Source organism: Chlorocebus sabaeus, chromosome 27 (assembly GCF_047675955.1).
Source record: "Chlorocebus sabaeus isolate Y175 chromosome 27, mChlSab1.0.hap1, whole genome shotgun sequence".
Classification (NCBI taxonomy): Eukaryota; Metazoa; Chordata; class Mammalia; order Primates; family Cercopithecidae; genus Chlorocebus; species Chlorocebus sabaeus.
In genome coordinates this window covers 15560592-15632680 of record NC_132930.1, presented here as the reverse complement: position 1 = coordinate 15632680, position 72089 = coordinate 15560592, and the positions used below count along the sequence as shown (strand labels likewise).

Below are 72089 nucleotides of genomic sequence, written 5' to 3'. Positions count from 1 at the left end.
TATAATCCTTTGGGTATATACCCAGTAATAGAATGGCTGGGTCATACGTTACTTCTAGTTCTAGATCCTTGAGGAATCGCCATACCGTTTTCTATAATGGTTGAACTAGTTTACAGTCCCACCAACAGTGTAAAAGTGTTCCTATTTCTCCACATCCTCTCCAGCACCTGTTGTTTCCTGACTTTTGAATGATTGCCATTCTAACTGGTGTGAGATGGTATCTCATTGTGGTTTTGATTTGCATTTCTCTGATGGCCAGTGATGATGAGCATTTTTCCATGTGTCTGTTGGCTGTATGCATGTCTTCTTTTGGGAAATGTCTGTTCATATCCTTTGCTCACTTTTTGATGGGGTTGTTTGTTTTTTTCTTGTAAATTTGAGTTCTTTGTAGGTTCTGGATATTAGCCCTTGGTCAGATTAGTAGATTGCAAAAATTTTCTCCCATTCTGTAGGTTGCCTGTTCACTCTGATGGTAGTTTCTTTTGCTGTGCAGAAGCTCTTTACTTTAATTAGATCCCATTTGTCAATTTTGGCTTTTGTTGCCGTTGCTTTTGGTATTTTAGACATGAAGTCCTTGCCCATGCCTATATCCTGAATGGTATTACCTAGGTTTTCTTCTAGGGTTTTTATAGTATTAGGTCTAATATTTAAGTCTCTAATCCATCTTGAGTTAATTTTTGTAGCAATGGTTCTATGTGTTTAGCCCCATGAAGACAAGTGTGTGTGTGTGTGTGTGTGTGAGAGAGAGAGAGAGAAAGAGAGAGAGAGAGAGAGAGATTTCTGTTTTAGTCCATTCTCATGCTGATAATAAAAAGACATACTTGATACTGGGTAATTTATGAAGAAAAGAGGTTTAATGGACTCACAGTTCTACATGGCTGGAGAGGCCTCACAATCATGGCAGAAGATGAAGGAAGAGCAAAGGCACTTCTACATGGTGGCGGGCAAGACAGCATGTGCAGGAGAACTCCCATTTATTCAACCATCAGATCTCCTGAGACTTATTCACTGTAAGGAGAACAGTACAGGAAAAATCCACTCCCATTATTCAGTTATCTCCCACAGGGTCCCTCTCTGGACACTTCGGGGCTATTACAATTCAAGATGAAATTTGGGTGGGGACACAGCCAAACCATTTGAATTTCATTATTTAAAATGAATGGACAACTACTGGCATTTACCTAAATGACATATCTCTTTAATCTCACAAAAATTACCAGGAAAAATTCTGGGTACTTCCTATTATAGAATTTGGAGTTTAAGCAAGAGAGATGACAGGCTATGAGAGCTTGGAATTATCAGTGAGTCTCAACACATAAGTATCTCTGTATCATAAAAATATTTTCACTTATTTTCTTATAAATGATGTTTCTCTAAAACCTATTTTATTTCTGAAGTGTTTCAGACTTTCAATTTTAAAAATAAACACCTGCAATATATAGTAAATGTTTTTATATAAAGGTAATAATGTTTCAACATATGCAATGGAAATACAACTAGTCAAATTTTGTAGTAATAAAGTGAATTACTCCATCTTTGTCTTCTCAGCTGTTAAATGACCTTGAGAATATTTTGAAATTAATGTATGAGAAAATATTCTTTGTCACATCTCCTTTGTGAGACTTAGGCAAGCTCCAATAAATGTCAACCATCAATTTGGCATGTAGGTAAGTGAATGCTAGATGATTTAAGTGATCTGTTCAATTGTTCTTCATTCTTCTAATATTAATTCACTGCCTACTAATGTCGAGGTTTTTTGCTGGATTAAGCGGATACAATGATAGGTGGAAGGGAGAAAGGAAAGCTCAAGAAATTTTAAAAGGGCAATAGTTTCCTCTGTTTTTCCCCATACATTTATTGAATTATTCATATCCATTTGGACACATGGATATTTATTTATACTTTGGGAAATAATACAAAACCTCTTTATTTACTTTGTTTTTAAAAATTGTTCTAGTTTTAGCCATTGGGATCTTTTCCACTTTCCTTCTGTATTCTTTTGGGATACCTTATCATTGTGGAAGATTTTGTGTGTATGTTTGACTTCTCTTACTTTCTGTAACTACAAGATACTCCAGGCTTATCTTATATATTTTTTTGCCCCAGTCCTAAAATCAGCCATTTATCCAAGAAGCCATTATTCCTCTTACTGGAGAATGACATTAGAAACCACCATCAGGCACCAAGAGTGCTCATTCGCTCATTGTTACTGGGTATTGTGTCTTATAGGCCCTCTAGTCTAATCAAGCCGGGTGATATATGTATGTAAGCTAACCTGTATCATATACTCATATACTCATATCTATAAATATTCCTGTATGTAATTGTATGTGTCTGTCTTAAGTGAAACTTATATTCATATTGATGTTACCAACTCTCTGACATGAATCATCCTAGCCACCTTCCATGACTTATCTGTAACCTCTTACTTTAAAAGTAAAATCCCTGGTTTCTACCATCTGCCCTCTATTTGCATATTTTTTCATTTACAGAATACTAGTACCTTCAAAATTGTCAACCTGCACCCCCATTGGGAACTAATATATCAACTAGAGTACAGTGCTTAAGTGCAGTTCTTTTTCCTTTAGTTGTAGGGATATGATTCATGTCTAAAATTACTTAGATCAGTACCCTTTTCTCCCACCTGCTTCAGAGAGGTTGTTTCATACATTTACAATACATGTAACTTCTTTCCTCACATCTTGCATTAATGATCTTGGAGTTAACTGACATCGTGATTTACATTTTTTAAAAGCTTTCATACATTAACATTAATTCTGTTTTAAATTTCTGTGGGTTTTGATAAATGCTAAACGTCATGTATTCACCAATTCAGTATCATAGAAAATAGTTTTGTAACCCTCAGTTCTTTACTGTGAGACCCTAGTGGTATTCTTTGGATGTCAAGCTCAAGGATTGAAGCCCAGAGTTTCTTACCATCAGGTAGACCACACTTAGTCTCAAGCAATTTGTCAAAATTAACATTTAACTGTTCCTATAAATCTATGACTCCAGTGGCTTCTGATCCATGTAAGCAGACCTGGACTGTATCTCTCTGGATTTGCTTGTCACTGCAGATTTCAGGATGGCAGTTTTCCATTTGCTCTGCAAACTCAGTTCTCAGAGCCAAGAGAAATTGTTGATTGTCAGTTTGTCCAGCTTTTTTCTCCCAAGAATTAGAATGATGACTTCCGAGCTTTTTAAATATTGAAGTTAACACAAAACTTCTATCATAATGTATTTTAATCACCAACTTCCTGGATTAAAAATAAAATATCCCATGGATTTAATCTAAAAATGTACATATTTAAAATTTAAAAATTATAAATTTATGATTAGATTTTTAAACAAGTTCTGACAAAGATTATTCTTATATATACCTGAAACATACACCTGATGTATGTGTATAAATATATATATAACATATTTTTGAAAGATATCCAAAACAGGTGATGAAAATGTCTACTTAGAGTTGAGAGATTTCAGCATTATTATTATGTTTATCTTTCTTTAGGGGAAAAGAAAAAGTGATTAAGAAAGTTGAGAAACTTACATTGACTATATTTAGGCCCATGGTTAGATATGTTTTTATTTAAATATATATTAATTTAGAAATTCACCTAATAATATTTGAAAAATATGTTCCAGATTCCTTTCTTAGGTTCTGAGGATGCAAGATAAATTTTTCTTATGTACTTATAGCTTATAATGAATCAATAAAAACTTTGTACCGTTGAAAACTGCTTGAGATAGTTTTGATTTCCATAATATTACAAATTGCATTCCTATAATTAAAATGAAACATTGAGTCAACAGAATTTTAACTATCAATGTGCTTTGCTATCAGATATTAAGGGTAACTAAGCTCCTGCTTCTGATGTAAGATTTTGGAGAAAAATGACTCCTGAGAAGCTGGCTTGCCCTATTGATAATATGTAGTAGTGAAAAGAAGGTACTATAAAGATCTATAAAGATCTCAGCTGTGAAATGTTACTAAACTGTTCGAGTTGTTGGCATAAAGTAGGTTCAGCACTCCATGGCCAGGCTTTGCATAGGTTGAAAGACAATTACACTGCAGTTTTAAAGGGAGATTTATGTAACATGTCCTGCCAGCGTATTTAGTCCATGTGAAAGAATGTCAGGATCCTGAAAGTATTCTGCCGGAAGAGCAGGTATTAGAAAATTGGAGTTAATGGTGCTAGTTGTAAACAATTGCCAATTCTTTCTTCATTCACTGTAAGTATCTAGTGTATTTTAGAGTATGATATGAGAAATCTTCATTAATTTGAAACATACTTTTAAGGCTAATGAAAATTTTAATAAGCTAGTCCAAAGTTATTTGGACATTTATATCAAGGGACAGGAAGGCAAAATGACATTGAACAAAAGAAATTCTGCTTCGTGACTGATATTTAGAGAATTAAGTAAGAAGCGACCTGGATAATAAGTGAAGGAAAGCAGATTTTCTCTCCAGGACCTGTTAGTAGAAGTAGAAATTCAGTTGTATGATTGAAAATCAGGCAGTACCCCCCTAACTTATGGAACACCCAATGTGAAAGAGGAAAGGACAAATAGTAGGAGGCAGGGTGTTTTTAGCTTCTCAATGAGAACATTCACATTAAATGAGATGCTCTTTGTAAGACTTAAAAACAGGCTTTTTTTTTTTTTTTCATTTTTCATTTCTCAAAATTAGCAGTTGGTTCACATATTCAATTTAAGAAATTACAATATTGGTGATGAAATTACTCCAAATGTAACAGTCTTAAATGAAGAAACTAATCACTGAACATATTGTGTTATAAAACTCATGGTCAGAAAGTGACATTGCAATTTTCTTATTAAAGAAGAAATTAACTTAAAATTGACAAAATGACTTTTAGAGATTTTAATATATGCTAGATAGTTAAGTTACAAAACTTCAGCTTCAACTCATTATGAATTTATTTCTTGATCAAATATATGGTTTGTTCAAATATAGCTACTGCCAAAATGAATTGTTTTTAACTTATGAAATGTTTGAAGTAATTGAAAGTTGAAAAGTTTAAGGCTAACACTAAAAACAAAACTAACAGCTATTTTCTTAGTTTAGAACTTTATGAAAGCATATATATGAAAATGGCATTGTTATATACTGAAACTTTAAAATTAATTTTATCTGTAATGTTAAGAAGGAAAAAAGGCACAGATTAAGGACTCACTTTGCAATAATCTTTTGTCTTCTTAAATAAGTTCAAATATACAAATTTTATAATTCTAATTCAGTAATTCATTTTTAGATATGAATTTATTGACCACTTTAAAAAAATAGTTTCTTCAGCAGCAGGTTATTTGGAAAATAAAAATACCTACTTGGTTTTATTTTAATAGGTATTATTTTAAAAGTAGTGACAATTTGAATAAGTGATTATATTGAATCTCTCAAACGATATCTTTTTAAAAAATATCCTGCTCTTCTTTGCTGATTTTTCCTACACATAGAAAAATTTCTCATTAAGAATGTGAAATTATGTGATAAGCACTTTATTTATTTGTATTTGATAATCGTGATTTGGGGTTTTATTGCATCTTAAATAAATGAACAGGCATATAATTCCTGATTCTAAACAATAAATCCATCTTTAAGGAAAGGTATCATAGTTTTGTTGAGTTACAATGAATTTCTCGCATTGATTTGTTCTGATACACTGAGGAAGTTATTCATTTGTTTGTTGTTGTTTTCTCAAATATCTCAAATGGCCTCAGTTTTCTTTTGGAAGGAAACTATGTCACCCACCAGCTGCCATTGACGGAATTGCCTAACAGTGTTTTGTTTTGTTTTGTTTTTTTCTTTTAAATGGATAAATGATATGTTACCTGACATGTAAATCATCTCTCTAGACACAGCTGAGTGGAATACAGAATAAATATCAACCGATAAGGGATTAGGAGGAAAGAAATATCTCCCCAAATAACAGCAGTAATGATTTGGGCCAATCATACTTTTATTGTTCATAAATAAGTCGAAACTAAAATATAAACATACAGAAAAGCAATTCACAAACATCATCGGCAATGCATGCCACATATCATCAAAAGCCATGAGTAATCAGCAAACATGAGAAAGTGAAATATAAAGAATGAGACTATGTGTAGCCAGGATTAGAGGAACAAAGATGGAGAGAACTGAAGGTATCAAGATGGAAATCTCAGAGCTCCAGCTGCTCAGGTATCAGGAAGACAAACTGCTTGTATATAGCATGTTGGAAATATATAAATGTTAGGAGGGAAGCTTTTATCAGAAACTAAGAGTTGTTTTATAAATATGCCTTAAAGATTCAAATCTTATGTATTATGTCAGTGATTCTCCATGGAGCCTGTAGGAACATGATTAGATTAGGAAGCTAGGCAAAGTTTCTAATTAACTAAACACCAATTAAATTAAATAATTACTAAGTATCTTCTGTAGGCTTGACATTTTACATTTAGGTGAATTTTTCTGAATAGCCATATTGAAAATTAAAGAAGAAAATGTTTTTACATTATTGCTATTTATTTGGATTAAATTAACAGAAACAAATCTCAAAGTTTGGTGTATATCAGAAGACCCAAGGAATTTGTATTTAAAGATGACTAGGTTCTACTCTAGAATCCACTGAACAAAAGTCTAAAGATTTAGACAGTGATAACTGAAACTAAAAGTCATTTCATTAATCTTTCTTTATGATTTAATCAAACTGCTAAAATATATTTGCTGATATTCATGGAAATAAAAAAATAGTTTTTAAATGTGACACAATGTATATTTTATAGAATGTATTTTCTTAATATTAGTATGGCACTTTGAGATATTAATTCCTCTGAAGCAGTATTTAAAATCAGAATTCTTACAACTCTTGTATTAATAAGTTATTCAATACCAAATTAGTAGTTTGTATGTTATAAATTTGTTGGCAAATAATTATGTATGCTTACTTTGTACATAAAAGGAAAAACATATTATGGCTTCTTTTAGAGACTTCTTCATTAGAAATAAAATAAAATAAACTATTAGCAGTTTGATTTCATGTTCTGCCTGTAGGTCATGGAATCCTGTCCTTACAATATTTATTGATTGTGAAAAGATCAGCAAATAAGCAATTAAAAATATTTACTGTTTCTTCTAGCCACTATTTTCTTGGAGTTATCCGAATCTTCCATGTTTCTAATTACAGTATATGCTTCTCTTTTGCCAGTTAAGTTTTCAACAGCATTTAATACAGGTTATCACACTCTTATTTTACAAAGACTTTTTCTTTTCTTAATACTTTGTTGATTTTCCTCTTATATAACTGAACATTTGCATTCAAAATTTTGTTTTGTTTGTACTTCTCCTGCTAACACGTTAGAGTCTTACCTCTTCTCTATCAATTCCCTCTTCCAGGATGATTTCAATCTGTTTGCTTTAAATGTTGTATATTATATAAAACATAACGTGTGTATACATATACGGATGTGTATACACATACATATGTGTTGTGTGTGTGTATATATATATACATGTGTGTGTATGTGTGTGTGTGTGTGTGTATATATATATATCCTGTTACTGTCTCAAACCAAAACCATAGGAATCACATCCCTAATTCTTGTTCATCTTTCACATTCAGTCTATTTTCAAACTGCTACATATAACTCCAGGATGTGGCTTAAATTTGCCTATTATTTATTGTTACTCCCATGATTTTTGTCAGAATTTCTCAAACCATGTAAAATGGAATACTCAGTATCCTGTGCTCTGTAGGAAAAAAAAAAAAAATGTTGTGATAAATAATTTTGAGAAAGGCTTTTCTCACTTGGAGTTACACCAAACTTTTAGTAATTTAATGACCAAACCTTTTTTTACTAAATGTATCTTTATACATTTATTTATTCCTATGATTTTATCACTGTTTTTGACCATGGAACCATTTCATTCTACAGAATAATAGTAATACATTTTAAAATGTTGTCTTTGAAACATTATTTGGGCAACACTAGTTTACCAAAATCTAAAAGTATTCTTGTAAATTACATGTGGCTGTAGTCATTATAGACACCAGAATAGAACTGAAGGTTTCTGCCTATATTTCAATCATAAAAGGCATCAATATCAGAAAACTATCAAGTAGATCTATATATCATTCATAAATAAATATATACTTAAATTTTATATTTGCTGACCTCTCGGGATTGTACATATCAAATGAGTTATGTCTTGTCTCTGAAGTTTATTAAACACACAGACACATCAGTTCTGGAGAATTTAGTCATTGACCTCTTGCAAATGAAAAAACTGCTAAAAATAGCTTACTGAGACTTTAAGGAAGTGTCGGGACCCTTTGGTCACAAATAGGGGGCTTATGGAACATAGTAGTTAATGGCAAGGATTCGGGAGGTTAGAAAGTTTGCTCTTATTTTCTAGGAATTCAGGTGTCTTAGTCTAATCAGGCTGTTATAAAAATACCATAAACAAAGGGACTTAGAAACAACAGAAATTTACTTCTCACAGTTTTGGAGACTGGGATGTTCAAGATCAAAGTGTCAGCTGATTGGGTGTCCAGTGAGGGTTCATTTCCTTCTTGATAGATGATGCTGTCTCTCTGTCCTCACATTGTGGAAGGGAGAGTTCTCTGGGTTCTCTTTAATAGGGACACTAATCGCACTTATGAGGGTTCTGCCCTCAGGATATAATCAATTCCCAACGGCTCTATCTACCACCATCACATTGGTAATTAGGCTTTCAACATACAAAGTTTGGGAGAACACATTTAGACCATACCATTCAACTTCTGGTCTCTTCGGAATTCATGTCCTTCTCACATGCAAAACACATTCATTTCATCCCAATAGCTCCCCAGATCTTAACTCATATCCAGAATTCTCTCAAAAGTCTAAGTCACAATCTCATCTAATATCATTTAAAGCATTTAAATCATATATGAATGCGACTCAATTCATTCTGAGGCAAAATTCCCTTTATCTGTGAAACTATGAAATCAACCATGTTATGTGCTTCCAAAATATAATAGAGAGACAAGAATAGGATAGACATTCCCATCCCAAAAGCAAGAAGAAGGATAGAAAAGAAGGATGACAGATCCTGGGCATGTCCAAAACGTTAACGCTTGACTTGATACTTTGCCTTCTGGACATCCTGGGGCAGCTGTTGGCACCCCAAGACTCCGAAAAGCCTTACATCCATAGCTTCACTGAGCACAGTTCACACCAAAGATTTCACAGGCTGTAATCAGGTGCCTGTCGTTCCCCCAAGCTCGAGTTGCACATCTGTGTCTCCACCAGTCTGGGGTTTCTGGAGTGGCCTGCCTTCTTGGCTTCACTAGACATTTCCCTACTGGAGACCTATTATCTTTCTAATTGGAGATCCTCTGCAGCAGCACCACCCTACTGCAGTCCTCTACCGGGGTCTTCTGCCTGTGTCCCTTCATGGTTTTATACTTCAAAATGCAGGTGGAGGTAGCAGAACCCCCATGAGTCTTAATGCTTTGTGAGCCAACAGAGATGGTATTGTTTGAACACTGCCAAGGTTTACCACTTGTACCCTTCACAAGGGTGGCCACTATGCCCCTATGTCACATCTGGGCCTGCTGGAACTGAACCTGAGGCAGCTGGAGAATGCTGCTCTGTAAGTCTTGGAGCAGAGCCATAAGGTGATTCCAGGCAGTGAATGCCAAGGTCTTGTGGGTGTCCTCTCTGGCCCCTCCTTTGAAATTGTTCAGCCCCCAGTGTCCTTGCTTTCTGGGTGTGATGCTTAATACTGAGTGTCAACTTGATTGGATTGATAAATACAAAGTACTGATACAGGATGTATCTGTGAGTGTGTTTCCAAAGGATATTAACATTTGAGTCCCTGGGCTAGGGAAGGCAGACCCACCCTTAAGCTGGGTGAGCACAATCTAATTGGCTGCCGCTGAGACTACAATATAAGCAGGCAGAAAAATGTGAAAAGAGAAGCTGGCCTAGCCTCTTAGAGTACATCTTTCTCTTGTGCTGGATGCTCCTTGCCCTCTAATATTGGATTCCAAGTTCTTCAGTTTTGGAGCTCAGATTTGTTCTCCTTGTTCCTCAGACAGCAGACAGCCTACGGGGGGACCTTGTGATCATGTAAATTAATACTTAATAAACTCCCCTTTATATATATATATAAATATATATATGTATATATATAAATAATACATATATATGTATAATATATATAAATATATATTATATAGATTAAATATATATAAATAATAACATATGTGTGTGTGTGTGGTGTGTGTGTGTGTATGTATAAAGGGGAGTTTAAGTATTGACTCGTATGTATACAAACCATTAGTTCTTTCATTCTAGAGAATCTTGAGTAATACAGATTTTGAACAAAGGAGTGGTTCTAGAGGAAAAAATATTAAAGTTGGAGTTATTTTGTTGGTATTGGGGTTTCTGGGGTTGGCTGCATAATATAATTAGACACCAAATTGCTAAGGACTCTACTTCTAATAGTATGGCAAACACTGATAGTCCTTGGTGAAAGAAAATGATGAACTGAAGGATTCTATCTCCCAGTTTCAGAAGCAGATATTGAGCCTGAAATCTGCTAAGATTGCCCTGAGTGACAGTCTTATCTCCTGTAGGGAAAGAGCTGAAATTGTGGAAAAACAGACACAAGCTCTTATCATGCGAGTGGCTGATCAGCAATGAAAGATGCATGTACAGCCTCACCAGGTGTCTCCTGTTAAAGTGAGGACATTGATTGGAAAAGAATGGGACCCTGCAGATTGGAATGGGGATGTGTAGGAAGACCCTAGTGAAGCTGGGGAAACTGAGTTTGTAAACCCTGATGAACATTTTGTTGCCAGAAGAAACAACCTCCCCATCCCCAGTAGTGGCAACATCTGCTTCCCAACCCATGCTGCCATCAACCTTTCCACATTTGTCTGAGGAGATAAACCCTGCACTGCCTGAAGCAACAGTGATGGCCTCTCCTAAAGTAGTTGTCAGGCAAGGCAATGTCGATTCGACTCAGGAGCCATCCTCAACACCCTTGTTTGCTTCAAGATCTATAACTAGACTAAAGTCCTGGCAGGCCCCTAGAGGTAAGGTTGAGAGTGTGACCCTTGAGAATGTGTGCTACACCTGAAAAGGACTGCTTGAGTTTTCCAATTTATATTGGAGAACAGGGATAGGAATGCATGTTAAGGGTGTGGGATAATGTTGGAAGGAACATAGAGTTGGATCAGGCTGAATTTGTTGATTTGAGCCCACTAAGTAGTGACTCTGCATTTAATGTTGGAGCTCAGGGAATTTAAAAAGGTTCTAATAGTTTATTTGCCTGGTTTGCTGAAATATGGATTAAAAGATGGTGAGTGAGCTGGAAACGCCTGATCTCCCTTGGTTTAATGTAGAGGAAGGGACCCAAAGGCTTAGGGAGATTTGGATGGTGGAGTGGATTAGTGACTTTAGACCTACTCATCCCAGTTGGGAGGGTTCAGAAGATATACCCTTGACCAATGCTTTGAGAAATAGATTTGTTAGGGCAGCACCTGCATCTTTGAAGTGGCCTGTAATTGTTCTTCTCTGTATGTCAGATCTAACAGTGGGAACTGCAGTCACTCAACTACAAAATTTAAATACAACGGGAATAATTGGATCCCGTGGTGGTGGGGGCCAAGTGGTGGCACTCAACTATCAAAGGCAAGGTGGGTGTAGCTACTATAATGGACAGCAGAGGCAAAGTGGGAATCAGAATAGTTTGACTCATATAGAGCTCTTGCACTGGCTAATTAATCATGGTTTCCTAGAAGTGAAATTGATAGGAAGCCTACTGCATTTCTACTTAATTTATATAAGATAAGCAGAAGATTTCTAGATCGAATGGACTAAAAGCCAATAATAAAATCTGAGTATTATAAACAAATTATATATAACTATATATAAAACTAATTATATATTATATATTATATTTATAAATGAATTATATGTAACTAAAGACTGAGTTTTTCTAATTATAAAAACTGAGAATCATGGCCCCTCAATAAATTTCCAGACTTGAGCAAGTTTACAGACCCAGAACCCCTTTTATGACTCCATTACATTACTGACAATTTATGCAATGAGGGTTTCTCCCATCTTTCCCCAAGGGGACGTCTGGCTTTTTACCAGGATAACTGTGCATTGGGGAAAGAGAAATTATCAGACATTTCATGGACTACTGGACACTGGCTCTGAGCTGACATTGATTCCAGGGAACCCAAAACATCATTCTGGTTGATGTTTCTGGAAGACGTGGTCTTCCAGTTGAAGTAGGGGCTTATGGGGGCCAGTTAATTAATGGAATTTTAGCTCCGTTGACTTACAATGGGTACCTGGACTCATCCTGTGGTCATTTCCCCAGTGCTAGAATGCATTAGTGTCATAGACATACTTAGCAGCTGGCAGATCCCCCACATTGGCTCCTGACTGGTAGGATGAGGGTTGTTATGGTGGGAAAGGCCAAATGGAAGCCATTAGAGCTGCCTCTACCTAAAAGACTAGTAAATCAAAAACAGTATTACATCCCTGGAGAGACTGCAAAGATTAGTGCAACCATCAAGGACTTGAAAGACGCAGAGGTGGTGATTCGTATCACATCTCTGTTTAACTCTCCCATTTGGCCTGTGCAGAAGAAAGAGGGGATTTTGGAGAATGATAGTGGACTGTTGTAAGCTTAACCAAGTGGTGACTCCAACTGCACCTGCTATACCAGATGTGGTTTAATTGCTTGAGAAAATTAACACATTTCCTGGTGCCTAGTATGCAGCCATTGACTTGGCAAATGCCTGTTTCTCCATTCCTGTCCATAAGACCCACCAGAAGCAATATGCCTTCTGCTGGCAATGCCAATAGTATACCTTTACTGTCCTATCTCAGGGGTATATCAACTCTCCAGCTTTGTGTCATAATCTTATTCAGAGAGACCTTGATTGCTTTTCGTTTCTGTAAGAATATCACACTGTTCTGTTATATTGATGACATTATGCTGATTGGATCCAGTGAGCAAGAAGTAGCAAACACACTGGGCTTATTGATGAGACATTTGTGTGCCAGAGAATGGAAAATAAATCTGACTAAAATTCAAGTAACTTTGACCTCAGTAAAATTTCTAAGGGTTCAGTGGTGTGGGTCCTGTCAAGATAATCCTTCCAAGATGAAGGATAAGTTGCTGCACTTGGCCCATCCTACAACCGAGAAAGAGGCACAACACCAAGGGGGGCTATTTGGATTTTGGAGGCAACACATTCCTCACTTGGGTGTGTTACTCCAGCCCATTTATTGAGTGACCTGAAAGGCTTCCAGTTGTGAGGGATCCAGAACAGGAGAAGACTCTGCAAAAGGTCCAGGTTTCCGTGCAAGCTGCTCTGCCACTTGGGCCATATAACCTAGAAGATCCAATGGTGCTTGAGATGTCAGTCACAGATAGAGATACTGTTTGGAGTCTTTGTCAGGCCCCCATAGGTGAATCACAGTGGAAGGCTCTAAAATTTTGGAGCAAGTCCCTGACATCTTGTGCAGATAACTACACTCCTTTGAAAGACAGCTCTTGGGCATTGGTAGAAACTGAACATTTGACTATGGGTCATTAAGTCACCATGCAACCCGAAATGCCTATCATGAACAGGGTGCTTTCTGACACATCAAGTCATAAGGTGGGTAGTGCACAGCAGCATTCCATTGTCAAATGTAAGTGATATATACGTGACCGGGCTCAAGCAGGTCCAGAAGGCACAAGTAAATTGCATGACAAAATGGTTCAAATGCCCATGGTCTCCGCTCCTATCACCCTGCCTTCTCTCCCCCAGCCTGGATGGATGGTATCATGGGGAGTTCCGTCAGTTGACAGAGGAAGAGAAGGCTAGGGCCTGGTTTACAGAGGCTTCTGCAGAATATACAGGCACTACCTGAAAATGGACAGCTGCAGCACTACAGCCCTTTTCTAGGGCTGAAGTACAGCCATGAAGGGAAATCTTCCCAGTTGGCAGACCTTCAAGGAGTGCACCTGGTGTGCACTTTGGATGGAGGGAGGAACGGCCAGATGTACGATTATATACTGATTCATGGGCTATTGCCAATGGTTCATCTGGATGGTCTGGGACTTGGAAGAAGCATGATTGGAAAATTGGTGACAAAGACATTTAGGGAAGAAGTATGTGGATGGACCTTTCTGAGTAGTACAAAACTGTGAATATATTTGTATCCCATGTGAGTGCTCACCAATGGGTGATGTCAGCAGAGGAGGATTTTAATAATCAAGTGGGTATGAAGATCCATCTATGGACACCACTCAGTCACTTTCTGCAGCCACCCCAAGGGACCCATAAACAAAGTTGCCATGGTGGCAGGGATGGAGGTTACACATGGGCTCAGCAGCATGAACTTTCACTCACCAAAGCTGACCTGGCTGTATCCATTGCTGAGTGTCCAATTTGCCAGCAGCAGAGACCAACACTGAGCCTTTAATATGGCACCATTCCTCAGGGTGTTCAGTCAGCTACCTGTTGGCAGGTTAATTATATTGGACCTCTTCCATCATGGAAAGGGCAGAAGTTTGTCCTCACTGGAGGAGACACTCCTGATATGGTTTTGCCTATCCTGCTCACAGTGCTTCTGTCAAGACTCCATCCATGGAGTCACGGAATGCGTTATCCACTGTCATAGTATTTCACACAGCATCGCCTCTGACCAAGACACTCACTTTACTGCTAAAGAAGTGCGACAGTAGGTTCATGCTTATGAAATTCACTGGTCTTACCATGTTCCCTATTATATGGAAGCAGCTGGATTGATAGAATGGTGGAATGGCCTTTTGAAGTCACAATTACAATGCTAACTGGTGACAATTCTTTGCAGGGCTGGGGCAAAGTTATCCAGAAAGCTGTGTATGCTATAAATCAGCATCCAGTATAAGGTACTGTTTCTCCCATAGACAGGATTCACAGGTCTAGGAATCAAAAGGTGGAAGTGGAAGTGGCACCACTCACTACACTTCTAGTGATTCAAAAGTTTTGCTTCTTGTTCCTGAAACATTAAGTTCTGCTGTCCTAGAGATCTTAGTTCCAGAGGGAAGAACACTGCCACCAGGAGACACAACAATTCCATTTAACTGGAAGTTAAGATTGCCACCTGGACACTTTGGTCTCCTCCTACCTTTAAATCGATAGGCTAAGAAGGGAGTTACAGTGTTGGCTGAGGTAATTGACCTGAATTATCAAGATGAAATCAGTATACTACTCCACAATGGAGGCAAGAAAGAGTATGAATGGAATACAGGAGATCCAATAGAGGTCTTCGTAGTATTACCAAGCTCTGTGATTAAGTTCAATGGGAAACTACAACAGCCCAATCCAGGAAGGACTAAAAATGACTCAGACCCTTCAGGAATGAAGGTTTGGATCACTCCACAAGGGTGGGGTGGGGGGAAAGCATGACCTGTTGAGGTGCTTGCTGAAGCCAAATGGAATACAGTAGAAGGTATGTATGTAAGTAGAAGATATGGGTAGTAGAAGGTAGTCATCAATACCAGCTACGACCACATGACCAGCTGCAGAAACAAGGAATGCAATTGTCATGAGTATTTCCTCCTTCTTTTATTAAAAACATGTATGTGGATGTATACACTTGCACTAGAAAGAAACTTCATTTTCTTTTCTTTTTCTTTTATCATGTGACATAAGACTTATTGACTTCACATCAACATATAAGTATTGTTAACGTTATGTAGTAGTATCTGGGTTGAGGATTGGTGGTTTTCTGGCTGTATAAAGGATAGTTTTATTATGTTAGGTGTAATTATGACATTGTTATTGTCTTTATTCCATGATTATATATGATCTCAGGAGATGTGTATGGGTTCAAGTTGACAAGGGGTGGACTTCTGATGATTAATACTGAGTGTTAACTTAATTGGATTGAAGGATGCAAAGTATTGATCCTGGGTGTGTCAGTGAGGGTGTTGCCAAAGGAGATTAACATTTGAGTCAGTAGGCTGGGAAAGGGAACCCACCCTTAAGTTAGGTGGGCACAGTCTAATCAGCTGCCAGTGAGGCTACAATATAAGAAGGCAGAAAACTGTGAAAAGAGAGACTGTCCTAGACTCCCAGCTTATATATTTCTCCCATGCTGGATCCTATCTTCCCTCAAATATCAGACTCCAAGTCCTTCAGTTTTGAAATTTGGACTGGCTCGCCTTTCTTCTCAGCCCACAGACAACCTTGTGATCACGTGAGTTTACTCTTGGTAAACTCCCATATATGTAAAATATGTAATATATTATATTAATATATAGTATATTTATAGTATATATAATATTATATTTATAGTATATATAATATATATAAAGTATACAGCACTTTGGGAGGCCGAGACGGGCGGATCACGAGGTCAGGAGATCGAGACCATCCTGGCCAACACGGTGAAACCCCGTCTCTACTAATAAATAAAAAAACTAGCCGGGCGAGGTGGCGGGCGCCTGTAGTCCCAGCTACTCGGGAGGCTGAGGCAGGAGAATGGCATGAACCGGGGAGGCAGAGCTTGCAGCCGAGATCCGGCCACTGCACTCCAGCCTGGGTGACACAGCAAGACTTCGTCTCAAAAAAAAAAAAAAAAAAAAAAAAAAGTATACTATAAGTAGGAAACACACTGGGCTTATTGGTGAGACATTTGTGTGCCAGAGGATGGGAAATAAATCCGACTAAAATTCAGGGAATTTCATTCTCAGTAAAATGGTCCACATATATTCCATTACTTCTGTCCTTCTACAGACCCTGGCTGATACACTGGGACTCTAATGGAAGAGGAAGCAAAGAAAGTCTCTGAAATGTCTTTGGGGTCATTTTTCCATCATCTTGATAAATAACACCTCGCAGATCTGTACTTAAATGGTTGCATGGCCATACTCTTGGTGTTCATTATAAAGCACTCTTTCTCATTTTTTCACAATATTAACAGGCAGAATTTTTTTTTAAATTTTAAAGTTCTGTTTCCTATTTCTTTCTCTCTTTTTGAGAAAGAATCTCACCTTGTCTTCCAGGCTGGAAAGCATTGGTACACTCTTGGTTCACTGCAACCTTTACCTCTCAGGTTTAAGTTATTCTTGTGCTTCAGCCTCCCAAGTAGCCGGGATTACAGGCAAGCACCACCACCTCTGGCTAATTTTTGTAATTTAATAAGAGACAGGGTTTCACCATGTTGCCCAGGCTGATCTCAAACTCCTGGCCTCAAGTGACCCACCTGCCTTGGCTTCCCAAAGTGTTGGGATTACAGGCATGAGCCATCATGCCTGGCCCTGTTTCCCTTTTGATTAAAAATTTCATCTTTAAATTAATTCCTTCTTCTCTCTCTCACTTTACTATAAACATTTAAAAGAAGTCAAAGCACACCCCTTTAACACTTTGAGTAGAAATTTCTTCTGCCAAATATCCTATTTCATTGCTCACATGTTCTGCCTTTCACAAAACATAAAGGATACCAAGTCAATTTAAGTTAAATTTGAACTTGGTAAGGATACCAAGTCAATTTAAGTTCAATTTAAGATCTTTATAAGAAAGATCACCCTTCCTCCATTTTTCAATAATACGTTCTCCATTTCCATCTAAGACTTCATTAGAATAGTCTTTATTGGCCACATTTATATCCACATTCTGTTCATGGCCCCTTGACTATTCTTTAAAAGCATTGCAGCTTTCTCTACAACTCTCGTCTTTCTGATCCCTCACCAGAATAGCCCTTAACAGTCTCTTCAAAACAACATAAGACTTTCTAGCACTCATTTCAAAATTCATTTTGGACTTCTCAGCCTCCAGAACTGTGAAGCTGACATTGATTTGCTCTAATTTTAAGAATGTTAAAAGTACAACATAACATCCAGTATAACAAGAGGAAGTAGCCAAGACTTTGTGAAATAAATTTCTTCTGTTATAAGCCACCCAGGTTATGTCATTTGTCATGGTAACGTGTCCATTTCCCAGTTTCAAAATTCTTTCCACATTTTTAGATATTTGCTACACCAGCACCCCCTCTTCTTTTTTTTTTTTTGAGACGGAGTCTCACTCTGTCGCCCAGGCTGGAGTGCAGTGGCGCAATCTCGGCTCACTGCAAGCTCCGCTTCCCGGGTTCACGCCATTCTCCTGCCTCAGCCTCCCGAGTAGCTGGGACTACAGGCGCCCGCCACTGCACCCGGTAATTTTTTTCTATTTTTTAGTAGAGACGGGGTTTCACCATGGTCTCGATCTCCTGACCTTGTGATCCGCCCGCCTCGGCCTCCCAAAGTGCTGGGATTACAGGCGTGAGCCACCGCGCCCGGCCAGCACCCCCTCTTCTTGGTACCAGTTTTGTCTTTGTTCATTCACGTTACTATGTCCAAAAGATAGATTTGGTGTCTGGTGATGGCTAGTTTCCAGGTATACAGAAGGATCTCTTTGTGTCTTCAAATGGTAAAAGGGGAAAGGCAGATCTTTGGGGCCTTTTTTATGAGGTCACTGTTCCTATTCATGAAGCCTCCAGCCTCATGATTTAGTCACTTCACAAAAGTTCTACACAATGCATCACATTGGTGACTAAGTTTCCAACAGATGAATTTGGAGGGAAGAAAAACATTCAGATCATCGTATCAGGTAAGTAAAAACTTCTCTGTGACTCAACTGTCCTATTGGCCAAATGGGCATTAAAATACTACACTTCCCAGAATTGTGAAAATTAAGTGAGATAATTTGTGAAATATTCTATGAATAGTGTCTGGCATATAGTAAACATTCAATAAATGTTGCAGTATGTATGATAATAATTTAATTTGATAAGTATATTTCACTAGAATTGTCTTGATATAAATATTTGCTTAAAATGAAATTGAGAATTATAATTGCACTTTTATTTAACATTTTCACAGTGAACAACATTATTTGCCATGAATAAACTGACAAATGTATTCCAAATAAAGTTCTTAATTACAATTGATGCTTTGGGGCTCACAGTGAGAGCAATAGCCATCTGCTTTAAAATGGCACTAGCCATGTAAGAACTCAGTGAAAGAAACTATAAGGTGGTTGCCAATCTGCTTTAATTCCATTTTAGGTTTAAGAAAATGAGAACTTAAGGCTATACCAGTCCATCTTTCAGTGGAAATGCTATAGTACTGATGTATGTCTTTTAGTATCTCATAATGCCTTCATTGTTATTAAAAAAAAAAAAAGTTTATGTGGATATCATCTACTATATGAAAATAAATAAAATATTTCTTCTTTCAAAAAACCTTCTATTTCTTTTAATATTTGGAATAGTGAAATTTAGAAAGTTAAATGAAATTTGAGTATGCTATCTGGGAGTTTCTAGTTTAACAAAAAGAAGTGTTTAAATTATGACAATTCTGTTTAGAGGCTTCCATTGTTATCTTAGAAGCTTGATAATCAGGATACATAACTCATCATCTTTAGTGGATTTCTTTGAGAGAAATACTGTATAATATTTTGAATCTAATCTATAGATCCTGAGGGTTTCCTTTTAAAATAACATGATAGCAAAATCCAAATACTACTATAGTTACACTGTGTATAACCACCAGGCTTATCACAATGGTACTCCGGAGAGCATTACCTTGGGACTGGGTAGAGAAATCACTTTTACCACTTGCCAATGAATAAAATCACTGTGGCTATTAGGCAGGTGTGGAAAACTTTATTACTTGTTCACTCAAGTATGTTGTTAAGAGCTTCTAAAGCATAAGAATGCAATTAGTTATAAACAAAATATAATGACTATGTTGTAGAGTAAGTTGGATGACATATAACATAAGAGAGGTTTTTGCTTGTGTTAGATTGTTTTCAGTTTGGAAAACAACCATATTATTGGATAAAACAAAAAAAAAATAGGAATAAATAGAGGTTCGTAGATCAGAAGGCATATTTATTTATTTTCCTCCAAACATGCAAATATTCATTATTCTAGCTCATATAGGAGGTGGCTCTTTTAATATCTTGGATCTCAAATATTGTTAAACATTGTAAAAACTTTTGGAATTTTTTACAGATACAGATTTCAGAACCCCACTGTCAGATATTCCTATTCAGTAGGTCTTAACTAGAGTAATCTGACTCCTTTAAGAGCAGCAGAGGAATTTGATAATTAACCTGGCAGAGATTTAAATGCAGGTCATTTCAAAAGTAAACAAAAGATACCGAAAACAAGTCTGATTAATTCCAAAAATATCTCAGGAAAAGAAGCCAATACAAGCATTGGTAAATATTTCTTACTGAGAACATGTGTACTGTGGAGTCTTGCTACTCAAAGTGGCATTGGGTCAGAAAACCAGTAACATCTGCTGATCAGAAAGCATGTTGGAAATGCAAAGTTTTAAGCCCCACTGAATCCAAGTCTGCATTTAATCAGATCCCCAGGGCACACGTTACATTTTTTTAAAAAACAGCAAAATGAAAGCAACAGAAGAGTTACATTTGCTCTATTCATTTTGCTTTTGATCTGGAAAATACATTGTCCTATAAGGTTATTTCTACAGAAAAATAATCTCTATCATTATGTATGTGTCAGCTTGGTTTTTGTTTGCTTGTTCATTTGATAGAAACATATTTGATTCCTGAAACTTTATTTAGTGTGTATTAATGTGAGTAGAACAGAAAATATTTAATTGTATCACATTTATCTTTGAGTAAAAAAATAAAATATGCCTTTCAATAATATAGTAGTCTATCAAAATATATAAGACCTGCAGAAAAACAAGTAAACTACTGCCCTCTTCACGTTATCTTTTCATTTCACAACTCACTGAACTATAGGGTGAAAAGCCACTGATTTTAAATTCATCAAATTTCAATTAGAACTCATGTAGCATTTATGTTTAGATCAGAAAGGTGCTAGACTAACTCCTTTTAGGAAGCAAAGGCTTAGAAATAGTAACTGATTACTCTTCTGGATTTTTTAGGCTGTTAGCCATATATTCCACTCACGGAAAGATTAACTTCCTAGAAAATTCTATCTATGACAAAATGCCATTAACTTCTGATCGTCATAAACACATTAAACAACAACCATTGATGCTGCTTTGACAGCTCTGAAGAATTTGTATGCAGTTTTAATGATGGAGAACCTCACTCATCATAATTTTTGAGTGTCGAATTGATTCTTGGAAGAGAAGCCGATAATTTGATTGTTCTGTAATGTGCTAGCACGTAATTTCAGAAAGAGAAATCACTTTATGAAAAAACTAATTACATGCAAATGAGTCTCTTCACAAGATGTTAATAAAATTAGAAATACTTTTCAAAAATGAAGAAAAATTACTCTAAAGTAAAATGCCTTGAAGAGGTAGATGATTAAAGAATATTATAGTGATATTGCCCTGGGAAAGTGCATGAAGGCATCCATGTCAACGAGAAGAGACGTGTTATTTCATTCTTCACTGTATCCTCTTGTCCTTTATTTAACTTTGTATAACCTAAATGATAATATGAATTATGAAATTCCCAATTATTATTGGAATTAAAGTGTTCTTTATGGGAAACATATCACATAAGTTTCTTCAAGTACATAAATACTTCATGTCTTAAGAGAAGTCAGTGATAGGTGCATATCCATTTTACAATGCATGTTTTTATCTTGTAAAAAAAAGATTATAAAAATAACCCGATATATTCTAGTAACTCCTTTAGAGAAGTAAATAAATTTTACCATGACATGATTTAACTCTAGTGAAACAATAATCTTAACTTAATTATCATTGATCCTCTTTTTCTTTTTCACTGTCCAACTTACTATGTACTTACTTTGACCAAAGGAATTGAACTGGACTAGATGTACCAGAGCTTGTTTACCCATTCACCTACTGAAGAACATTTTGGTTGCTCCCAAATTTTGGCAATTATGAGTAAAGCTATATACATCTGTATGCAGGTTTTTATGTGGACATTGTTTTCAGCTTCCTTGGATAAACACTAAAGAGCATGATGGATGAATTGTATAGTAAAGTTAGGTTCTATGTCCTTCACAGAAACTAACTCAAAATATATCATATATCTACATATAAAATGCAAAACTATAAAACTGCTAGAAGATGACATAGGAAAAAACCTAGATGACATTGGGCATGGCTATGACATTTTGGCTACAGCAACACAGACATTGTTCATGAAGGAATTAAGTGATAAGCTGGGCTTCACTAAAATTAAAACGTTTTTCTCTGAGAATGACAAAGTTAAGAGAACGAGGAGATAAGGCACAGGTTGGGAGAAAATAATTGTAAAAGATGCATCTGACGAAAGACTGTCCTCCGAAATGAACACCTAATTTAAAAGTAGGCAGAGTTCTTAACAGACATATCACCAAAGAAGACTTACATATATCAAGTAAGTATATGAAACGATGTTCAACATCACACATCATTAGGGATTTGCAAATGAGAACAATCATGATATACCACTGCACACATATTAGAATGGCTAAAACCTGAAACACTGATACAACCTAATGCTGGCAAGGATGTGAGGCACAGAAACTTTTATCCAGTGATGATACGAGTGCAAAATGGTAAAGCCACCTTGGAAGACAGTTTGGCAGTCTCTACAAAATTAAATATACTCTTTAGTGTGGTTTACCAGGGAATAAACTCAAACCAACTTGCTCAGCCAACTTGAACCAGTGTAAATCCAGGTTATGAAGCCTAGATTATGTCCAGTAATGATAAATTTCACAATTACTAGATATGAATGGGAAAAAAATGGTATTTGACATGAAAAAGACACTTTCTAATGTAAAACATCCTACTAAAGAAATATCTCCAATAAAAATATTTAAAATGAAGTATGTTCTTAGCAAACCAATTGAGAGTGCAGTGATTCAGTATGTTTGAGTTTAAACATAATTATTTTCATATTTTTTGTTTACTTTTTTTTTGTTTGTTTGTTTTGAGACGAAGTCTCGCTCTGTCACCCAGGCTGGAGTGCATTAGCACCATCTCAGCTCACTGCAACCTCCTCCTCCAGGGTTCAAGCGATTCTCCTGTCTCAGTCTCTCAAGTAGCTGGGACTACAGGTGTCTGACACCATGCCCAGATAAACTTTTTTGTATTTTTAGTAGATAAACGGTTTCACCGTGTTAGCCAGGATGGTCTCGATCTCCTGACCTCATGATCCACCTGCCTCGGGCTCCCCGAGTGCTGGGATCACAGGCGTGGGCCACTGTGCCCAGCCTGAAGTTTAGATTGTATCCAGTAATGATAAATTTAGCAATTACTAGATATGAGTAGGAAATAAATGGTATCTGACATGAAAAAGATACTGTTTCTAATATAAAATATCATATTAAAGAAATATCTCCAATAAAAAAATTAAAATTGAAGTATGTTCTAAGCAAACCAGTTGAGAGTGCAGTGATTCAGTATGTCTGAACTTAAATAGAATTACTTTCATACTTTTTGTTTGCTTTTTTTTAAAAATCTAATGTCCTGGCTAAGCGTCCTATTTAGATTTGCTTATACAGCTAACTACCACTGTGCATAACTTCCAGAATGGGAAATTAGCCTGGATAATTTAACCACCAGGATTCTAGTCTAATCCTGTTGATGTATTCCTGATAATTAACAATCTGTGAGCAGCTGCATTGTCCGATATCCAATATACAGCACAAGGAAAATGATCATTTGTACATTGTGGGTTTAGTGGACTAAATGAAAGAGGGGTTTTTTTTATTAATAACTGCACTTTTCATAAATTTTATGAGTTAATAGGGTTCAATTAATGTTGCCAAGTGGTGTGCTTCATACATATGTCTCTGGGGCTTTGCGGAGTTGAGAAGAATGTGTAATGAATGGTTGAGCAGTTATATTGGTACCCTAGTAATTAGAGAACGGGTAATTAATGTGCATCTGTGTTAGGCTCCTGGGTACTGTCAACGACCCTGTAGCGTGCAAAAAATAGAAATTATGAGTTTGGCAAGGGAATACAGCTTTTCTCTTTTTCTTAAATTTTAAATCTACATCTGTGTTTAATTAGAAGAAGAAATGAATTCCCATTAACACCATTAAGAAACATGCTATGATTGGTTAAAGCCTACATGGACTGTGAAACTGATCAAGAACGCCCAGGAGATCATAATGGATTTTTTCATCTTAGAAGGCCTTTTATTAAAAATAAGATATATATATTCTGAATAGTCCCTAACTGGTAACTGGTAGTCTGTAGAATATTCTCTCTCTCTCTCTCTCTCTCTCTCTCTCTCTCTCTCTCTCTCTCGCTGTCCCTTTTTAAAATTTGGTCACATTCTAAACAAAAATCTACTGAACAAATGCGACTCACCACACCCGCAATTGAATTTTCTCTCTCAGTGAGATGCAATAATATAACCTTTGTATTAGGCTCAATATACAAAAATGTCACATATATTAATGACAATGTAAAACTGTTTACTAAAAGAAAATAGTCATGAATGTTATAGATAATTAGCTGTGCTGATGCTCTAGTTTTCTGAGAGAATCAAATTAAATTGCTTTTATCTTCTGAAGCAGAATAACATTTCATATTCCACATGACAATAAAATATATCCTTAGGGCAAGTAGTATGTCTGTACTTTTTAAATGAAACAGGCATGATTTAATTAGTATGCAAGAACATAGACCTCAATTTTGAAAGAAAGACGACTCTCTTGAGTGTTCTTGTTCAGTGGCCCACTAAAATTCTGCATTTAAAAGAGAGCTACTAAGTGGTTGTATTTGTAATTAAACATTGCCTTTACTTAAAGTTTTGGTAATATTCTGCCAACTATTCCATTGAGATAGTAACTTGAAATGAAAATATTCACGTTCATATAAAATTACAGTAGTTTCCCCCTTAATCACAAGTTTACTTTCCATGGTTTTATATATTCATGGTCAACTGTGGTCCAAGAATTCAATGGAAAATTCTAGAAGTAAATAGCTCATAAGTTTTAAATTGTGTACTGTTCTGAGTAGCATAATAAAATCTCATGCCATCTGCTCTCTCTTACCTGGTACATGAATCATCCTTCGTCAATTATGTCCCTGCTGTCTGTATATACTATTCATCATCAGTCACTTAGTAGGTGTCTCAGTTTTCTGATAAAAAAACACTGTGTGTGTGTGTGTGTGTGTGTATATGTATATATATATATATGTGTGTGTGTATATATATGTATATATGTGTGTGTATATATATGTGTGTGTGTGTGTGTATATATGTGTGTGTGTGTGTGTGTGTATGATTCGGTACTATCTATACCTCATTTCAGATATCAGCTGAGGTTTTGGAACATTTCCTCCTTCAATAAAGGGGAACAACTGTGTACTACATACTTGGTATGTACTATTATCTACAAAGTTGAAATTTTGGGGAAAACATTTAGTATTGTTCACCAGTAAGCAAATTATATAAGCAGGTGAATGGTAAATTCATTGACAGGAAAGTTCAATACTTGGATTTAGATGTCACGTTTTTGAAAACACACACACGCAAATCATTTGCTATCTATTTGTGTATGCAATATAACTGCATTTTAATTAACATCTATTGCAAATTTGAACAATTTCTTCAAATATAAAAGTAAAATAATATATAATCAATCTTAGTACAAATTATTAAGATAATTTAAAATTCAGTTGACTCTTGAACAACATAGGTATGAACTATACAGTTCCACTTAGAGATGGTTTTCTTTTGCCTCTGCTACTCCTGAGAGAGCAAGATCAACCCCTCTTCCTTCTCCTCAGCCTACTCAAAGTGAAGACAGTAAGGATGAAGACATTTATAATGTTCCACTTTCACTTAATAAACAATAAATATACTTTCTCTTCCTTAGATTTTTTAAATCAACATTTTCCTTTCTTAGCTTACATTATTTTAGGAATACACTATATAATACATATAACATATGAAGTATGTGTCAATTGGCAATGCATATTAATACTTAAGTTTTTGGTCAACAGTAGGCTATTAGTAGTTAAGTTTTGGAGGTTAAATTTGAAATTTTTACTGCATGGGAGGTTGACACCCCTAACCTCGGCATTGTTCAGTGGTCAATTTTATATGACCTCTAAATTCTGGGGGAATCAAAAGTTATACTCAAACTTTTGACTGCATAGGGAGTTCGCATTGCTAACCCCTGCATTGTGCAAGGACCAACTATATACGGTCTCTTCGATTTTCTTCATTCTCTAAGATTAGATGATTCACTTAAGATTGGAAAGTGACTCTTGAAAAATTGAAATATTGAAATTGCATTTGTAGTTTACTTTTATTAATTCTCTAGGTATTGTATTTATGAAACTCTATAGCAAATAGTTCCAAGATGAAACTCTGCCTTCTCTGTTTACTAGCAAATTTATCAAGTCATTTCTATTATTATTATTATTCTCTTTCCTTAACCATAAAAAGTGAAAATAATATTTATATTGTTAGGATTCTTAGAATATAAAATGAAAATAAATATGCATGATGATGATGATGATAATGATGATAATGATAAAAGTGAAAGTAACTAGTGTTTGTATAGGTAATTACTTGGTAGGTTTATCACAAGTGAAAGAGATCAAACATGGCCTTAAATTCCTGGCTACTCTTTCTGCTGAGAGGTGAAGTCTAATTCACTTCTGCATGCATGGGGACTGGACTTTGCAACCTGTCTGACCAATGAAATACAGCAAAAATGAGGCTCCAGGACTTTGTAAACTGGCTCATCAGAACACTTGCAGCTTCCATCAGGCCTTTTGGAAGGACATTCACCCTTGAGATGCTCCCTCATGAAGTCCATCTTCCATGCCCACATTATGTAAAGAAATCGTATAGTCACTTCATTCAAAAGCCCCAACAGAACTACAAACAATATTAAGCATCAACGGTCAGCCCTCTGTGTGGTCATTTTGGAAGACCAACCCTAATAAGCCTTCAGATGGCTGCAGCCCTAGCTGACACAGGACTATATTTGCATGAGTGACCATCCAGTCATGCTTATTCAGTATGTAGGACAGCAAGATACAGTACTGACTTGTTGGCTTAAGATTTATACAGCAATGGCTATTTGGAACAACAAAAATACCATTAGGTAAGCATTTTAGTATGCTATTTCATTTATTATGAAATAATGTAACCTTGATACATGTTAAAAAGTAAAAAGAATATAACAGTGATAATAATTTTTATGTATCAGGCACTGTCCCATGAACTATATATATCTTAATTCCTTTAATCACTATATGGTTAGTTTCCTTCCTTAATATTGTTGTTTACCTTATTTCCTAGCTAAGGAAATTAAGATTCGGAAAAGTTAGGTAAGTTGGCCAAGAAATGATAGAAATGGAATGTTGATGTAGGCAAATTGATATAAGATGCTCCCTACACCACTGTATTACCTTTTAAATGGTTGCACTCATATTTGAATCTATGTGTACTTGATTTCAAAGCCCAATAAATGCTGGTTTATATCTTGGTTTTCTTATCCCTTATACACTTGCTAGGATTGTACTTTAAGTTAACTAACCTGGCTGAACCCTGTACAGAGATGACTTAATGGCACTGTATCCAGATCCCTATAACCAAAGCCTCATCTAGGCTACATTTGTTTATTTCTATGTTTCCTGCATTAGGCTGTGAGATCCACAAGCAAAGAAATCATCTCTCGTTTGTTCACCTTTGAGTTTCCAATGCCTAACAAACTGCCTGGTACAAACAAAGCAGTCAATAAAAATTTTCAAATGATGTACTACAGGGAGTTCTTGGATATCTTAAAATGTGCTGAACATAAAAAAAAAATGTGCCGAACATATTAATACTTAGCTATTCTTGAAAGGTCAATTCTGCAACTAGATCAGCTTTCGTGACACTGCCCCGGCTTTCTCATAAGCCTTAATATGTAATCCTTCTACCAGTCTTTATGATCAAGGATCCATTGTACATGGACCTGAATAATCAAATTTGGCTTCAGTAAGAAAGCCTCAAGAAAGCAAAACTGTAATATTATCCTAATAAAGAAATCAATTTTCACAATAGTTAGGTACAAAGATTTTTCCTTAAAATAATAAGATTTATGGGCATTAGGAGCAGTTTGAATTCCTTTCTGTTTTCGTACTGATAAAATAAATAACAAAATTCAATTGCCACACAGACGGTTTGATGAGGCATGGATTCATCAGTTTACGTACAAGCAATACTGGCACCATGTCTTTCTAAAAATAAATTTTGCTTATATGAATTTCGTACTACAAAGAGGAAAAGGGGTTGCTTTACCACTATATAGCAATTATCCTTTAGCTTTACTCATTCCTTTCCATCTACAGTATCTAAAACTAAGTACATTGAAAGAGGTTAAATTATTAAACTACCCTCTCCAAACAAAACAGAGATAAAAGTTCTAAGCAAAGGAGAAGTTGTAGTCTGAGTTTGAATTATTGAAGGTAGATTCCCAGCAGGTGCGGACTGCCAGTGCATTGTTATTCTCTCTCATGCCCATGGAAATCACAGTTTTCTTCTTGTCTCATTACACAAAACTAAAAAATGCCCAGGAAAATTGTAATCAAATAATTTGGTGCTTTATATCATGGAATATGTAAGATAATAATGAAATTCCTATTTCTACTTGGCACCAAAATAATCAACTCTAAACTTTGAGATAATGAGGGCCAGCATTATTATGAAATTTATACTTTTTCAGCTATAATTTTGGATGAGAAAAAACATTAAAACCCTTAATCTGTTTTGTTATTGCTCTGGCTAAATAAGTGAATTCAAGGGAAGCAAATTCCTTTGTGCAATGCATCAAGAAAATAAAATAGAGTGAATATTTCTAAAAAACCTTAAATTTTTATGAAGATCCTTATTAACTTTAATTTCTATGTGGTTTTAAATGCCTTGCTCAGAATAATATAAGAGCAAAAGTAATTCATGAAGTACATCTTTACAGAAAAGTGTATGATAACTGGAAGTATAAATAACTTTGTTAATATACTTGCATTTTCATTTTAGAATAACTTAATTATATTTCAAATGTTTGTCTGAAAATAGTTGCAAGTCTCTATAATATGTTTTAATACATTTTTAGTCATAAGAGCTTTTGTTTTAAAAAATTTATAATAATATTAAAGTACATTATTAGATTTTATGTTCATTAAAGAGAGCACAGGTTTTAAACTATTGAGATAAACCAGCATGAAAAAATTAACCACAAAAGAAATTCTATGCTAGATTTTGCATTTTCATTTAGTACTTGGATATTTAGTCAGATACAATACAGTCAAGAGGAAGTGAGACAAATATATCTGATAAAACGGTAGGTCAAATAAGACTATCTATTGCATTTTCCAAGATTTTTCAAGCAGATCAAGTGTCTCTGAGGTACTTAGTTGGGAAAAAGAAATTCCAAATACACTAGGAGGCTCAAGACATTGATTTTCACATGTTGTATTAGTCAGTTCTCATGCTGCTAATAAAGACATACCTGAGATGGGGTAATTTATAAGGAAAACGAGGTTTAATGGACTCACAGTTCCATATGGCTAGGAGGAACTCACAATCATGGCAGAAGGCAAAAGGCATGTCTTAACATGGCAGCAGACAAGAGAGAATGGAAGCCAAGCGGAAAGGGAAACCCTTATAAAACCATCAAATCTCGTGAGACTTATTCACTACCACGAGAACAGTGTGGGGGAAACCACCCCCATGATTCAATTATCTCCCACTGGGTCTCTCCCACAACATGAGGGAATTATGGGGGCTACAATTCAAGATGAGATTTGGGGGGGGACACAGGAAAACCATATCATATGTCCTACTAAAATGCCATGGTATCTGAAATTCTTTGTTGTATATTCTGCTTCAAACAATTTGGATGCATTCCTTTTATTAACCACATTTTACTCTATTCACCTTCAGTATAGAGATTACTTGTAACACTGTTATTCTCAAAATAAGAGATGAATTTTTATATTACTTTTTGCATTAGTTACATATCTTCATATTGCTCTGTTGAAGCTTTGCACTATCTAGTCAGTGTCAGAACATTATAAACCCAGTTTAAAGAAATACCTTTTTACTAGAGAAATTCTCAAAATAGTGTAAGCTCATGTACATGGTGAAAGCAAAATATAGCCATACCAACCATGTTAAAAATCTAGTTCCTCTCCTATTTACTTCTACTGACCCCACAGATGTTCCAATACCCTTCCTCCCAGCTACCTAAAATCCTACACTATCTGCATCCATCTTTTTAAATCTTTTCTTCTTTCATCTTCCCTGTCTGGTTTTATATTCCTCTCCCCCATGTCCAGGTTCATCAGGGTAAAAAGAAGCAATCTGGCAGGGTGGCAAGGAGATGAAGAAACTGAACAAGCAAATTCAGAGTCCTAGTTACTGGAAAACGGAAGGGGCAAGGCTGCATGCCCTCTCAAAAATCTTAATGACCCATGTATTTATCTCTTAGAAGAGCAAGGAGTCTCCTTAAATTACTAGGGAGGCCTAATTAGGTGATTCACATCTATTTTGGTTTATTTAGGTAATTTAGAATCTGAAAAACACCCTAAGACTCAGAGGACTTGAATTACTATGAAGAACAAAGGCACTTCTAAGGTGTTGTGAAGTTCTTGGTCTTCTTTTCCCTAAATAATCTTCTGCCTATTAAAAATGGAAAAACAATCCAGGTGTGGTGGCTTATGTCTATAATTCCAGATTTGGGAAGTCTGAGGTGTAAGGCTTACTTTATCTCAGGAGTGTGAGTCAGCCTGGACATCATAATGAGATCCTCTTGTTATAAATAACAGTAATAATAATAATAATAATAATAATAATAATAATAATAATTAGCCAGGGGTAGTGGCCTGCACTTTTCCCAGCTATTGAGAGACTGAGGTGGGAAGATCACTTGAGTCCAAGGGATCAAGGCTGCATTTGGACTCAATCAAGCTACTGCACTCCAGGCTAAGTGACAGAGTTAGACCCAGTCTCAAGGGCAAAAAAAAAAAAAAAAAAAAAAAAAAAAAAAGAAGAAGAAGAAGAAGAAAACAGTAATGAGTATTTATATGCAAGTTTCTCTAATGTAACCTGATTAACTCCTGCCAGTTGATGTATTATACATATTTTTAAAATCATTAAAAAAATTAATCCATGAATTTACCCAGATATGAGATCTTTACAAATGTTGCACTAGCTTGTCAATCATTTAAATGTTTTCCCCAAGGAAATGAGCACATTTTTCATTTTTGCAATTATCAGTAACTAAAGATAGCAATCACTGAATCAGGATAACATGTTATTTTTGTTAGGTAAATGGTAAAAACACAGCTAGTACAGTTCTACTTGCTAACTATTAGAAACATACACATACACACACACATACACAGTTAGAACTAAACATTTCTCTTTCTCTTGTCACTTCCCAAATGTTAGAGAGTAAAAATAAAACCTAACTTTTCAGTATGTTAAAATTCATAAATACATTAAGACAAAACTATATTTGATGTTAAATAACACTAAATTTTATTTGTGTAGACCTACCTGATTAGGAGTTGTATGGATATTCACACTTTGAGTTAGGAACATCATCTTTATTTCAGAGAAAAAAATTTGTGAGATTCAGAAAGGTTAAATTTCTATGACTCTACAACTCTTAAGAGTAGAATGAGATAAACATTTGAACCTCTACTTTTCTTTAAATCACGTATTTTGCAAAATACATGAGCAAAAGATTAAAAGATTTGTTTGAAGATCTAAAGGTTTTATAGAAATAACCGAATGCAGACATAAAATATTAAAATTATTTGAGGCAATCTGTTTATAGCATCATATACATGCCATCCATTCAGTTGAATCATTAATTCACTAATGCAGCAAGTGTTCACCAAAACCTCTTTAGTTCTTGTGTGTGTTTGTTTTTGAGATCGGGTATGGTTCTGTTGTCCAGGCTGGAGTGGAGTGGTGAGATCATGCCTCACTGCATCCTCTGCATCTGGGCCCAGGCAATCCTCCCATCTTCCTAGTTGCTGGGGCTACAGGCAGATACCACCACATCTGGCTAATTTTTTGTGGAGATGGGCTTTGGCCACATTGCCCAGGCTGATCTCAAACTCCTGAACTCAAGCTGTCTCGAGCCTCTCACAATGCTGGGATTACAGGCCTGAACTGTGATGTGCCCAGCTCTTCTTTTCCGTTATTTGAAGACAATCTAGTGACAAAAGAGGTATAGTCTCTCCTTTCACGGAACTCATTCTACTCAAGAGAATGAGATGATGAATCAGGTTACAAACAAATAACTCTTTTAAGTATTCATGAGTATGATGAGAGAAATAGCAGAGAGACAATTGTTTAGGTTGAATTATTTAATTATAGCTATTTGACAGTATATGACCCTCCAAAATCACACTTTCTTATGTTTCAAATTAATGTTTAAATTGAATATAAAGACAGTCTTTTCTGATGAGGTGACATTTGAACAAGGACCTATAAAAAGGAAAGTAATCAGCCAAGATGATATCTACAAGAAGACTGAACCAGACAGATGGAAAAACAAATGCCAAGACCCTGAGGGAAGAGCATGCCTTACTTTTTTGAGGTCATAAAGTATGCAATTTTGGTTTGAGATGAGTGATCAAGAGAACCACATAGCATTTGAAGTTAGTGATAGCTTGGAGATAGCTGAGTAGGACCTCGTCAAATATGGAAAGAAATTTATATTTTATTCTAAGTGAAATAAATTATTAGTGGAATTTAATCTAATATATAATATGTTCAAGAGCTACACTTTAACAGGATTCTTTGGACTGCTATGTTGAAAAAGAACTCAGATATATAAGGAGGGAAACAGGTAGACCAGGCAGAAGCGTAATACAATTCAGGTATAAAATCATTGTAGCAAAGACACTAGGATATTAGTATTATTGATGACAAAAAACCTAGAATCTAAATTCTAAAAGTAGAGCTGAAAGGATTTATTGAGTCGTTAAACATGGAGTACGTGAGAAAGAGAGAAGTCAAAGACTGAGCAAATAAGAAAATGCAGGTGCCATTTATTGAGATGGAGTAAGATTATAAGAGGAAACTCAATAATTTAGTTTTAGACATGTCAAATTTGAGAAGTTTAGTAGATCTTCAAGTGGAAGTAGCAAATATTCTGCTTGACGTGATTCTTCACATGTTGGAAGATGTTGGACTAGGAGCTGAACATGTTCATCATCATGATAGTACTATTTAAAACCATAGGGATAAGTGAAATTTTCAAAGAACTGAATAAGAAAAGACATCCAAATCCTGATAGTTGGGATCAGATAAAGGAATGAAAGATGAGAAAATCACACAGACCACAGTGAGAGTTAGAGGCAGCAAGGGAAGTGAAGAACTAAATTAGGGAGAAATTTGGAGGCTCTGCTTAAAGGAGGAGGAGGAGCAGGTAGGGGAGGTAGAGGAAGCAAGAGAGTAAGAGAGTAACAGGAGGACAAAGAGGAAAGCATATCAAGAACACATCAAATGTTTCTTACAGGTTAAACCAGATAAAGGCTGATGGTAAATGAACATTGAATTAGTAAAGTGCAAAGTGGAAGTTATCAGTAAGAAGTTTCTGTAAATGAGAAGGTATGAACACCTTTTAAGAGTGAGTTGCTATGAGAAAGGAAAAAAAATATTTATAAACAATTACTTAGAGAGTGATCTAAAATGATCTAGGAAAATATTACTGAGAATGAACTCATAAGGCTCAGTAGGCGATATCTATTAGAGAGGCATAACTGTAGAAGAATTTCTTGAATAAGAAAAAGGCAATGAAATTGAGGATACGTGTGTGTATGTGTGTGTGTGTGTGTGTGTGCGCGCGCGTGCATGCGCGCGCAGGAGGGTAGAGGGTTAGCCTGAGTTAGAAACAGAGTAAAAGGTGAGCAAACAGTGTAAGTATGCGTATGATGGTTGGAAGATTTGTTTGGTGATAAAAGTCTATGAATGTTCGCTTTATTTTATTTATTTTTTTGACTAGTCTCTTAGCATAAGAAGGAGTTAAACCCTGAGCTGAAAGTGTGGAAAGAGAAAGTGGTGTTTACATTTTGAGGAAAGACGATAAAGAGTGAGATACTCCTTTAGTTATTAGGAGTGTGAATTGAGCAAGGCCAAGCAGTAAAATTGAAGGACAGTTTTCCTCAGTGCTCTCTGTAGGACAGAACACTTTCTTCTAAGGAACGTTTGCAGGGGCCTTTGAAAACAGTATGCTGAGAATAGATAGGGCTCAAGGACAGTATCTCCAACTGAACTTTTAATGAACTCCCGTAGGCGCCAAGAAGGCGGGTAGATAAGAAAGAATATAGAAACAAGGTACTGAGTAGAAGGTTACATGTGGGAAAAGAAAGTTTGTTTTGCATTGCATTCTTTCTGCTGACCTGAGGTTTATGGAGTATAAATAAAGTGAGGCGGAGGCTCTGAGTGCGGCCGCCATGTTCTCTGTGTGTCTTTGTCTTTGTGTGTGTTCTTTCATTCTCCACCACCCCCGGTGCGGCCCCCAACAAGTGGCGCAGCGAGCAGGGTCAGCACGGGTGAGTAGGGGAGAACAAGAAGGGGAACCCCCTAGGAGCAGGTAAGGCTCAGATATTGTTAAGGGGAACCTTCTTAAGCTTTCATTATGGGAATTCCATCTCTCTGGCCTCAGAATATTTATGGCTGTTTCAAGGACTGTTGCTGTCTATGGGAGTAGAAGTGAAAGAAAAAGACTTTGAAGCGATTGTTTGCCCATGTTGAATAACATTGTTACTGGTTTCAGTATCAGACTAAAGTGCAGCTGAATCGGAAAAAATGGTTACAGGTAGTAAAAGCTTTGCTTAGAGCTCTCCAGTTAGGGGATATTATGCCTCTAAAATTGTGGACCTTGTGTCACTCTATCACTCAGACATTAGAGTTACTTGAGACTGATTCGGAGTGTGGTAATGTAGCCACAGGAGGAAAGGTATCTGAGGATTTGGAAAAATAAAATAAAATAAAATAAATCTGAAATGGAGCCCATTTGTGCCAGGGTAGCAAAAGGGGGAGAAGAGAAAAAGCCAGCTCTTCCTTCTTCTAAGGGAAATTCTGACATGCAGTGTATTATGGAAATGCTTCAACAAATATTACAGATACATTCTTCTAATTCACCTTTGTGAGCTTTCCCTGTTTCTTTTCCTTCTGCCCTGTTAAAAGAGAATTTTCCAGTGCCTCCAACCCCCGGGCTTCCTTATCTTTACCTTTGTTTGGCAAAGTTTTCTCAGTGCCCCCAACAGGCTGAGACGGCTGAGGGGGCTGAGGCGCTGAGGGGCGGGCAGCCTGGCGGGTCCCTGCCGCAGGGTCGACTGCACGTCACGTGGCCGAATCCCCCGGGCTGCTTTCTCTCCAGCTGCTCAGCCACTTGTTTTCTTACCGTGAACCTCGGGCTCCTGCTCGGCGTCCTTTCTTGCTCTGTCTCTGTTTTTGCTGCATTCTATCGGCAAGTCTTTAATTTAGGATATTTCACTGATATAACTGAGGATGAACTGTGTTTTGCAGCATTTTATTTTATTACGCGCTTTCTCCTAGATTTTGGTATCCTTTTTATGCTGACTTGATTAAACATTTTGGAAACTTTCCTGGAACTGATAAAATAGCTTTGATATGATCTTTTTCTTGAGGTCATAAAATAATTTACTTTGAAATGTCTCAGCCTAACAACTTTTGGGCTTTTGTTGTTTTGTGCAGAGGTGGGAAGGCTCCTTTGCATTTTTGGTATAACTTCTGTGTTAATGATTTTGTTGTTTGCTTCGCACAAAATCACTTAGTGATCCGTGTTTTCCAGCTTAGAGTTAACATGTATCATTTTGTGAATTAAAAAAAAAAGTCTCGTAAAAAAAAAAAAAAAAAAAAAAATTTAAAGAGCTGGATCTGTTTCCAATTATTTGTGCTTCTTTTGCTCCTAATGCTTAGTTTTCAAATGGTGGCAATAATGTCCAATTTAATGCCTTACAAATTAAATTTTTAAAAAGAAATGAAAGCTACCATTTCTAACTATGAACCCTTATCCTTGGTCTTCTTGATATTTTTTCATCAGAAAATTTGATAATTTCTATAGACTGGAAGACTTTGGGGAAGGCTTTTCTTGATCGTTCTCAGTGGTTACAATTGCACAGCTGGTAAATGAACAAGGCGCATGTACAGGCTAGAAAAAATGTTATGTGTGATCCCCCAGGAGCCACTGAGGAACAACTCACAGGCACGGGCCAATATGCTACTCTTAGTGCTCAGGCTGGTCTAGAAGATGTTGCCCTTACTTAAATCAAGACTTTGTTTTTAAGGGCCTAAAATAAGGTAGAGATAACAGGAAAATCTTCCCTTTCCTCTGTGAAGATTTTACAGGGCACAAATGAACAATATTCAGATTTCGTAGCCCGTCTTCAGGATGCTGTCTTGAAAATTGTGGGTGCTGGCCTTGCTTCAAAAATTTTGTTACAAATGTTGTCTTTTAAAAATGCTTATGCTGACTGTCAAAAATTGTTAAAATCATTAAAAGCCAATGGGGCCAATTTAGATAAATATATTAAAACTTGTGTTAGTGTTGGAGGGGCTATTTATAATGCTCAATTATTTGCTGGAGCTTTGTTTAAAGCCTTAAAAGGAAATAACAAGGTGTTTGCTTTCAGTGTGGTAAACCTAGACATTTCAAAAAAGAATGTCATAAAAATTGAACACTTTTATCCCTCAAGGCAGAAAGCTGCCTTCAGAGGTGTACAAATGTTGTGGTAAAGGTCGACATTGGACAAATAAATGTCATTTCAAAACTGATAAAAGTGGAAATTTACTGTCTCCTCTCCTGGGAAATGGGAGCCGGGGCCCACAGGCTTGGGGCCCCAACAATTTATGTCACCAGGTCTGAAAGTGTAGTTGGTTTATCAGTCTTTACAAATGAGAAATATAAGAAAGGAAAAGAATGCACAAACTAACTAGGTTTCTTGTAATAAATCACTAAACTAGTCCAAGGACCAAAAAATACAAGATCAGCATGACTCTGAAGGATGTGAGATTATGGTTCTGCACTTGTTACATTAAAGAGCTAAAATTAATAGACGTAATATTAACAATAATAACAGTAATAATAGCCATAGTATACTGTGTACTTACTATGTGTCTACTACTGTGAAAAAATCTTCACTTGCATTTAGTTCTTCCAACATCCCTTTAAGACTGACAAATTTTATAATTATTACCATTTTGTAGACAGGAAAACAGAGTTAAGACAGTTTTATAAATGTATTCAAAGTCATATAGCTATTATATTTTGAAAATATGACTTTTTGTTCCCAGAGCTTACATGCTTAACCCTTTCCTCTAGACTGCTCTATAAAGTACAAAAATGGTAGTCACCCTCCTTGGAATAATCAGAGGAAAGAAAAATCAATAACTAAGTAAAAGTTGTATCTCAGCACCAGATCCAATCCCAATTTCAAGTACCCATTTAGCCTTGGATAGCATCATTGTGTTTTGAAAACCAAAATCCGTTGAGTATTTTGTGGTCCACCATCTTTTACAAAGCAGATACTCTATTGAATAGTAAACTACGAACTGAATTTCTGTACCTGTAATCACCTTATTTGTTTACAAATATTGGTTATTGACTAAATCTGCATACAATACCCAGTGAGCAATGGCCTACAACATCAAGGAATAAATTCAAGTCCTCCTTAAGGATCCCACACCTTACCCCAGTTTCTCAGCTTTATGTGGCAACTAAGCAGAGCGCCGCTGCTGACTTAGTTATTACTCAGCCTTATACTTTGTCTCCTAATAGAGGAGTATATAAATTAGCTATTAGAGAGTGTGGCCCTTTGCCAAAAGGACATAATGTTACTAATAAAAGTCTTAATATGGTTTAAGTCTCACAATTTATTTGCCTAGAGGCAGGGGAATGTATTCTCAATAGGGAGGGTTTGGTAGCACAGAAAAAACTTTTTTGGGAAACTTTAGTTTCTAATCAAAAGCCCTTATGTTCTTTGCACATTAATGAAATAGTTTTTAAAGGGTTAATTGATACGGTGGTAAATATGTCTATTATTTGTTTAAATTAGAGGCCTATACAATAGGAAAAAAGACAAGTTGCAGTTATACTCACTGGCTTGGGTGCTGCTTCTGTGGTTTATCAAGACGTAGAACCTTTAACCTGTGTCGGTCCTAAAGGTTAACAAGGTCAAGTGTTTTTTTTATTTTTATATTGTTCCTATCAATATTAATTTTTGGGAACAAGATCTTTCACAACAATTTGCTGCTTTTTAAAACATTCCTCATATTTCCTCAGCTGCCAAAAATACGATGTTCAAAATGGGCTACAATCCTTTAAACTCATAGCCACCACTCCTATTTATGTGAAACAGTGACCATTATTTAAAGAAATACTTAGGACTCTAAAAGAGTAAGTCAAAAAACAAATGGCCGAGAGGAATATAAAGCCACGTATTTCTGCATGGAATTCCCGTCTTTGTCTTGTCTTAAAACTATAAATGTTTACATTAAACCTAGGGAAAGTTTACAGCCTGGTCTTCCTAATCCTGCCCTTATCCCACAAAGTTAAAAATTAATGGTCATAGATCTCAAAAATTGTTTTTTCTTTATTCAGTTACAACATCTTTTTTCTATTCTAGAAGGAGACAGTCACTTGGACAGCTCACGTCATTTAACTCCTTTGGCTTTACAGGAACTCCAGCTTGTGGAAGAGCAACTTCAAAAGGCTCATTTACATTATATCCTTCCCGATGTTCCCCTTTCCCTTTGTTTATTTCATACTTTACATTCTCCTACAGGAATGATTCTTCAGACCAATCAGCTGCTAAAATGGATCTTTTTGTCCAATAAAACATCTAAACACTTGGCTACTTATATCGATCGTTTAGCTGAACTGATCATCAAAGGACGGCATCACTGTCGACAACTTTGGGGAGGAGATCCTTCCTTAATTATCTCTCAATTCACTCATAGTCAGATCATTTATCTTCTTGCAACTTCTGATTCTTGGCAAGAAGCTTCATCAATCTTGAGTTACAGTTTATCCTTATCCCTCGGTGCAATAGGGAGAATTGTTTACTATTCTCGTGGTCTTACTTGATTTCCCTACTACTGGTTGAAATATTGTTAGTGATTCTCAATATGCCGTTTATGTTACTTCTTATATTTCTCAGGCCACTTTACCTCTTTGTGCTACTTCTTCTCTTCAAAAACTCTTTTCCTTGTTATTTTCTACTTTGAGCCAACGTCGAGCTCCTTTATTCATCACTCATCTTCGTTCTCATTCTCAACTGCCTGAACCATTAGTTCATGGAAATACTCAGATTGATTCACTTCTAATTGGCCACTTGCAGGCTGCAGAACAAGAACATGCTCTACATCACACTAATAGTTCTGGCCTTCAACGACGGTTTCATTTAACTCATAAATAAGCTTGTTCTCTTATTCGAGCTTGTCCTTTCTGTGCTCCTTTGAGCATTCCATCCTTCCATCCTGGAGTTAACCTGAGAGGTACTCAAGTTAATCAAATTTGACAAATGGATGTTATACATATTCCTTCTTTTGGACGATTAAAGTATGTTCATCATACCATTAATACTTTTTCTCATTTTCAATGGGCCACTCCACTGCCATCTGAGAAAGCTGATTCTGTTATTACACATCTCTTAGCTTGTTTTGCCATTATGGGCATTCCTTTTATACTTAAAACTGATAATGCCCCTGCCTATGTCTCTCATAAATTACAAGTTTTCTTACAGCAATACAATATTCGACATATCACCGGGATCCCGGGCAACAGTCAAGGTCAAGCCATCATTGAGCGCACAAATTTAACTTTAAAAACTCAACTATTAAAACAAAAAGGGGGAAATGAGCCCCCCCAAAAAAAACCACATTTTTTTGAAGGTTAACCTTTCTACCTTAATTTTTTTGATTTTGAAGGTTCTTTTTACTTTAATTATTTTTTGAATCAATGGAGACAATTGCAAGACTCTGCTATCGTAACTCATCTTTCCTCACCTCTCTCAGTGATAGTCCCCGCTGACAATTTAAAGATTTGGTATCCTAATGAAGAAGGTAAGTATGTTCAAGGGCAAGTTCTAAAACAGGAATGGGGCTATGCTCTTGTCCTTACAGGGAGCGGACCTGAGTGGTTTCCTACAAGATGATTGAAACCCTGTTGAAAAGAAAACTGGATTCAGCATGCATTTCTTCCTTTGTTGGATGTGCCTCAGCGGGGGACTTATTTCCCTTAGTGAGGCTTTGTATGAATATTGCACTTATATTCCCTTTCCACCCTTGTATCAGGGAGTCGCCTGGGGAGAGGCGGAAATTAAGGTTTTCACCAATGACACTACTTGAATGCCGTCCCCCTATATAGACAAGGACAATATAGAACGGGAAACGGAAATTATAAACAACACATACCAATTTGGAGTGGAAGAACTTCCAATATGCATGGGAAATAGTTCTCATTGTCTCCGAAAATCGTATGAAGCCTGGGTTGTTCGCTATAATCATAGTTATGTGGCTGCTAATACTGTTATTATAATCATACTGTATATAGTAATGAAACTATTCCTAGTTCTTTACCTTTTTGTCCTATTCCAGAGGTTTCTCCTAATATTGAGGTGCTGGAGTGGCAACTATGTCGGGGAAATAAAACCCGGATTTTATTAGAATACAATGGGATGCAAATAACTGATTGAAGTGTGCACGGTGATTTTCAAATAAAATTTAGTCACATACCTTTGAAATGGCACCGGGTAAATAAAAGTATTGCTGCTTACAATAATGAAACCTTGGTATGGTGTGAAGAAGGCCTAAGTACAGAGTCATCTTTGGAAGTTGTTAGCTGCAGGCGATGCCATTAGCACTTTTGTGGGAAATATGTCTCTTAATCTTTCTAACCCAACTAATTCCTTACATATTCAGTTATATCGGAATACCTCTCGACATATTATTGCTTGTGTCCGTAAGCCCTACCTATTATTAGCAGGGAATTTGATATGGGATAATAATACGGGAATTGTTAATTGTACAAATACGTGTACATTTTTGTCTTGCCTCAATCATTCTTGGTGGCACAACTTTGCTGGGGATATTTATATCCTCAGGGCTCGTAAGGAAATTTGGCTACCTGTTAATCTTACGCGACCGTGGGGGGCATCACCTCTTGAAACTTATATTTGGACTTCTCTTCAGCGAATCCTCCATGCCCTTGGACTTATAATTGCCTCGGTGATGAGTCTTGTTGCCATTGCCTCCACTGCGGCTGTAGCAGGGCTCGCTCTTCATCAAAGCATACAAAATGCTGAATTTGTGCAGCAATGGCATGAACAATCTCACCGGTTATGGCTTCAACAACGAAACATTGATTCTCAACTTGCTGAAAGATTGGACAACATGGAGCAAGCGTTGACAGGGCTTGGAGATCAGCTCACTGTACTCAGTACTCGGGTAACATTACAATGTGATTGGAATTCCACTCAATTTTGTGTAATGCCTGTGCCTTTTAACATCTCTCAAAATTGGACTGTAATCCGAAAATTATTAATTGGCCATAAAAATATTAGTTTGGACATTCAAGAGCTCACTCAGAACATTTCCGAAGCATTTCGACAACAATTACATGTGCTGTCTGGAACTGTAACCTTGCAGGAGCTGGGGCAGCGCCTTGCTGCCTTTAACCCATGGACTCAGATAAAAACATGGATTTCTACAATCTCTGGAAGTATATTGCTTTGGGCACTTGGTTTGTGTCTACTTCTTTTGGTGATTCGATGCTCCCTCCGTCGCCACCAAAAACAAAAGAAAACACAGGAACAAATATGGGCTACCTTTTTAGGATTGAGGCAAAACAAAATTAAAAGGGGGGAAATGCAGGGGCCTTTGAAAACAGTATGCTGAGAATAGATAGGGCTCAAGGACAGTATCTCCAACTGAACTTTTAATGAACTCCCGTAGGCGCCAAGAAGGCGGGTAGATAAGAAAGAATATAGAAACAAGGTACTGAGTAGAAGGTTACATGTGGGAAAAGAAAGTTTGTTTTGCATTGCATTCTTTCTGCTGACCTGAGGTTTATGGAGTATAAATAAAGTGAGGCGGAGGCTCTGAGTGCGGCCGCCATGTTCTCTGTGTGTCTTTGTCTTTGTGTGTGTTCTTTCATTCTCCACCACCCCCGGTGCGGCCCCCAACAAACGTTCATTCTATCATGAACATACTTAGCACTTTTATAAAGGTTATTTACTACCCTGTCTCTTCTTCTTGACTATAAACTCTTCAAAAAGTCACTATTCGATATATTCCTAATATGCACTTTTTTTCATATAAACTACAGTAAAGAACATTAAATAAGTAAAAAAAAGAGATCTGTAGTTAAGTGGCAGGAACAGGGGCAAGCAAAGACCAGGCCAGAACCATGAATTTTAGCATTGTGAAAATCATAAATACACTGGGAGATAACATCAAGTATCAGAGAACCCATGCATGGATATTAGGCAGCACAGAGCCAGAGATCCTAGCACAATCACAATAACCAAAAATGAAAACTCATAAGAATGTGCATAGAGTACAGCAGGTTTAAAGGGTTCTAAATCTGGCTTAAGCTATAAGCAACATAAAAGAAACATTATATCGAGTTCACTGTCTTTTAAAGGATTTTCATCTCATTTTTGTTTAATGTGAGAATTATTTCAGAAGTGTGAGTTGTCTTAAAGTGGAGGTAAATAAGGTCACCTGCATAAAGATGAGACTTTTTGTTAGGTGTTGCTGTATGAAATTGACTACTCAGATAATGTTTTCATTGTTATCTAAAGCAAAATGACAGAGGACCCCAATAAATACTGAAACATTTGCATAATTAATACAAATATCTAAATATAAATGTGATCAGAATAAATAAACATACTGCAACCAGCACAGGCTTTAGGATAGGAAATTAAAAGGATGATAGTGGGAATTTTTGTTGATGAGGATGTGCTGGATCCTGTTTAGGTGCCTCCTTGGATTTATTTGGCAATGCGTTTCTGCTACATGCTATTGATTATCTTCTTGACTACTGATGAAACTTCTTATGTGCTACCTATGGAGCTGTATGAACTTCATCAGCAGTACATGGCCTTATAGTTGTAACACTTTCTGGCGGTACCTTGAAGCACTTGACCCTTTTTCTTCATACCACTGATAGATACAACTGGACATCCCTTGGAATGTTCATCCTACCCCTTTTGTCTCTGAAACTGGAGGCCATAACTTATCCATTCACTGTGTATATGTTTAAGCAGACTTATTGTACACCTGTCCCCCAAGTGGGTGTAGAGACTGAAAGATGAAGAAGGTTGTGAATGTTGCTAACATAAGTCCCAGACACAGTCACTGCTATCTTGGATCTGGTTTCCCTGGCAACTGCACAAAATAAGTCAAATCCCTAAAAGTGCCTGGAATGAAACCCTGTGGAGTAAAATGACCAACAGGAGATGGAAGCAAACAGATAATTATTCTTTCTACTCTGAAAATGCTATTTCATGAAACAGTGTGTTATACGAGAAGACATCCTGGAAAACAGAATAATGAGCTGCATTTAAGATCTCAGATCAGCATGCATTCTGATCTTTGCTTCTTTTCTTTCTTTGTCTCACCAAGACTGCACCCCACAATAAAGTGTTACTCTATAAATTCTACTTAGACACCATTTTCTCTGGAACACAGTCTAAGAAAATGAGATTTCCTTGTACATGCATTTAAATAATTCTTAGGATAAGATATATTTGTTAAAGCCTACCCTGGCTGTCTGAGAAATAAAAGCAAATCTTGTTGAAGTTTTTCTTTGTTAGACCAAAATCAATCTTTTAGTAGTGAGGACTGTTATCAAAGTAAAGTGTAGAAAACACTTCATGGGATAAATACATTGACCTAAAAAAATGGTATTATTCTAATGAGATCCCTAATTTCCAGAGCAGTCAGAAAAAATAAAAAGAAAAAAGAACTTGGTCTCCTGATAATTTCTTGACTATTTCCATGAAATCAGACTACTAGAGTAAGTACCTCAATTTAATTCAGGCAACATAATCTCATTGCTCCTAGATGATTCTCATGATCATTCATTTATCTGTTTACACATACAACATATATTTTTGAATGACTATTATGTATAAGGGATTGAACAATTTGCTTGCAATACACTGGTGACCAAAAGGGAATGGCACTCTTGGAGTCAACATTCTTCTGAGTAGTGTTATGCAATAAACACAGTTAAACAGCAAATTATATGATATTTTACAAGGTAACAAACTTGTAAAAAATTTTACAAGGTAACAAACAAGGGGGTAGATCATGACTACAAGCAATATTGGAAACAGGTTGCACTGTTAAGTAGCGTGCTCAAGACAGACCTTGTGGAGAAATTATAATTTGGAGAAAGATTTGAAGGAGGTAAGAGAAATAAACATTGGAAGAAAAATTTCTTCAGCTCAAGAAACCAAATCTTGCCAACAACCATGCAAGTTTGGAAGCGAATCTCTACCCACCAAAGCCTCAGAAGACATGCAGGTCTCCTGGCTGACACTGTGATTGTAGCTCAGTGAAACACCAGAAAGCAGAGGACACAGTTGAACCACATTAAGATATCTGACTCACAGAAATTGTGAGATAATATATGTTGATTGCGGTAAGGCACTAAGTTTGTGGTAATTTGTTACATAACCCTAGAAACTAATACATGGTTTTATGAGACTCTCCTCTGTTTCCTTCAGTTGTTTTAGTAAACATAGAGGAAGTCATTAGCTGGAAGTAAGTATAGGGAGGAAGTGTTTGGTGTTTCATGAGAAGAGGAAGTACAAAATAATCATCTGGGTTGTTGGCGAGAGAATGGATTAAGAATATTCACTATGACTGGGTACAGTGATTGGCACTTGTAATCCCAGCTACTTCGGAGGCTGAGGCAGGAGGATCCCTTTAGGCCAGGAGCTTGAGACCACCCTGTGCAACATAGCAAGATCCCTGTCTCTAAACAAAATAAAATGAAAACAAAAACTGCACACTATGAGTGTCTTGTGGCGTGAAGAGTTCACTGGAGGCTTTTGACCACTGCATTTAATATGAGACCATTCAGTTTGGCTATTTCCTTCTCTCCAGCCACATTTTCCTGCCACAAGAAACTCTGCCACACAACTCTGGTATAAGTTTGGAGTGGTGCTGTACTAAAGATAGTACTCTGGAAAGATAGGAGGTGGTAGTAATGACAAGGTCTAGAACATGATCATGAGTGTGAGTAGCTGATCTATCTGCAAAGCAAAATGAATGGAAAAGAGTACTTCAAGAGACTGAGGCTAGGGTTTTGAGAAAAATTGTCTATGTGAATATCTAAGTAGCTCAAAATAAACAGAGAAACAGTATTGGAAATAGTGATGATGACTCAGAAAATTAAAAAGTGTATAATGTGAATGGATTTATGGATTTGATGTAGGGGTTGACAGATGATGGTAATGATGAGATATGGTGAATGGGATAATCTTATGGTATATGACTGAAAGCTAAAGGGGAGTAATGGAGGTGGGAGGAAGAATTATCTGAAAAAGACAATATGGAGCAAATGGGACATATTTCAACTCTAGGCTCAATGATAGAAAACTTGGGAAAGAAAAGTCAGCCAGTATTTGAGGGTGTTGTAGAGGAAGCATTGCTCTCGAGGAAAATTAAAATTTTCAATTCAGCTGAAACACAATGGGATGATTCAAAGAAGGTGTGGATATAGCGGATGCTGCTTCCAATGGATATGGATGTTCAGATGGCTCTGTCAATGCCCCTCAGCCAAAGGTCACTACTACAATTATTTGATATAGTTTCTTAATAATTTCCAACTAGAATATCAGAATAGAGCAAAGTTAAATCTGATTCTTAAAATAATCAGTCACTCAGGTTAGTATAAAAGAATGTTTAGTCATTTTGGTATCTTGAACAATGTTGTTTTTTAATCTGTATTCAAATGTGACACAAAGTGATGTCTAGCCTTTGTCTTTATCCATCTGGTGACAGAGTGTTCTTGTTTGGTGTTGGTGTTCTGTGAAATTTTTATGTTCAACAAGAGATCGTAATGGCTTAATTGTGAGTTCTGTGCAGTTTCTTGCTTATCAGGGTTGCATTTCTCTTTCCCAGCTAGGTAAATGGTTTTAGAAGTTGGCAAGAAGTATGATAAGCAAGAGATTATGATTGACAAGAAGTGTGATAAAGGAGAGAATAATATATGTATCATTTTTGCAGGAATTAGAGTGTAAGATAAGAGGGCTAACACAAGAATGTAAGGCTTCTTGTGGCAACTAAAGTGATTAGGAATGGTGAAGGGGCATGATTATGTGTGGCATGGTACATTAATTCATTCAATAAAATGCTATGTAATTGTTGATTATGACAATAATAAACATAATCATGATTTTAGAAGCTGTTCTTTATTTAGTGTTTGTTGTCAGATAGTTTACCAACTATATTATATATAATTTAATATTAATGATCACAAACGAGTATGAAGTAAATATTGTTATTTTTTATTTTTTTAGGAAAAAGGTAAGACTTGAAAGTTAGGAGACAAAGAGCAACATCCTTAATACTAAATTCAAAACCTTTAGTCACTGTTACACTGCCAACTCTACGGATGATATGTTCAATAAAAAAATAAAATGGAAAACTACAGTTACGCTACTGAGGTTGTGACAAAACAAAATTCTGACTTACATATGTAAACAAACTGAAAGAAAACAGACAAAAATAGCTAAATATGTTTGATAGGGCAGAAAAACAAGGGATGATTTCTTCTAATTTTGCTAATGCTAATTTAATAATTGTATAATTAATAATAACAGGTTTACCTACTATTGTTTGCCAGAATGAAGGTTATTTTAAATAAAAATCTTCAACTGAATTTGCTAATTTTCTGATTGATTATAATATTTTGGGCTAAATATACTTTTTATAATATGGATATAATTACATTCAAAGCTTCAAAGACCTTTCTCTAAATTTTCTTAGCTACTGTGAATCTTTTCAGGTCAAATGAAGGAAGTAATATTTCAAATGACTTATTTAAATTCTAACTATTTATATTAAAAAATTAAATGACATAATGTATTTATTTGCTTATCAAAGAACTTAATTTGAAGATTAGTATATGTATAGCATATATATTTAAAATTATTGCAATTTATTACTTATTAGGGATTTGAAAGCTAGTTGTGTTTTTAGTCATCCTTTTTTTCCTCAAGTATATGTTTCATTTTTGTCTAAGATAACTGACAGTCAGACATCTACATACCACAATTCAAGTGCAAAGGGCAATTATTTTAATTGGGAATCATTATTTAACATTATATCACAATTAAAATATATTTTAAGGAAAACACACACACAAAAATCCTGCTCATTCCTCTGTCAAGGATGGTATTGCCTAGGTTGTCTTCTAAGGTTTATACAGTGTCGGGTTTTACATTTAAGTTGTTAATCTATACTGATTTGATTTTTGTATATGGTGTAAGGAAGGGGTCCAACCTCAATCTTCTAGATATGCCTAGCCAGTTATCCTAGCACCGTTTATTGAACAGGGAGTGTTTTCTTCATTGCTTCTTTTTGTCAGCTTTGTCAAAGATCAGCTAATTGTAGGTGCATGCCCTTATTTCTGGGCTCTCTATTCTGTTCCGTTGGTGTATGTGCCTATTTTTGTACCACTACCATGCTGTTTTGGTTACTGTATCCCCTGTAGTATAGTTGAAAGATGGGTAATGTAATGTCTCCAGCTTTGTTATTTTCACTGAGGTTTGTCTTGTCTATTCAGGCACTTTTCGGGTTCCATAGGAATGTTAAAATAGTTTTTCCTAGTTCTGTGAATAATGTCATTGGTAGCTCGATAGGCATAGCATTGAATCTGTAAATTGCTTTGGTCTGTATCACCATTTTAATGCTATTCCTTCTTCCTATCCATGAGCATGGGATGTTTTTCCATTTGTTTGTGTCTTCTCCAATTTCTTTGAGAAGTGTTTCTTAATACCCATCATAGAGATTTTTCACCTTCTGATTAGATGTATCCCTAGGTATTTTATTCTTTTTGTGGCAATTGTGAATGGGTTTGCCTTCCTGATTTGTCTCTTAGCTTAGCTATTGATGTACAGGAAATGCTAGTGATTTTCATACATTGATTTTGTATCCTGAAACTTTGCCACAGTTATCAGCTGAAGGAGCTTCTGGGCCTAGAGAATAGGAATTTCTAGATTTAGAATCACGTTGTCTGCTAATAGGGATAGTTTGACTTCCTCTGTTCCTATTTGGATGCTTTACTTCTTTCTCTTGCCTGTTTCTCTAGCAAGAACTTCCAATACTATATTGACTAGGAATGGTGAGAGATGGCGTCCTTGTCTTGTACCAGTTGTCAAAGGGACATCCATCAACTGCATCCAGAATTGCCTATTCAGTATGATGTTGGCTATGGATTTATCATAAATGGCTCTTATTATTTTCAGGTATATTTCTTCAATACCTAGTATATTAGACTTTTTAGCATGAAGGGATGTTAAATTTTGTGGAAAGCCTGCATCTATCTATCTATCAACATAATCATATGGTTTTTGTCTTTCAGTCTGTTTTTTTTTATTTTATTTTATTTTTTATTTTTATTTTTATTTTTATTTTTTTGTGATTTCATGACAAAGACACCAAAACAAATTGCAACAAAAGAAAAAATTGACCAATAGGATCTAGTGAAAATTAAGAGCTTCTGCACAGAGAAAGAAACTATCAATAGAGTAAACAGACAATTTACAAAATGGGAGAAAATTTTTGCACACTGTGTGTCTGACAAAGGTGTAATATCCAGCATCTATAAGGAACTCAAACAAATTTACAAGAGAAAAACAACTCCATTAAAAAGTCTGTAAGGAAATGAGCACTTTCCAAAAGAATACGTATATGCAGCCAACAAGCATATATACATACATATATGTACATGCACATATATATACATATATATACGTGTGTATATAGGTGCATATATGTATATGTGTATGTACGTGCATATATATGTATACATGTATATATATGTATATATATAAAACTCAATATCCATGATCATTAGAGAAATGCCAATCAAAATCCCAATTGAGATACTATCTCACACCAGTCAGAATGGCTATTGTTAAAAAGTCAATAACAGGTACTGGCCAGGTTGCAGAAAAATGGAAACACACGCTGTTGGGAGTGTAAATGAGCTTAACCACTGTGGAAAGCAATATGGCAAGTCCTCAAACAGCTAAAAACAGAACTCCCATTCAACCCAGCAATCTCATTACTGGGTATATCCTCAGAGGAATATAAATAATTTTACCATAAAGACACATGAACATTAATGTTCATTTTAGCACTATTCACAATAGTGAAAACAGGGATTCAACCTAAATGCTGAAGAAAATGTGGTACCTATACACCATGGAATACTGTGCGGCCATAAAGAATGAGATCATGTCTTTTGCAGGAGCGTGAATGGAGCTGGTATCTATTATCCTTAGCAAACTAACCCAGGAACATAAAACCAAATACTGCCTGCTCTCACTTGTAAGTGGGAGCTAAATGATGAGAACCCAGGAACACAAAGAAGGGAACAGACACTGAGTTCTACTTGAGAGTGGAGGTTGGGAGGAGAGGAGCAGAAAAAATAACTACTGGGTACTGAGCTTGATACCTGGGAGGTGAAATAATCTGTATAACAAAACCCTGTGGCATAGGTTTACCTATATAACAAAACTTCCCAGTTCCCTGAACCTAAAATAAAAGTTAAAAAAAAAAAAGATAACTCATATACCAAATAGGCATATTTATCTTTTACTTTTTATATGAAATAGTTGTGCATATTTATGGGGTGTGCAATATTTTGATACAAAAATGCAATGTTTAATGATTAAATCTAAGTAATTGGGATACCCATCATTTGAAGCACTTGTTTTTTTGTGTTAGGAACATTCCATTTCCATACTTTTAGTTGTTTTGAAACATGCAATAATTTATTAATTATAGTCACTCTATTGTTCTACTGAGGACTAGATCTTATTTCTTTTGTCTAACTATATTTTTGTACTCTGACCATTCTCTCTGTATCACACCTTCCCCACATAGGCATATTTATATAGAATTTATGTATGGATACCATAATAATCAAGCATTTATAATATGCCTTAAAATTTCAAAATTATATGTTGTATATTAGTTACATTTAATTGGAAAGATAGAAGAAGAGGAGCAAGATGTTGTTGGTAACCCTATGTGATAAATAACCTGGTTTTCTTTACCAAACAACTCACAAGAACAAAAGAGAAACATGAGGAATGCAGGGGAAAACTGTACATTAAAAGAGCCTATAGAAACTTATCAACAAAGAACAAAGTATAAATATTATTTGACCCTCATCAAAGTAAAATAAAATCATAAACATTGAAGCAAGATAATATCTGACATTTAGAAGATAAATGCGTACTTGAGCAAAATTTTTTTTTTTTTTTTTTTTTTTTTTTTTGAGATGGAGTCTCACACTGTCAGCTAGGCTGGAGTGCAATGGTGTGATCTTGGCTCACTCTGTGACCTCTGCCTCCCGGGTTCAAGCGATTCTCCTGCCTCAGCCTCCTGAGTAGCTGGGACTACAGGTGGGTGCCACCACGCCTGGAAAATTTTGTATTTTTAGTAGAGAGGGGGTTTCACCATAATGGTCAGGTTGGTCTTGAACTCCTGACATCATGATCTGCCCGTTTCGGCCTCCCAAAGTGCTGGGATTACAAGTGTGAGCCACCACGCCCAGCCAATACATTTTATAATGTTCAGTAATTATTTTTAATTGTGACAATGTTGTTGTGGTGCTTTAAGTTCTTACAGAGATTCTTACTGAGATATTATAAATAAAATGAAATGATTGAAGTATGTAGTGGTTGTGGATATAAATGAAACTACATTGATTGTGACTTAATAATTATTAGAGGTGGATAATAAGTACCTGGGAGCTTATTATACTATTCCATCTACTTTTATGTATGCTTGAAATTTACTATCCTCAGAAATAAGAAAAACACTAGACTCGGTAATCATATATAGACAACCCATAACAGAAACATGGATGCCCATGAATCAGAGGAATCTTTTTTAAAACAATAAGTTTATAAGTATTTGACTTTTTCAATCAGCTATATGGCTTATAATGGCATGTGAAATTTTAATAATTTATTGTATTTGTTTGCATTTCAATATCTGGTCCAAAATTACCTCATTTTTAATTAGTTTGTAAATGCATATGAATCATAATCACATAATTACTCTGCAGTAGAAGATGATAAACATTTTAATATGAAAATATTCCAAAGAAAGAAATATAGGATTAGAAATCTCTTATTAAGCAGCTACTTTACTTTAAGAAAAATTGTTGTGGATTATGTATTTTGTGCCTATTTTGTGCCCCCATTAACTAGCATACTTAGTCACTTAACCAGGATATTTGTAAAAGCTCAGTCAATGTGTTTAAATAGGTTGGTGCTTTGGATAACTACATAGTAGGATAGATGGGTAGATTATGTAATAGACAGAAAAATGGAATAATAAACCAAGTGAATGTAGGCAAAGGAATTCAAAGTTGATAGATATATAAAAATCACTTTATGTGAGCACTATGTTTAATTGGCATGTGTATTCTGGAAAACCAAAAACTAAAAAGATATATTTTAATTGTCTTTATATGTTTGAAACTTTCTGTTTCAGATTTGTGAGCAGACACTTTTTTCTTCAGGTAGCATTTGGAAGCTTCTTGTATGAAATTTATAGAAGCATAATTTATTTAACATAAGTAGAAATTCATATTTAGAGATGTCTACCAATGAATGTGCTGCTTCTAAACTAGTATGTTATGATACAGGCACACTCAATTATTAAAAATAATGCTGCTAAAAAGTGCTAGAAAGATAAGTTATGTAGTTCCATTGTTAATGCTAATAATGACAGTCTAGATTGTGCTCGACTTTATGAACCTCTATTTCAAATTATTACACAGAAAATTTTAAAGCATAAGTATGTATTTATTTATTCAATAAATGATTTAATGTTTCTTAATCTTGGATTTGAGTACTGCTGATTATAAAGCTTGTCCTGGAAAATCAATGACCAAAAAATATAGTAGGAATGGTAGGACATTTAAAATTCAATTGCCTTTCAAATGTCATTAAGAAATAGAAATGTTTGGAACTTGAAATATGAGTTTCTATTGTATGAAGTCCAGGTTGCTAAATTCATACCAGACTTATCAGACTGAATAACTTGGATCACACATATCTGCACACGTACACACACACACACACACACACACACTCTCTCTCTCTCATGCTTTTTATTATTTTCTTTCATTGTATTTTTATTTGAGCAGATATTAGTATATAATTCACATATCATAAAATTTTCCCATTTAGAGTATAATTAAATGGTTTTCAATCTAGGTGCAGAGTTATACTTTATCACTACTGTCAATTTTGGAAGAGTTTCATCACCTCTGAAAGAAACTCCACACCCAACAGCAGTCACTCTACCAAACTTCCAATGTCCCAAAGCCCTAGGCACCACTAATGTACTCCCTGTTGAGATAACCAGGTGGGAAGGGGTCTGTATAGATTTTCTTCACTTGGGCATTTCATGTAAGTGGAATTATACATTATGTGGTCTTTTGATACTGACTTATTTAACTTAGTATAAGGTTTTCAATGTTCATCCATGTTGCAGCATTTATTGAATAGAAGTGACATATTGTACTTACTCATTTATCAGCTGATGGAGATTTTGGCAGTTTTCATTTTTGCTATGAATAATGATACTATGAACCTTAATGTACCAGTAATAATAGCATCATCTTTAAAATCTGAATTTCAAACATTGCGCTCTCTGGTCACCCACTTCTAACTCACTTGATCTATTATCGTCTCCCACCTCAAAGTTTGTCAACAAATCCAGATATCTAGTTCATTTCCTCTTCACTTTTTCCCCATTGCTCCCCTGATGATTTATCTCCCATGGAGCTGAGATTCCATTGTTCATCATTACAATAACACTCAATACAATGTCACACATCAACTTCTGTCCCTGCTCTACCTCCACACTACTCACATAAATTCTCTGTGTACCACTTCACGTGACTGGAGAAAAATATGCTACTTGCTTATGGGGCACTAGCCATCATCAAGAATCCCACTATTATTTCCCAGTTAAATTTGTTAAACCTCACTCTCTCTGAAGTAAGAATTTTACAACTGACCTAAAAATTGTTCTTCTTCCTGTTAATGTTGCTTATTGTTTAATGCAGAAGTAAAGCACTTGAACAAGAACTACATGTTCTATCCATCACCTAACATATCATCTCTTGTTCTTCACAAGTACTCATACTCTGGAGTCTTTTCTTTGCTAAGAGTGAACTATCCCTCTTTCTGAGACAATCTCCACACTTCTATACTATTTCTGTAGTATATCCTGTCATTTTTCCATGATTCAAATAATGCAAATAATGTTGCTGCTGTTTATAAAGTAGCATGTTCACTGAAAAATAAACATGCTACAGTATCCTCAATGAAATAAACAAATGCGTGCATACCTACATAAAACCTCACTGGAACAGTCTTATTTCCCACCAGCTAACATACCAATTTTTTGTTCTTCACAGGAAAGTCATAAAGTCAAATGAGTTTCTCATTATTAGCTTTTTCAACTTTTTCCCGTAAATCATCTCTATAATCCATTGCAATTAGAGTAGGTCTCCTTTCAAGTTTGAAAAAACACTTCTTTTGTGGTTACTTCATCCAATAATGGTAAAATGTTCATTTCACTCAGTCTTTCAGATGCATTATTGGAATTCTTTCTTCCATTGGTTTCTGGGTTATCATATTTTCTTGGCTTTCCTCCTACTGCTGCTTTCTCTTTCAGATGCTATTCTTTATTGCTTTCTCTTTCCCCAAAGACCTATAATTATTGGTGTGCCCTAGGACATAAACCTCAGATATTTTTTTTCTTTTTATATCCTGTATCTAAGTCAGTAGTTTTCCAACCAGGGTTACATAATTGTACAACCCAAAAAGCTTTAAAAATAGAAATAACTGACCCGATCCCCATATATTCTAATTTAGTTGTTCTGGTGGAACTTGGATATAAATAGCCTTTAAAATTATTCAAGTGAATCTAATGAACAGTCAGTGCCAAAAACTTAACTTAGTCACACTTAGTTCCTTTGTTTTAATTTAAACTGATGACTCAAATTGATCTTTGACTCAGCCAAAATATGTATTTTGATCGCCAGATTCATATGCATAATTACCTATGAGGCTTCTCTGAATGAATTCCAGATACGCAGATCAAAATTATGTCCATCTCTATTCTCCACTTACTCCACTGTGATTGTTTCCTGTCTGAGTTAAGACACCACACTCACTCCATTGTTCAGACACATACTCAATACCTTTAGATCTTTCATCCACCCATGTTTAATTATCCAATAAGAACACAGTACATTGCTTTTAAAACATACTCTGAATACCAGTCATTCTCATTTCTGACACTTCTATTGACCTGCCCCTGTCATCTTTCACCTGCATCATTACAGAAGCTTCTCAACTGGTATCCTCATTGCCACTCTTGCTCGTTAGTGTATTTTAATTATTTTTTTAAGATTTCTTAATTTTAATATCTACAAACATACATTTTGTATAACTTTTTAAATAAATTAATAAAAATTTTCATGTAAAACAAATTTCGCCTATTTTATTTACAAAATTTCAAACCTACAAAAGGTTTAAGGCATTTCCTCTGACTGTTTTTTTATCTTTCATGTGACTGACATTTTGAAGAGTTCTATACACTACTGATAGTGAACAAGGCACTCATTTAACATCTCAAAATTTACGTAAACAAAGAAAAAGAAAAACAGTAAATGCCATAAGCCCTTTAACTAGATCACCAATTTACTCATCTCCATCATCTCCTTCTTTCTGTGTATGTGTATTTGTATATGTATATTGAGTATTTTTAAAATTTTATGTAAAAATATTGCAGACATCAATATATTTTACCCTTAAACATTTCAGTGAGTGTGTGTTTCCTAAGAAGGATGTGTTCCTACTGCTCCATACCACCAATATTATATTTAAGAAGTTCATTATTGATAAAATATTAGGAAGCGTGAGACCCATATTTGCCCAATATCTCCATTAAATTCATCAATTTATCTATCTGATGATCTGTAAATAGCTGAAACCCTGTACCTAAACAAGAACAATGAATTGAAATATATCTCTAGCCTCTTGTATTTTAGGGCATTCCTTCTGACTGTTTGTCTTTCATGTCACTGACATTTTGAAGGATTCCGTATATTACTGATAGTGACGAAGGCACTCATTTCACTTATAATTTACACTTCTGGGATCATAGATTACCATAGATAATATATAGATACAATAGATTACCATAGATTACCATAGTGGTTGATATGACTTGGCTGAGTAACCACTGACATCTCATCTTGAGTCTTAACTCCCATAATTCCCATGTGTTGTGTGAAGAACCCAGTGGGAGATCATTGAATCATGGGGGTAGTTTCCCCCATGCTGTTTTCATGGTAGTAAATACATATCACGAGACATCATGGTTTCCTTCTTCACTTGGCTTTCACTCTCTCTTGTCTGCTGCCATGTAAGATGTGCCTTTCACCTTCTGCCATGATTGTGAGGCCTCCCCAACCATGTGGAACTGTAAGTCCATGAAACCTCTTTTTCTTTATAAATTACTCAGTCTCAGGTGTGTCTTTTTCAGCAGCCTGAAAATGTACTAATACAGTAAACTGGCACTGGTAGAGTGGGTGTTACTGTAAAGATACCTGAAAATGTGGAAGAGACTTTGGAACTGGGTAACAGGCAGAGGTTGGAACAGTTTGGAGGGCTCAGAAGAAGACAGGAAGATGTGGGAAAGCTTGGAACTTCCTAGAGACTTGTTGAATGGCTTTGGCCAAAATGTTGATAGTGTTATTGACAATAAAGTCCAGGTTAAGGTGGTCTCAGATGGAGATGAGGAACTTGTTGGGAACTGAAGCAAGGTGATTCTTGCTATGTTTTAGTGAAGAGACTGGCAGCATTTTGCCCCTGCCCTAGAGATTTGTGGAACTTTGAACTTGAGAGAGATTAATTAGGGCATCTGGCAGAAGAAACTTCTAAGCTCAAAGCATTCAAGAAGTGACTTGGGTACTGTTAAAAGCATTCAGTTTTATTCCTTCACAAAGATAAGGTTTGGAATTGGAAATTATGTTTAAAAGGGGAAATGGAGCATAAAAGTTTGGAAATTTGCAGTGTGATGATGAAATAGAAAAGAAAACCCCATTTTCTGGGAGAAATTCAAGTGGCTGCAGACATTTGCATTAGTAATGAAGAGAAAAATATGAATCTCCAAAACAATGGGGAAAATATCTGCAGGGCATGTCAGAGAACTTTGAGACTGTCCCTCCCATCACTGATGCACAGGCCTAGGAGAAAACAGTGGTTTCATGGGCATGGCCCAGGGCTTCCCTGCTGTATGCAGCCTAGACACTTGTTGCCCTGTGTCCTAGCTATTTCTGCTGTGTCTAAAAGTGATCAAGATATAGCTCAGACTGCGGCTTCGGTGGGTGCAAACTCAAAGCCTTTGAGGCCTCCATGTGGTGTTGGGCCTGTGGGTGCATAGAAGTCAATAATTGAGGTTTGGTAACCTCTGCTTAGATTTCAGAGGATGTATGGACATGCCTGGATGTCAAGGCGGAAGTTGGCTACTGGAGCGGAGCCTTCATGGTGATCCTCTACAAGGCATGTGCAGAAGGGAAATGTGGGATCACATCCCCCACATGGAGTCTCCACTGTGGCAATCCTAACAGAGCTGTGAGAAGAGTGCCGCCATCCTCCAGACCCCAGAATAGTAGATCCACTGACAGCTTGCACCGTGCACCTGGAAAAGCCACAGACACTCAATGCCAGCCCATGAAAGCAGCCAGGAGGGTGATCGTACCCTGAAAAGCCACAGGGATGAAGCTACCCAAGACCATGGGAACCCTCTTTTTGCATCAGCATGACCTGGATGTGAGACATGCAACCAAAGGAAATCATTTTAGAGCCTTAAGATTTGACTGTCCCTCTGGATTTCAGATTTGCATGGGGCGGTTTGCCCCTTATTTTGGTCAATTTCCCCCATTTGGAATGGGTGTATTTATCTAATGCCTGTACTCCCATTGTATTTAGGAAGTAACTAACTTGCTTTTGATTTACAAGCTCATGGGTGGGAGGGTTTGTCTTGTCTCAGATGAAAGTTTGGACTGTGGACTTTTCAGTTAATGCTGAAATGATTTAAGATTCTGGGAGGCTGATGGGAAGGCATGATTGGTTTTGAAATGTAAGGACACAAAATTTGGGAGAGCCAGGGCAGAATTATATGGTTTGGCTGTGTCCCCATCAAAATCTCATTTTGAATTGTGGTTCCCATAATTCCCATGTGTTGTGAGAGGGACCAAGTGAGGGATAAGTGAATCATAGGGGTGGTTTCCTCCATACTCTTCTTGTGGTAGTGAATAAAATTCATGAGATCTCAGGGCTTTATAAAGGCTTTCTCCTTTTTTGACTCTCACTCTCTCTTGCCTGCCATCGTGTAAAACATGAGTTTCACGTTTTGCCATGATTGTGAGTCCTCCCCTGCCATGTGGAACCGTGAGTCCATTAAGCCTTTTTTTCATTATTAATTACCCAGTCTCAAGCATGTCTTTATGAGCAGTGTGAAAACAGACTAACACAATGGTATATTTAAACAAATACATATTTAATTAAATGAAAATGATACATTTCCAGCGTCAGACAAACACCAGGTTTCAGTTGTAACAGAGTCTAACTCTATTTTGTAATGTTTGACTGCTGATATCTTTTAAGCTTTACCCCCTCTTCTGCTGAATACTTAGGTGAGTTGAAAAGGAAGTCTGGGCTTTATTTCCTTTGGTGTTTGTGGGAGATTCCAACTACACAAACACCTTCTCACATTCATGAACATTCATCCTAATTCCTCACCCCCAACTGAATTCAAAACTCCAAACTAGTTCCTGTACATGCTCTCTTTCAAGCCATTTTTGAACCAGGTTTCTCATCTTACCATGATATCATAGAAAGCCTCAAAACATGAATGATAAACCTTTTTATGTCCTCGAGTGTGTATGACATTGTAAGTCTTGACCCTCAAGCCTAATTTTGGGTAAAAATCCATGCTGCTTCGGTGAGGTGGCTAAAACACCCTGAAAATGGAGTTCTCATTCTTCTGTCTTAGAAATGGTATTTCTAAGCCATCCAACCTCTGTGTACTCAAACTATGTTGTAGGTCTCTTTAGGTAGCATAATTGAATCACACTTTTCTACCTGCTCTGTTAATCACTGACACTCATTGGAATGTTTAAAATATTAATATCAATGTAATTATGGATATGATTAGATTTAGGTCTACCATTTTACTACTACTTTTGGCCTCCTGTTTTTCTGTTTCTTGGTTTCTCATTTCTCTTTTTATTATTTGAATAGGTTGGTATTTTATCTATTAATTTTTGCTGTCATTTCTTTGTATTATTTTTAGTGATTGCTTTAAGAATTACAAAATACGTGTCCACATTTTCACAGTCCACTTAGAATTAGTTATTTTACCCCTTAACGTAAGGTATAGAAATACTGTAACCAAATTGCCTCTTTCTTTTACTTTCACTAAAGTTCTGTGAGTTTCTATATAAGTAATGTTTATATATGTTGAAAACAGCAGATAATGTTAAACGTTTAACTTTAGTCATATACGTTTTAAATTACTTAAGAGAAGAAAAATGTGTAGAATTCATTAAGTTATTTACCATGTCCACAATTTACGTTGTTGTTCTTTCATTTTTAAAGATCCACGTTTCCCTTTTTACCAGTTGTTATTAAAGTATAATTTAAAAATTTTAAATGTATGTATTTCAGATATACAGTGTGCTATTTTGATATATGTATGCATTGTGAAATAATTACCATAATTAATTAGTTAACGTACTCATCACTTCACATAGCTATCTTTTGTCTGTGCAGTGACACTGTTTAAGATCAACTCTCCGAACAATTCTTAAGTGTACAATATATTATTAACTATATTCACCATGCTGTAGATCTCCAGAACTTATTAACACTGCTTAACTGAAACTTTGTACCTCTTGGCCAACATCTTCCCATTTCGCATTCTCGCCTCTGGCAATTAACATTTACTCTCTCCTTCTATGAATTTGATTCTTTTAGGTTCATATTACGATATCTGAACCAGAATGATGTTGTTCTTTGCCTATGAATGTATTATTCGTTGAAGTATCACTTTTTGATTGTTTGTTTTTTGTTAACAAAATGTACCTGGGGGAGTATCAGGGGTGACTTTTAGGATCATTCTTTCTGCTTTCTCCTCAAAGTCTTCTCCCTCCTGAAAGCTTTTTTCTTTTCTTTTTGTTAGTGGTGCAATATTAACATGTTGAGGAGAGGAGAATGAAAGGAGCTTTCACAATTCTTCCAATCTGCCTTTCCTTGTGATTATTGACTTCATGTCTCAGTCACCATTTTGGGTCACTCAGATGTAATCTGTACTGTGGCTGTGGTAGCATTATTTTTTTCTGTCCTGAAGGGGCTAATGGGAAACAGCTTGCTTAGCAAATGTGTTTCTCACTAAGAATTGTAAAAAGTTAAAAATGTCCAGCTTTGTTTATTCCTCAGATCTGGAGACTAACTCTTCTCATCTCTGGATGTCATTTTCTTTCCTACTGGAGTCAAAATATCTTCTCCTTTCTCAGGTGTTTCTCCATGTTTTGTTTTGTTTTTGTTTTTGTTTTTTCTTACTATAAATCTTCATAGTCGTACATTTTCTTTCGACCTCTAGAGTACCTCCCATAATTGGATTAGGACCTGTGCTGGGTTTTCAACTTGTCAGTAATAAGCATCTGAAAGCTTACTTTCCTTTATGTAACAAAAATATTGAATAAATTTGTCAAAGTTATAGCTGTAAATTAAAATTAGTCTGTTGGAAAAATATTCAGGTGATCATTATATTTTAGCTCTAATGAGGTACTTTTACTTTTTTTAAAGGCTTCATTGTTTCTGCAGTTAGGAAACACCACAGCACATTACTTTCAGTTAATTACAAAGAATTTAATTTTAGAGATGAATATACAAAAGACACAGTTCATGACTATCATAATAAAATCTCCAGAGAATTTAAATGGAATGTATTTTCTAGACAAATTATTTCTCTTTAAATTAAAGTTTAAAACCCAACCTTTAATTCTGAGAGAAATGTCTGACTAGACTTTTATATAAATACTTTAAACATGTTCTTGATAGAACAAAGATAACTATGGGCTGTTAGATCTCTATGCCATTAGCAACAGAATGGAGAGTTAAATTTTGGCAACTCCTGAAATAACTAACCATAATTATAAAGGCTAAGAAAAAAAAAGAAAAAGAAAAAGTAAAAAGTATAAAAGAGACTGGGTGCAGTGACTCATGCCTGTAATGCCAGCACCTTAGGAGGCTGAGGCGAGTGGATCACTTGAGGTCAGGAGTTAGATACCAGCCTGGCCAATATAGTGAAACCTCGTTTCTACTAAAAATACAAAAATTAGCTGGGCGTGGTGGCGTACACCTGTAATCCCAGCTACTTTGATGGCTAAGGCAGAAGAATCCCTTGAACCTGGGTGGAGTGGAGGTTGCAGCAAGCTAAGATCATGCCACGGCACTCCAGCCTGAGTGATAGAGCGAGACTCTGCCTCAAAAGAAAAAAAGCAACAAAAGAAATAATAATAATATATTTATTTTGTCATACAAGACATTTTGAGGTAAACATTGATAACTATAATTATATAAAGAGAAGAAATCTAATTGAAACTATCTCTTGTGAAAAAACCTAAATCTTCAAAATCTTTATCAAAGTTCATATTTTCCATTTTTGTTCAAAGAATGGTGACATTTATTAAAATTCTATAAAATATGGTTATCTGAGAATCCATCAGAGTAAAACTTTACAGCACACACATGTATATATGATCCCATGTGATTAGATCACATTCACTGTAGGAAATAACTGAATTGTTGAAGAATACTTTTCATCAATATTATACATAAGTCAACTTTAAATCTTTAAAAACAGAATATTTCAAAAGGATATCTTACATTTACAACATCACTTTCTTAATAATCTAATTATTTTCTTGCTTTTTAAATGTATACATTTGACATTTTATTAAGCTATATACAAATGCAAAACTCCCATATATATGTATAGTGTATATGTATGTCATATGCAAGTAAATTATAAAAAAACTTTTCTTAACTCCTCTTTAAGCTTCCCCAATATTCCTCTTTTTTTCCATTTATCTTCAGCTGTATAGTGGACTTCCAGAATGCCTAACTTGCTTACTGGATTATTTTCAATGCCTAAAAAAATTATTAACATAGCATAGGCATTTAAGCACATTCAGTACATCGCAGCAGGCCTTGATTCAGAGCTTTTTTATTCAGCACTGTCTAAGCAAGCTCTCTGGACAGTTCACCCACAATAAATATGCTTGCACTAAAACATATTTAACTGCAAATGGAATGTGTTATTTATTTATCTCAACTCCATCACAAATATATACATTTTTATCTAGTAGAGTTGCAAAGAATTTCTCTCCCGTTAAAAAAAAAAAAAAAAAAAAAAAAAAACAAAAAAAAAAACAACAACAACAACAACAACCACCACCAAAAAGCAACTATCAAAGGATATAAATATTCTTGGTGCTGTTATTTTTTGTTTTTCTTTAACTGCCCTATATAACTTCAAGTATTACAAAGATTTGGATAATTGCAAGGGCTCTCAAGATGCTACAGAACATATTCAGGAAAGGCTTTTAATAGAGGCAAAAAATGACAACAAAAGAAAGAGAGTTTAGGTAATTTTTGAAGCTCCAAGGGACATCCAGGTTTATGCTCCACAGGGTCATTCTTACTTGCACAAAGCTGTGAATCATCTCTGATTAAAATTTTAAGATTTGTGTAATGAATCTTGGCTTCAGGGAGCTCCTGACAGACATTCCTGGCAATGTATTTTATGCCTCTCTGGTTACTTAGCCAAGCCAGGATAGCTAACCTGTTACACCAGGTGAAAGGCATCCATAAACAAACCCTGGGTGCTGCCAATGGAGCTTCAGACTTTAAATAGTGCGTCACAAATCATTTGTTAGTTAAGTTAGGCTTTATTTTGGCCAAAAATGTAACTGACATCCCAATATCCCCAGAGACAAGCACAGAGCTGTAAAATAATTTTTTCCTGAATAACAACCGTATTATATCCACTCTAGCAATCTTCTTTCAATATTATTTATTAATATGTCTATGAATACCAAGAAACTCAAGACTTTCTGTGGAACAGCTTTTAAAAAATATTATAGGTTCCACATGCATTTATTTAATATTTGTATAAGTCATATATTTAAATTTTCAAAAATTGTAATTTACTTTATTCCTGATCCTTCTTTTTCTTTTGACTGTCATTTCTTTTCCTTCTGTGACTGTTTAATGTTTTTTTCCTTCATTGCTGCTTTGTGTCCTTCGGTTAAGAGAATAAAGTTCCCAGACATCGTGAACTGATCCAGGTTTTCAGATTCTCTATGAATAGATTTCCTAATATATATATATATATATATATTACATAATGTAATTGCAAAAGACAGTTATGGTTATTGTAGATATTTGCTGGTCCTTGCGCAGTTGTGTTTCCAAGATATTGAGAATGTTTTTCTCCATATTCTAGAAGCAAAATTTCACAGGAATTAAATAAAACAGTAACAGTCTCTCTTCGTATTTCTAATTATAGACTTTGCATTTATTTTATCTCATCTTCTGTGTTAATCCATATGCTATTTCGAATGAACAACTTAAGAACCAAAGTAACCTTTTCTTTCTACTTTAGTTCACTGGCAAGCATTGAGATGCATGCAGGACCTCTTATTTATTTATTTTATTTTTTTCTAATCAAATTCTCTGAATGAAGCAGGAATATTTATTTATTGTCATTTTCCAATTATTGAGTAGATAGAATACCAAATTTAGACTAAATGCTTTAAAATGGTGTCAAATATAATACTTACTTGTCACAACAGATGAATTTGATTAGAAAATTATACATATAATCTAATTCTTATTCTGTCTGTTAAAATATACTGAAAAATAAAAAGTACATAAACAGACCATGACCTAAAGATAACATGTTTTTAATTAAATGTTTTAAGTGGTTCCCTTAAAAAAATATTCCCATTTTGAAGCCTCGGGATGTAATATTAATCAAAACACATAAAGACTCCGACCTCAAAGAGCTTAATGTCACATATAGTAAACAGAAAATAAGTAGAGAAGTAAATATTTATTATTTGACATGCTGATAAGGAAAAGTATTGCAGAGTGAGAAGGATAGAATGTGCAAGTGAGAAGGATAAAATGTACAAGTTAGAAGGGAAAGTGCTACTCTGTATAAGCTAATTAATGAATATCTGTCTCAGTAATAAGACATTTGGGCAGAGACATGAAGGGATGGATGGAAGTAGCCTTGGAGTAATCTCAGAGAAGAGCATTTCAAGCTGAGGGAATTACATACACCCTGAATGCCAGAGCATGCTAGGCATAAGTAAAGAACAGCATGGTGTCAGGAATGGCTGAGATAGATTAAGCAAGCAAAAGACTTGGAGGGGATCAGATCAGAGAGGCAACAAGAAAACAAAACATGTAGCATCTCAAAGGCCACTTTGAAAGATGGAAAGCCATTGAGGGCTTTGGAACAGGTGTAACCTGATCTTCCTCTAATTTTAAAGTGATTACTTAGGCGAATATGAAGAATGAGAACAACAACAAGAAAAATAGTTTGCGTGTTATTGAAATCAACCAGGGGAGTAGTACCTGGAAAAAGAACAGTGTTGGTGTACTTGGTTGGAAGCGGTTAGAAGAGGAATAAATATTTTTACAATAAAGCCGAGAAGATGTGCTGATAATTTAGGTATAGCATATGAGACAGGTGATCAGACTAGCAAGGTTATTTCAGAATTTCGGTTTTGACTAATCTAAAGAATTAATCTGCCATTTACTGAGATTGATGGGGAATATTTGGAGTGTGGGGGAATCAAAAGTATGGTTTGGGATAAGTATGACTCAGATAATCCTCTCATTTGTATGTATTGTAATTTTTAATTTTAATTCTTTTTTCTTTCAGGGGCAGTGAAAGAAAAAGGAAAAAGAGAAGGAGGGACAGAAAGTGAAACAGAGTGAAGAGGTAAGAGAGCCTGATAAAGTAAGAGAAAGCCATTGCCTAAAAGAAAACCAGGAATCTCACAATTAAAAATTAAAATTACAAAAGAACACAGGAGATACATAATTACTGTCAGAAGGATGCTGATTCAGGCCAACGTTGTTTTTTAAAGTCGATATTTTGACTTGAATTCTATATTCACGGAAAATCACTTGATTTATTTTATTGATGTATTTTATTTATAGGTTTTTTTTTTTTTTGTAGAACTGAATATATTTTGACAATCTTTGGAGAGTGATTTAGTCAACTTGGGCCGCAATAACAAATTTCCATAGACTCTGTGGTTTGTACAGCACTTATTTCTCAGTTATAATTCTGGAGACTGGAAGTCTAGGATTAGGGTACCAGCATTATATGGTTTTTGGTGAAAGTTCTTCTTTGCAAATGGATGCCTTCTTGCTGTGTTCTCACATAGCAGAGGGAAAGCTCTGTTGTTTCTTCCTCTTCTTATAAGGGCACTAATCCCATTATGGGTCTTGCCCGTCCTTCATGACCTCATGTAAACCTAATCATCCCCAAAGCCCCCACCTCCTAAGATCATCACATTGGGAATTAGGGCTCTAACATATGAATTTTGAAAGATATGAACATTCAGGTCTTAGCCAGGTAACAACTCTAGGATCCTTTCTACTGCTCTAATTTACTAAAACATCACATGGATTAAGAACACTGAAAAAAAATCCATTTGATATTCATAATGGTAACCTGGTTTAATATCACTTTATTTTGTTAGCTCACCTTTGTGTTGAGTATAACTTATTTTCAGGAAAGAAGTGGTGAGTGAGCAAAAATAATACATAAACACTTTCCTTTCTTCAAATGTCTTCAGTGCTATTGATGAAAACAGAGCCTGGATATTTAAGGTTGAGTTTTCTGAATTTATTCACCAGGAAACCAATTTTCAATAAATTACATTTTTACTCACATCTCTGAAAAATCACACACAAGCGCGCATGCACACACACACACACACACACACACACTCTCACATAAAAGATTCCAGCTGCTTTGCTAAAATTTCACACATCAGCTAAGTCAAGCACCCCACTAGTCACAGGTGACAAATAATGCCCGAACATCTGCTTGCTAACAATATAATCTGGCTCATTTACTATCACCAGTTTCCTGGTATTGTGCTCACAGGAGATGTTCAACAAATACTGAATGAAATTCTTCTACCTGTTGAGAAGACTAAATAAACCTCTGGGGCGGGGGAGTGCAGATATCACAGCAGCCCTTCTTTCTCTTTTTGAATAAACCGTTGTAGGGCATGTGAAGCTTGTGAAATACACTGGACATGATTGCATTTTGATAGCAGGGTCTGCGTTTTTGATGAAGTCTAGTGTACTTTACCCAGGAAATCTAAAATAGGTTAATTCCCCCTGGGAATATTTCTTGGGTTTAGGAGAATGATAATTTCAATTTCTGCTCAGTTTGCTTTCAGAGCCAGCAGTGATCCAAATGATTAAACTTCTACCACTGGGGATAGTTAGAATTCAATGTTTCAGCTAGCCATGAATGAGTCAACAAATTGCAAGCCGTTTGGCATTTTGCCTATAAGAACAGCTACTTTTAAATGTTCTTATCTAAGGCACAGAAATTCAATAAATTTTTTTTCAAAGATATAGCAAAATACAGTTTACATTAAAATATGTGATCTTAAAATGTTATCAGTTTATATTTCAAAGCCTTATTTTATATTATCTAATATAAATATCTATTTTAAATCCACCAAGATAAAATATTTTAATTACCCTGTTAAACTATAGATATTTATGATGGCAACATACAATGCACTTTCTTTTCCAAATGTTTTTTAGTATGTACCTTGCATATATTAAATTCTCCTAGGTAGTTACTAAATAACTTTTCTTTCTCCAACATGCCACATACATACATTCTTTCTCTAACATGATTGTCTTCTTTCTTATATCACTGAAATTACAGAAGTGAATAGAAGAGTACTTTCATATTACTTCCAAGGGGTTATGTAGCAACCTACCTACATATGGACCTATAAATCTTTGCCTTCCTCATGTCAAATTCTTATTGCTCCTTAGTGCAATAGCTAACATCTGTCTTTGCCTAATCATTGACTTTGGTTTAGCAATGATCCACTTACTTCCATGCATTTTCAAGTGATCTCAGTAAGAGTAAAGGAAGGTTATTAATACCTTCTGTTTTTAAACAGTCCTTCCTAGGTCCCTCCCACTACATACTCTGACTATGACCTCATTGTCTGTTTTTCTTTGGAGAAAAACTCCACTAAAGATCTGTCTATATGGGCTCCTCCATGAAGTTTTTGCTGTGATATTTTGCACTCACAATTATTTTGAAGTTTGTCTTATCAGGATTACTAATGACCTACATTAGAACACCCAGTTGTCAGTTTTGGGGCCCTTGTTTTATGCAGCTTCTCAACAGAATTTGATATACACTTTTCTTTCCATTTTTAAACATATTACATACTTTGGTTTTGGAAAACAGAAATATCTTAGTTTTCTTCTTCCTAATTTTTGTTTTGATCTTCATATAGATATCAGAATAGAATTTGAAGAAATCCCCATATAGAGGAAATCTTAAGCTTTAGAGAAGATGGGATTGTTAGGGATTCTGTGTGCATTAAAAAAGGACTCAGGAAATAAATTTAGCAACAAAATATAATTTACACAATGTAAGGTATGGACTGGAAACTTGTGTTGTATTTTAAATTAGAAGCTCAGTTGAGAACTTGGAAAACCCTGATAAAGAATATTGGTAGTTACTGAATTTAGGTACTGACCAAGAAGTTTCAGTCACTAGTCTGATTGGTACTTACAAACTTTAATGAGCTTATGAATTACCACAGGGTGTTGTTAAATATTTTGTCAAATATTTATCGAAATAAATATTTTTGATTCTGTAGGTCTGGGTGGAACTTAATAATGCACATTTCTAAAATGTTCCCAGTTGGGATAATAATATTGGGTCTATGGATCACACTACATACAGCAAGAATCCATATTTGTTTTAAGAGGATTTACCATCAAAAGCAGAGTGGAAACCAGGAGATTCTTGGAGTCATGAAGTCACATAAAATTATATTTAGAGAGACATGGGTGGCACAAATATAACAGGCAACTTAAGACGACTTTTATGAAAATAGCGGAGGTAAATATGCAGGATAGAAGAAGGGTGAGTGTATTAATCAGGTCACCACCAGAGAACCAGAAGGAAAACATATATACATATTTTATTAAAATATTTATATATACACACACACAGAGGTAGAGATGACATAGATATATAGATATACACACAAGTATAATTATAACAAAATAAAAAATTATCATGACTATCAGTCCGTACAGCTGATATTTAAAACTATTTTGTTCTTCTCCCTATTCCAGATTCGCTTTGCCTTCAGCAAGCATTTCAGCCATTCATGGTCCTTTGCTTGCAGGAGTTACCCAAACTTTCATTTTGGAAATATCTGGACCGTTAGTAATTCTGCCTATATTGAGTTGCTGTAGTTTTCCTTCAACTTCAGTCATAAGATGTGATATTATTAAGAGACTCTTAAAGATATTTCCTACATTCCAGACATACTCTTCCTTACCTCCATTGTGGAGTGGTAGTGGAAATTCTTCTTTGTAGTCAGGATTAGTCACCCCGGCCAGTACAACTCCCTTCTTTGTTCATTTATTCAGAGGCATGAGTATCCCAAAGTAGATGTATGGTCGTCTTAATTTCCAGTGCAATGGAGTGATTGTTGTATGTACTAATGTTCCTTGGGAATAACACCTATTGACAAGCAGAGCATCCAGTCACAGCAACAGGAAGTAAAATATTTGCTAATGGGTCATTATGAGTAATAGAATATGGTGTTACTCCTATTCCCACCCTTGGATTTCTGGACCTGTGAATTGTGACCACGCTAATTTAAAGCATATACAACCTCCAGGAGGGCATTGCTTCAGACTTGCAAGGCATTGCTACCTAGATGTTCCTGTAACTGAGTCTTCAAAAGGCCATTCTATCATTCTCTCAAACAACTGTTTCAGGATAGAGTAAAATTGAAAAGATCAGCAAATTACATGAGCATGGGCCATTGTGACGTTTTATTTACTCTGAAGTAAGTTTCTTCCTCAAAGCAGTGCTGTGTTGAATACTGTGATGTGGAAAAGGCAGACGGTAGTTTTGCATGTCAGATAAAGTTAAGTTTATATCCAGAACAAGTGTCTATTCCAGTAAGAAGAAAGTGCTGCCCCTTCAATGATAGAAGTGCTTCAGTGTAATCAACCTAACATCTTGTAGTTGACTGATAACCCTGGGAAATGATGCCATATATGGGAATAAATCAATGTGGGTGTCTGCTGCTGGCATATTGGGTCCTTAGCAGTGACTACAGCCAGGTGGCTTTTGGTGAGTAGAAGTTCATGTTGTTGACTCATATGTAATCCTCATCCCTGAGGCATGCATGCTTTACCAGGAGCCCAATGGGCAAAGAGGTTTACTGGTATCCACAGAATGGGATTTTCATATGATAATTAAAATCTTCCTCTAATGAAGTCATTCTTTGTTGAGAATTTTCATGGCACCCAAATATCTTCACATTTTTTATCCATGAATAGATGTCTACACACACATCTTTTCCGTAGACCTCCTTGTCACCAAATTTTTAACCATATTCCTCAAAGTTCCTTCATATCCAGCCACACCATTGGCCAGAGCTTTCAACTCAATGTACACTCATAACTCTGGTCATTTCTCAAATTCATGGCTATTGATTTCTATGTTCTTTGTGACATAAATGAAGGTTATCTGGGGAGCATAAACTAAGTGAAAATGAAGAAGGAACTTAAAGAGAGTGACGATATGCTTTACGATTACGGGATCTGGCTAGCAGCCTGCAATGCAATGGGGCTCTCTCTTTGTTCCCAGGCAGATTGGCAGGTCGAGAAATAATAGACACACAGAAGATAGTGAAAGCCGGGTCCAGGGGGGTCACTGCCTTCTGGTCCCGCGATGCCACTAATGCGCTGCGTATACCAGTGTTTATTATTAAGTTTAGTGAGGGCAGGGGTAGGTTAGTGAGCGATTTAGGGCCATTTGATTATGAGGCGAGATGGTCATATGGGGATGAAGTAATTATTTAACATAACATCTGTAGGCAGAAGTACAGTATACAGAGATAAGAATTTACAATATAGTGTGTGCATCAGTAATTTCTAACAGAGCCTTAAAACAGAAACACAGTCTTTCCATAACCTATGATTAGCAAGATATTGATCATCAGTAACAGCTGCAGCAAAAGCTGGTTATAAACTATCCATAGAAACAGGACATGAAGCTGGACAACCACTAGATCAGAAATTCTCAGAAGGGAGTATGCCTTTACCCTAAAGAGGCCTAGAAGAGCCGTGGTAAGATGGGACATTTGTAGCCCTATCTTATCCATGTGAATAGGTGCTCCTCATGTGTCTGTTTATAGGCTCTCCACAAGGGTCACATTCCATTCCCAGAGCTATGAACATCTGCTTTTTGGGGATAGGAATCTTGGTGATATGAAACCTCCCTGACTGCACATCCGTTCATAGGCTCTCTGCAGGGGGAAGCACATCATGCGCTGTTGGCTCATTCTGGCAGTCCAACCTGACATTGCCTTTACACAATCCTGCATGCAATTTTGTGTTTGCAATTATCAGGAACATTTCATCTTTTATTACATAGCAATAGTTTCAGGGGGTCTCCCTACACTTTACATGTAAAATGTAAATTTTAAAATTAGAATATGTAGCTGGTAAACTCTTCCACAAAGCAATAGAAGCACAGCATGCACTGATTGGAATGTTGCTGGCAGAATATTCTCCTCTTTTTACATTTCCAAATCTTCCCTTTGTCACACTTTAAGAAAAGTACTTGGGGAATGGTATCTACATTTTGCTCAATATCCTGCAATGATGATTTAATTGTTATAACAGTTTTATCAAAATAAAACTTGGATATTTGGAAGACATAGTTGAATATTATACATTTTTCTAGACCCTTTATTATTGTTTTTACCTTTCAGAGATGCTCAGAAAAATAGTAGTGTATAATGTCTCACTTAGAACGCTATTACTATCCTAAAGGAACTATTTCTATTCTGAACTAAAATTTTTCAGATGTTTAAAGATTGACTTATATTTTCTGTATATAACAATATTTGTAATTTATTTGATTGTGTTTCTGCTATGTCATAACCTGCAAAACAAAACATTTTCACTGGAAAAATATTCAGCATGTATTTAAAATTCTTAGATCAATTAGCTGAGCTAGAATTTAGATCGATTTATTGCTTGGCTTGCTAACTAGAATAGCAATTAAAGTATTTTCTTAGTATTTTCTGCATGTAAAATTGTTGCTTGATTACTCTAGTTTGAGAATCTTTAAATAATATGTCATTTTCATAGTCAACACCAGACTATTAAAGAATGCACTAAAAAATATTGTGTCAATGTATATAAAATATAATTAAATATATTTTTAAGGGATTGATCATATTACAGACTCTAAAATTATTTTTATTATTACATTATATAAGAGAAAACTAAACGTTATGATCTGAATGTATGTGTCTCCCTAAAATTCATAGGCTGAATCTTAACCTCTAATATGATAGTATTCAGAGGTGTGGCCTTTAGGAAGTGATTGGGTTATGAAGGCTTTGTACTCCTGAATAGGATTAATGCCCTTATAAAAGAGGTCTGAGGGAGCTTGTTAGCCTCTTGCCCCTTCTGCCACGTAAAGACACATAGAGGATACCACGTATAAAGCAGAGAGCCCTCAGGAGACCAAATTGACTGGTACCTTGATCTTGGACTTCCCAGCCTTCGGAATTTAAGCAATAAATTTCTATTCTTTTAAAATTACCCAGTCTAAGTTATTTATTGTAGCAGATTGAATGAACAAAGACATCAAGTATGAAGTATATTTTCTCATATATTCTTGAGAATATATATATATATATGCACATATACAATGACTATGATTCCTTTATTTTTTAAATGTATTTATCTATTTTACATTTGTTTTTATATATTCATGGAGTACATGTGTAGGTTTATAGCAAGGTTATATGATGCCTTTGAGGTGTTAATCATAAATTCTTTACCTAGGTCAATGTCCAAAACACTTTTACTAGGTTTTCTTCTATAGATTCATTTCTTATCTTTAAGACTTTAGTCAATCTTGATTTATTTTTTTGTGTATGGTGAGAGTTGGAGGGTCAGTTTTAAATCTTCTACTTAAAGCTATCCAGTTTATCCAGCACCATTTTTGAATAAGATGTCCTTTCCCTATTGTATATTTTTGTCTACTGTGTTAAAAACCGGTTGGCTTTAGGTAAGTGGCTTAATTTCTGGTCTTTCCATTCTGTTCCACCGATCTATGTGACTATTGTACCAGTACCACAATGCTTTGAATACTGTAGCCTTGATGTATAATTTGAAGTTAGTTAATGTGATACCCCTAGCTCTTTTCTTTTTGCTGAAAATTGCTTTGGCTATTTGGGATATTTTTGTTTTATATAAACTTTAGAAGTGTGTGTGTGTGTGTGTGTGTGTGTGTGTGTGTGTGGGTGGGTGTGTGTGTGGGTGGGTGTGTACGTGTTTGGCTATTTGGGCTCTTTTGGTTTATATAAACTT

The 72089-nt window shown here is 35.7% G+C and overlaps 1 protein-coding gene across 2 annotated transcripts; it reads left to right on the top strand.

Moving 5' to 3' along the window:
- The first annotated feature begins 34221 nt into the window (after positions 1–34221).
- On the top strand, positions 34222–42178 carry LOC140710557 (endogenous retrovirus group K member 7 Env polyprotein-like). 2 transcript variants are annotated; one of them, XM_073012476.1, is made up of 2 exons: positions 34222–34538; positions 40135–42178. In XM_073012476.1, the coding sequence occupies exon 2, from the start codon at positions 40888–40890 to the stop codon at positions 41905–41907; it is 1020 nt and encodes a 339-aa protein (XP_072868577.1). In that variant the 5' UTR covers positions 34222–34538; positions 40135–40887; the 3' UTR covers positions 41908–42178. The 2 variants fall into 2 exon arrangements, with proteins under 2 accessions (XP_072868577.1, XP_072868576.1); XM_073012475.1 differs by having other exon boundaries at positions 34222–34579.
- Positions 42179–72089: the final 29911 nt, after the last annotated feature.

Bases quoted from the DNA above. Each gene is read 5' to 3' on its own strand.
- LOC140710557 (XM_073012476.1), top strand. From the start codon at position 40,888: ATGTCTCTTAATCTTTCTAACCCAACTAATTCCTTACATATTCAGTTA.